The following is a 72089-nucleotide window of genomic DNA, read 5'->3' as shown; positions in this document are numbered from 1 at the left end:
TAGAATAAAAATAAAGATAATTTAAACATATAAGAAATATAAAGATTTTTTACTGACATACTATTATTATGCTGACACATTATGAAACAAAATCTCACATGATGTTAAATCACTTCAATCTTGTCCTCGTGTGTATGACATGTATTTTGTGTTATTTAACTATTTCGATCATACCCAAATAGTATATCCTCTTAGTGAGAGTGTGCAAAGGGTGCGACTTCACACATAATCTTAGGCTACTTTACATGTATTGTTAGTGACAATGCACAAGTGTGATATGTAATGTTTCTACTGACACCACAAACTTGATAATATGTAGTCCTTGCCCATTGGATAATACATTATCATGTATCTATTATTGCTTATTATGCTATGAATGAATAAGTATGATGATGATTGTCGTAACCAGAGTCATAATGGTAATGACGCAAAAATATATTTTTATGAAGCAACCACCAATTTTTTATTTTAAGGGAAAAGCATTGGAAAATTCATTTAAAAATAATTTTTAAAATCGAAATTGGGTTTGGAAGTCAATTACGTGTAGGAAAGGTATTAGCATCCTACGACACCTATAAAAAATAGTACCTTTAATTAATTGCACAAAATTATATAAATTTATAAATATTTATTTTACTCCTAAGAAATGTATATTTTTTTATAAAAAAAATGTGAAATATGTTTCTTTTTTATTTTTATTTTTAAAAAAAGTTCGGATAAGAATTTAAGCTAACAAAGGGTTAGTCGTTAAACTCCAAATTTGATCAAATTAAAGATAGAATTTTCTATTCAACTGTTATCAATAATTATTGTTGTTGATTTTCGTAAAAAGATAGCTTCTATTTTACTTTATGGGTAAAAGCTTATAATAGCATATGACTATTCTATAAACTTTCATGGCCTACGATATTAAAGGTCAAAATGCTACTCAATTAATTTCGTGAACCGTTGCACAAGTTAAATCATTTTATACATGGAATATACTCTTTTAATATATTTTTATTGAAGAAACAAAAAAAATTATAAAGATTTGAGTTAGCAAATGGCTAATCAATAAATCATTGCAATAACATTAAGGATAGAATTCCTATTCAATTAATGTTATTGATATTTATTCTTTGATATTATATTAAAATAAAAACTTTCATATTTGTACATTTTTATTTTATTTAAAAAAACTTGCACAAGAATTTAAGTTAGAAAATGGTTAATCAATAAACCTTTGCAATAACATTAATGATAGAATTGTTATTCAATTAGTGTTATTAATAACTGTTTTTATTTTCAAAAAAAGATAATTTTTATTATACCATAAAAGCTTAGGATAGTAAATAACAATTCTATAAGCTTTTATGATTTACATGATATTAAAGGCGTAAGAGTTCTACTCAATTAATATCATTAACCACTAAAAATAACTCATGTGTGAGAAAAACCCCTTTTTTTAAAATAAATTTTTTTTAACGAAATAAATTTTGCATAAGGATTTAAATTAGTAGATGATTATTTATTTCTCTCACAATTAAATAACGTCATAGATAAAACTGTTATTCAATTGACGTTATTAACTATTACAAATTAAAGTAAATTTTAAAGAATATTTTTTCCCAAGAAATAATTTACTCTAAACATAAAAATTCATCATAACAAATGACTATTCTATAAATTCTTATGTTCACGTGATAATAAAGGTAGAAACGCTACTCAATTAACATCACAAACCATTGCATATGAGAAGATAATTTATATATAAAATAAACCTCTTTTATTTTTTTAAAAAGAGAAAACTTGTGTAAGAATTTAAGTTAGCAAAGGACTAATCATTAAACTCTTAAAACAACATTAATGGATATTCATTAATTGTAAGGTATGTCAAATAATTTCCATATAAAATTGATAGTTTCTTTTGAAAGAAATTGTAGAATACTCTTTCATAACAAAAAATAAAATAAAATTATTCTTTGAGTTCTCTTTTCTTTTCTTCTGCTTATGCTTTCTTCTCTTCTTCCACTTCAAGAAGTAACCTGAAACAGGAAAAAAAAAAGAGTAAAAACCACCCTCCAACTTCCAAGAAACAAAATAAAATGCAAAAACATAACAAAAAACTGAATATATTGCTTTTATTTTTCTTCTTTCTTCTAACATTTGTTGGAACAAGGCTGCGTTCACTTTCAGCACCGTCTTCGCTGGTGTCATTTTCTTACTCATTTCTTGCTTTCTTTCTTTTAACCTAAGAAAAGATATGAGCAAAAAATGATACCACCAAAGACAGAGCTAAAAGAAGTCACAATGTTGTTCAGATGAAACTTCAACTTTATTTATTTTTATGATATGAACACTCTTATATATTGTATACAAGTTCTACTCCGTGAGCCAGATTTTTCAAAAAGTTGTTATAATTTAAGGGTGAGTCAAAATTTTCAAAAGGTTGTTATAATTAATTTAACGGCGAGCCAATGTTTTCAAAAAGTTGCTAAAATTTAAAAGCCACTTTATACAACGTTTATTTAATTAGTTGAAAGTTTAGAGTTTAGAAAATATATCTTAGACAATAAGATATAAATTAAAAAATATAAAGTTAAATTAATGTATATAAGTCCTTAAAATTCTTTCAAATATTTAATTAAGTTCTGTTGTTAAAAATAATTCTTGAAGTTTAAAATTGTTGTAATTAAATCATTCATTAACTAACGTTACAATTTTTTTTTACTTTATGCTTACAATATATGACAATTTCTTTTAAATATGTTAATTACCTTTCAATCTGTATAATTAAAATTTTAATTTAATATTATAGTTTTTTTTGTTCGTCTCTGAAGTATCCATCGCCGATAGCAGTGACTAATATCCTCGCTACGTAGGCACCTCAAAGGGTGGGATAGCTGGCCCCAAGATTTAATATTATAGTTTGTGCAATACACTAAATGAATGACTATTTTAAAATATAATTTATATTTTTAAAAATATTTAATTATTATAAACTTTAATTATAGTATATTTAAATATTAAAAAACACTATTTTATTTGTGGTGATTAAGATTTTTGCCAAAAATATAATATGCTTTGACAGTTTATTGAAATTACGAGAAATAAACCACCAATAATTGTCAAATTTTTTTGTAGTGAATTAAAATTACTGTAATTAAATATAAATTTTTTTTAAGTATTATGAAAAATATTAAAAAATGAATTATAATATATAGAAATTTAACTGCAAAATAATACACTTACACATTATTATCATATTCTTAGCCACATCATTGATTTTGATGGTGTCATTTTGTTCTCACAATTCACGTCCCATTTACAAAATTAGTGTGATTACAACCTATGCTCACTCTAATGAGAAAAACCAATAAAATCCTCGACATGCAAGAATATGAGAGAAGTATCAAGAGAAGTAGAGCAAAAGTAAAGATAATATACACATACAAGAAATATAAAGATTTTTTAATTACATGTTATTTGGCTGACACGTTGTAATGAAACCAATCTCACATGATACTAAACCACTATAATTAATTTTTTTTGTCGACTAAGCCTTCGATAATAAATTTATTTATTTTAATTTTTTATTATTGGTTTAGCCGACATTACGTCGATACAAAATTTATTATCTTCTTTTTTCAGCTTATCATTTATGCGTTCGTATTTTAACATTCTCGGGACTCGATCTATGAACCTTGAGGTCTTAAGTGAACTTGATAATTAAGTGCACTACAACACATTATGCGTATATAACATTGAAAAAATTATTTTTATCTCTCTTAAAGCACATATACTGCCGGAAAAGCTGATGTTATTTTAAGATGTAGAGTCGGCTTTTTAAACAATAAATTTAAATTAAGTTTAGTGTAAAAAAAGCCGACACTATTCTTTAAATATAGCGTCGACTTTTTCGACGCTAAACTTAAAATAAATATTTTATTTTAAGTTTAGCGTCAGAAAAGCCGACGCTATTTCTTTAGATATAGTGTTGACTTTTTCGACACTAATTTAATTTAAATTTAAATTTAATTAGTGTCGGAAAAGCCGACACTATATTTAAAGAATAGCATCGGCTTTTCTGACACTAAACTTAATTTAAATTTAGTGTCGAAAAAGTTGATACTACATCTTAAAATAGCATTGGCTTTTTCGACAGTATTTGCGTCAGCTATTAGCCGATGCTTATTTTTCGCAGCTATTTCAGCATTTTCTTATAGTGATGCAAGATTTTGTAAAATAAATTCTTTAATCCCATTATTCTATTCATTCTTTAGAAAATATGTCTTAAATCCTAATTTACTTCATACACATATTGTAACACCCCAATTTTTCATACTTTATATTAATAACATTTTAGAAATTATTTTAATATTAATGTATTTATTTTAGAATTTTTTTATATTAATTAATTAATTATATGAATTCTATTTTATTTATGAGACATGATTTGTAATTATTAATTATTTTAATTAGTGATGTGGGATGTATTTTATAAAATATATTTTATTAATAAATATGCTTGTGTTATTTGATTAAAGGGAAAAGGTGTATTTTAATTGTATTGTATTAATTATTTTATGATAAGGGGAAGGAAGGACATGGTAGTCATTTGTTTATTATTATTATTATTATTATTATTATTATTATTTTAAGAAGGAAGTTATCAGGAGTTAAGAGAAGTTACCTTACACTTCATTTTTTCTAACTTCTTTGTTACTCATTTCTTTCTATGCTCTGAAGATCAAGGAGAACTCAAAGAAGAGGAACAATCGGATTCTGTGTGACACCCTCTACCCCAACATACATATATAGTAATGGTATAAAATAAATAAAATAAAATACAATTCTTCAACATAAGACGATCAAATCTCCAACAACATAAGGGTAAAGAGTTCACATTCATAAACTTAATCCAAATAACATGTAGAGAAATTACAAGGAAATGAAACTGAGTTTTTTTCAAAATGATTTAATAAAAATAACATTCCAATCTAATCTTATTTAAGTCCCGATGTCACATGTCCTATCAGAGCAAATCCCAACATAGAAGCCTAAGCTTCATCACCAACATCCTCAGCCTCATGCTGATAATAACCTGTATGACAGTTAGAGAAAACAACACAAGAGAAAAGAGAGTGAGAAACATCTCACTCTGACTCACAGTGTAGAAATATATGCCAAATAGCCAAACACAAACAAAAACAAGTATAACATAGATAAATTAATAATAACATCACACTCATCCAAGACATAAACCATCACTTTATCATATAACATTAAGAATGCATATGCATGGACACGGACTACATATTATCATGCATGTGGCGCCAATAAAACATCACATGGCATATTGCCGCTAGCAATACATGAAGAGTAATCTAGGAGTACGTGCCGGGTCACACCCTCTGCGCACTCTCACTAGAAGGATATACTACCAGAGTCTCGTCGGGATAGCTAAGCCGCGCAAGATACATCCCATGCACACAATGGGCGAGACTGGGACTTCCAAACCGAGCTATCCCCAAGGACTAATCCCCAAAGCTTTTACACTAGGGGGCCTTCTCTGGCGGTGTATTCCATATAGTACCCTTAAAACACATGCAAATGATGCATGTCAATCACGACTCTATGCATTCTCATATTACATTATCATTTCCCATGGTCATTTCACATCATCACATTTCGTCATCACATTTCATTATCACATTTCATATTAACTCATCATATTCACAAAGCCTCCACAGAGCACTTTAATTTATATCAAAACTCGTTTATTTATAAAATTAAATACATATTTACATTATACATCACACAAGGAACGTAACAGAACATTCAAAAATAAAAACAGAAAACATTTATATTTTGCCTGTTTTCTCATAGGGTTTCCCGTAGAAACCCACAGAGCACTCTAAATCATATCAAAACATATTTATTCTCAAAATTAATCACATACTTACACATTACATTCAACAAGGAATACAATAGAGCAGTCAGATAGCAAAATAGAAAATATTCATATTTTGCCTGTTTCTCATAGGGTTTCCCATAAGAACCCATAGAGATCTCAAATCTTACAATTAATTGCATATAAGAAAAATAATAAGCAAAATAGATACAATTGGGAGAAATCCCTCATACATGAGCATACAAAAATACAACAAACACAGGATTGGGGGCCAATCCCACTATCCAGCATACAATCCCACACCCAGAGCGAGGTTTCTCACTCTCCCCTTACCTGGATGAGCAGAAGACGGATGGTCTTGGTGTGATCTAAGATCGTTCCTGAGTACTCTTCCTTAGAGCTCTTTGTTTCTCTCTTTTTTTTTTCCTAACCCCTCAAAATGCAAATGAGGCAGATAGGGTTAACACTACCTGATTCCTTTCTTAAAATTAATCTATTGGGCTAGGTCAACCCAACCCATTTTCCTTCTCTTCTAACCCACTTCTCTTTCTCCTCAAAATAATTAAATAAAATAAATACATGTATATTATAAAATATTTTTCCTCTATAATAATAATATATCTCTGACCCAAAATATAATAATAAATTTCAATAACAAAATATCATATAAAATCAACCTTCTCTTAAAACATATAAATATTTATTTAAAAATACTAATAAAAATACTTATTTAATACGTACAAAATAATTGTCCAAAATAATAATTATTTAAAACGTACAAAATAATATTTATATATAATTATTAAAATAATTATGATCAAATACCATATAATAATAATAATAACAATAACCTTTTTGAAAACTGGGGTGTTACATTCTGACCGTACTTCGACTTCTGCTCGTGAAGGTAAGGGGGAGTGAGAAACCTCGCTCGAGAGTGTGGAAATATTTGTTGGGTAGTAGGATTGACCCCTGATCCCTTGCTTGATGCATGCTCATAGGAACAAGCAAATTCTGAATATTTTTTGTTTTGGTGTTTGATGTTTTTGATGTGTTCCTTGTTGGATGTTTTGCATGAATATGTAATGAATTTCGAAGATTGGTATGTTTTGATGTGAATTAGAGTGTTTTGTGGGTTCTTATGAGAAACCCTATGAGAAATAATTAGGGATATGATCATTCGACAAGAATTGAAGTATTTAATGTAAAATTGAGTATGAATTAGTGTTCTAGAAGTTATTTGAAGTAATTGTACTGATTGGTTTGCATGGATATGTGTTTTAATGTGAAAATCGCGTGATTGCGAAGCGTAGGTTAGCATTGAGGGCGTCGGGTGCGGTCCTTCGTGCTTGGCGCAAATCAATAGGTTCCTAGGAAAATTGAGCCAAGCTTCGAAAAATTGAGCCGGGCTCAGGAAAATTGTGTCGAGCATAGGTAAGTTTCACTAGGTGTAGGAAAGTTACACCAAGCGCATGTCAAGTTGCGCTGGGCGGATTTCTCCGCTTTAGGAACGACATTAAATTTGTTAGGCACGCTTAAGGTGCGTTGCTCCATTTTTCATGCAACATTTAATTTGCTGGGTGCGAGTTGGGGTGTGTCAGGCGTGACCCCTGCTGATGTCTATACGTTTTCTTGTGTGTTTGGGGGTACAAAATGGATGTGAATTGTCTTGTACTTATTTGATGTGAATTATGTGTTCTTATGAATGTTACGATGAATAGAATCCCTATGTGTGTGACCTTTTGAATATGATAATGTAAAAAGTGAACAAGTGACATGAGACATGATATGATATGACAATTAAAGTGAAGAGTCCTTGATATTGTGAATGTGTGACATGCATCATATGCATTTATGTGACAGGGTACGATATGGAGTACACTGTTAGGAAATTCCCTCCAGGTGTGAAACATCTTGGAGGAGTCCTAGGGGATAGCGTGGTTTGGAAGGCCTAATTTTTCTCGTTTGTGTGCATGGGACGTATCTTGCGTGGCTTTGCTATTCCAACGAGACTCTAACAGTACATCCTTCTAGTTGAGAGTGCACAGTTGGGCCTACATGTACTCCTAGACTACTCCAGGTGTGTTGCTTTGACCACATACCACATGATATGTGATGAGATATGTGACTGGCGCCACATGCATGCATTTATGAGTCAAGTTCATGGCATCATTGGATGATAAGTGATTGTGCATGTGTTATTGTATTATTTATGGCCTAGGTGTGTGCCTTGATTGTGATTGCTTTGTGTGTGTGCGTTATTTGATAGTTATTTTTACACCTGAACTCGAGTGAGATGTTTCTCACTCTGCTGTTGTTTGTGTGTATGCAATTGTGTTACAGGTGATCTTCAACAGGAGGATGTCGGTGATGAAGCTTAGGCTTCAGTATTGGGCGTGCTCTGATTGGACATGTGACACTGAGACATAAATAGGACTAGTTTAGGGCTTCATTTTATTATTTCGTTTTAGAAAACCTTAGTTTTATTTCCTTTAAAAATTCTGCAATTGAACTATGAATTATGCTTATGAATGTGAATCCTTTACTCTTATGTTATTTGAGACATTGTTTAACTATGAAAGTTTTAATGCACGCACGCACGCACACACACACACACACACACACACACACACACACACACACACACACACACACACACACACACACACACACACACACACACACACACACACACACACACACACACACACACACACACACACACACACACACACACACACACACACACACACACACACACACACACACACACACACACACACACACACACACACACACACACACACACACACACACACACACACACACACACACACACACACACACACACACACACACACACACACACACACACACACACACACACACACACACACACACACACACACACACACACACACACACACACACACACACACACACACACACACACACACACACACACACACACACACACACACACACACACACACACACACACACACACACACACACACACACACACACACACACACACACACACACACACACACACACACACACACACACACACACACACACACACACACACACACACACACACACACACACACACACACACACACACACACACACACACACACACACACACACACACACACACACACACACACACACACACACACACACACACACACACACACACACACACACACACACACACACACACACACACACACACACACACACACACACACACACACACACACACACAAGTTGTTAGTAAAAGTGGTATTGAATTCGATTTCCTTATGCAAGGTCTTAGGTTCAAGTATTGTGAATGCAAAAAACGTGATTGGAAGAGGAAAGCCCCATTAAAAGTGGTCAATCATATTCTTTGACGAAGATTAGCTATTGATAAAATTGATAAATACTTCATATCAATATTATGATTAAAAAAATTACATAACATCTTTAAAAACATAAATATCCGTATATATATATATATATATATATATATATATATATATATATATATATATATAGAGGAGGGTTCAAACGACACCGGTGTAACTTTTACTAAGTGTTACACCGCTCAATAACTTTATATTAAATTTGAATTTTTAAAATTCAACCGTTAGATTGAAAGTTCATATCTCTTAGATCATATATGTCAAATTTTGTATTAATCTAAGATGATTTGATACTTCATTCTCATAAAAAAAATTGACGTAATATATACATTTCAAAATATACTAAAATATGAACACTTTGATTACCTTCAAATTGTTGTTCAATTTTACCAAAATTTGACATATATGATCTAAGAGATATGAACTTTCAATCTAACGGTTGAATTTTAAAAATTTACATTTAATATTAAGTTATTGAGCGGTGTAACACTTAATAAAAGTTACACCGGTGTCGTTTGAACCCTCCTCATATATATATATATATATATATATATATATATATATTATTTATTATATGTATGGACACCACAACAACAATTTATTCATTGTCCTCATAGACGGCATCAATGTTGGTGGTGGCAATGGAAGAGGTGTTGATGTGATGGAAGTGATAGAGATAACGATAACAATGATAATGAAAATTATGTTAGTAACAATACATGATAATTTTATTTGTAACTTTTTAATCTAAATCATTTATTTGTTTTAAATTTGTTATTAGTTGTTCCCATATTCTCATGTCGTATCCCTCTATTAATGATATTATTAGCGGTTAAAATTTTTTTACCATCATAATTAAATATTTTAATATTCCTTATTTTACTTGTCAATTTAATTAAATGTTGTTTATGTCAACAATGTTCCTTTTATATATATGAAGTTGTAAATTTTCTTATTTCAATATGTTATTTTTGTGCTAAGTCATACACCCTTATTTTTCATATTTTGTTAACATACATCAATAAAGAATGAGAAATTGTTATTTTAACTCCTTGAAGTTATAGAAATAGTAGTAGAGATAAAATACCTAACCTACTGCATCAAGCCCGCAGGGGTCTCTGAAGGACGTTTTTCAGTTGGTCTTTTCATTTTATCATTTTTGTGTATCAATAAATGAAAGTGACCTTTACAATCATCTAATTCAGGTGGGAACCTCTTCGGAATTTTCTCTTCATGCCATGCCATAATTCCGGTTGTAAATCCACGAATGGCATGCATATTTTCCCTGGCTTTTAGTGGCAGTGCATGTGACAGTCAAGGACTGTTTGGTTAAATGTTTTCTATTTTCATATTTTTATAAAACCAGAAAATAAATAATAAAAAAAAAAATTCTCTCCAATCTGTCTGTAAGAAGTATAGCAATAAGTAGGAAGTAGAGGAGCATGATGTTCCGATGCTGTTGAGCAAGTAGGACAGAAAGAAGAGGTTGATGCAGAGGCATTCCAAAGATGATAATATTATTACATAAGAAAATGATAATAAAAGTTTTGTGAGATGCCACGTAAGGTGGTAAGGGTGTAATGTGTATCAGCCAATTAAGGGAGTTTTCTGCAGGTATAAAAGTGTCTGGGGTATTGAGTGTAAATGAACCTAAATTCAGGGGGATCCAAGTGTAATTATTTATTGCGAAAGCTAAGTGTCATAAAATATGTGAATGATTGCTCTAAAATTTAATAAATCCCACAAGTTTTGTAAATTTTAAAGCCATATTATTTTGATTGGGAGTTTTCTAAAACTGAATGTTTGTCACTTGATGCATCATTCTACAACTAATTTGCATATAGAAATATATATCTGTCTTCTAGCTTTTGCCTTTTGGTAAGAGATACTAACATCCTTGTCCATTTTGGATTGATGTTACATTCATCAGATACATCATCAAATTATCTTGTAATCACTAATCAGGAGATTATTAATACATCATCCTTGTCCATTTTGGCTAATCGATTCCATATTCTATATATTATCAGAGTAACAAGAAAAATTTCTAAGTAAAACTGAAAACCTTGATCTAAGTTTGTTTCTTCCATGGATCTCCAATCCCTCTACTTCACATCCGTATCCATTTTAATTTTTGTGTTTATGGCACACAAAATAATGACAAAGAAATCTGCCTCAGATCCAAATTTACCACCTGGGCCATGGAAGCTACCTATCATAGGGAACATACACAACCTTGTTTGCTCTCTTCCCCATCGTAGGCTGAGAGATTTATCAGCAAAATATGGACCCTTGATGCATCTGAAGCTTGGAGAGGTTTCTACTATTGTGGTTTCATCCCCAGAGTATGCTAAAGAGGTGCTGAAAACCCATGATCTTATCTTTGCATCAAGGCCTCCAATACTAGCTTCAAAGATAATGTCTTATGATTCCATGGGCATCTCTTTTGCACCTTATGGAGATTATTGGAGACAGATGAGGAAGATTTGTACATTGGAGCTATTAAGCTCAAAACGTGTCCAATCTTTCCAACCGATCAGAGAGGAAGAACATACTAACTTGATCAAAAGGATTGCTTCAAAAGAAGGGTCAGCCACAAATCTCACCAAAGAAGTGGTTACAACACTATCTATGATCATTTAAAGGACAGCCTTTGGCAACAAGTGTAGGGACGATCAGAAATTCATATCAGCAGTAAAGGAAGCCACAGAGGTTGCTGGAGGCTTTGACTTGGGAGATTTGTACCCTTCTGCTGAATGGCTTCAGAACATCTCAGGATTGAAGCCTAAGCTTGAGAAAAGTCATCAACAAACCGATCGAATTATACAAAGCATCATCAATGAACATAGAGAAGCCAAGTCAAGTGCAACAGAAGGCCAGGGTGAAGAAGTGGAGGATGATCTTGTAGATGTGCTCTTGAAGGAGGAGTTTGGCTTCAGTGATGATAGTATCAAGGCTGTGATTTTGGTAAGTGTATTTACATCTGCCATCAATGTTATTTGCATGGTAGAAAGTGATGAACTATTCGCATAACAATAACATCTTACCTATGGTTAACCAATCTTAAAAGTCTAACTTTTAAGATCGGTTACTGGAATGACCGATCTTAAAAGTCCAGCTTTCAAGATCGGCTATTATCGTGACTGATCTTAAAAGTCCAACTTTTAAGATCAGCTGTTGGAGTGACCGATCTTAAAAGTTGACTTTTATTAAGATCGGCTATTGATGACCGATCTTAAAACGTCCAACTTTTAAGATCATCTCTTTTAAGATCGGTCAAACAACCGATCTTAAAACTCAAAAATGACCGATCTTAAAAGTGTTTTTTCCACTAGTGATAGCTGGTGTGTTCCTTACTTTTTATTAACTTGCTGTTGTGTACTGATAACTTCTGAAGTGTGTTAAATTAGAAAATTTACCAACACATGCATGAAAGTCATTGAGAAGCAAAACTAAGTTGCTACTTGACACTGTTCTTACAATTCCAAATAAGAATAGGTTATTTAGTCACAAACACTATGCATCAATTATTAAATGTCACTAAAAATCTATTTTTTTCGAACATTTTTCTTTTAACAAGCATAAGACTTTATATAGTTTTATGTTCCACTTTGCATATATTTTGACAATTAGAAGATATTAAATGGCTCGTCAGAACAAACTAAATTGGACCAACTTTTTTGGGCCACTTTTTTTCAAAGCCCAGTCTGCTGAGCTGCTAGACTAATGTCAATCCATTGAGTTTGGACCATTTTCAACACTTCTAATTTTTATTTTTATTTTATAAAAAAAGTTCAATTTTTATAATGTAATTTAATTTTTTCATAAAAATATTTAATTTCATGTTATTTTATGTAAAGAGTTCAGTTTTTATAATTCATTTAAGCAAAATTCAATTTGATTTATTTTGCCTAGCTTAGTCAACAAACAAGCTATAGCTTTCAATGGCAGCCTTAATTGGAAAACTAGATATAAACCTACGCAGCACAGACATTTAATCTAGAATAATAATTAAAAATAAATTGAACGATAGAAAATTCATTTAAACTCTCCAATTTTAATTAATTTGGTGTATAAATGCACCAAAGTAATGTTGAAACTCTTTGTCGATCAATTTTTACCAAATAATATAACAATAATATTTATAAATTAATATAAAATCCAATTGAATCACCAATTCAATAGAATCTTAACTCAAATAGTAAAATCCCCAATTTTTTTCAAAACCTAACTCATAATCATAGACTCTTTTTTACGATTTCGTTCTTTCTCCCAGATCATCATTTTTATAAATTATTTACATATTCATAATCCTCAATACATGCAAAATCTAATAGGATCATCAGTTTCTCAAACAAAAATAATTATAAAATTATCCATAATCCTACGAGATTCCTCCTCTACTCGATTTCCTCAAGTAACCTTGCATACTGTAACAGCCCAATTTTCACTGGGCTGTGGGCCCAATTCGTTGCCTGGAACGGGCCGTTTCAAAAGTGAAACGGGCCGTTCCGGAATAAAGAATTTGCCTAAAAAACGTAGTTGAGAACGGGCCGTTCCGGTTGGAGAACGGGTCGTTCTGGTTTGGAGAACGGGCTGTTCTGGTTTGGAGAACGGGCCGTTCCGGAAGTGGTACGGGCCGTTCTGCTGGGATTGAGAACGGGCCGTTCCGATTTTGGAACGGGCCGTTCCAGTTGAGATTTTTGCATAGTTCTAGAGGGTCCAGAACGGCCGTTCCACTTTTGGAACGGGCCGTTCCGGGTTAGTGAGGCAAATTCCTATAAATAGGAGGCCTCGCCTCTCATTTTCACACATCTCTCATTCTCTCTTTCTATTCTCTCCTGTTCTCTCTTCTTTCCCTCTTCTTCTTTCTGATGACCAAGGGGCACTTAGAGGAGGAGACCAAGAGATCCCTGTTTTAGTTCAACTGCTGTTTATCCAGGTACGGGGGAAAAAAGGATTATTTATATGTAGAGTTACATGAGGGAATTGGGTAGAGGAAGAGCCCTTAGGGTTTGAATAATTTTATCATTATTTCTATTTGGAGAATTAATTGTCTAATGTGATTCTATATATATTTAGGACTACGAATATATGATTTGTTTGTAAAAATGATGCTCTGAGAGAGAGAACAAAATTATAGAAAAGTGCCTGTTAGTTAGGTTATGAAAAATGGGATGATTTCTGTTTGAGGAATTGATGATCCTATTAGATTCTGTATGTGTTGAGGAGTATAAATATGCTAATAATTTGTAAGAAAAGTGTCTGTGAGCTAGGTTTTAGGACAATTGGGAATTTTACTATTTATGTTAAAATTATATTAAATTGATAATTCTATTGTTTATTATATTAATTTATGAATGTTATTGTTATATTATTTAATAAGAATTGATGATCTAGATGTGAATTGCTTGAGGGATGTGTAAACCCTTATTTTGTTAGACTTATCCGTTGAGTATGTGATATGGAATTGTGTATGTGATATGGAATCGTGATATGAGATGAGATGTTGTATGGACATGATTAAGAATGTGATTGCGATGTGTTTCCTCACACTAATGACTAGGGATGGCACGACCCCTGGGTAAGTGGTGCTACAGGGAGGGCGTGACCCTAGCATGGTGTGAGATGAGTAAGACAGTTAACACACACCACTTATGTCGATTATGGCAGCCCTGGCATAGCGTTAATTGCAAGAGATTGTATGGATTGTAATGTGATTGTGGTTCCTCACACTCATGCTTCAGGGACGAACGTACTCCTGAATGATCAGGGATGATACGAACCCTAGTATGGTGTGGGTTGAGTGAGGCAATTAACCCGTATCACTTGTGTCAGATGTGGCGAGGTCTTGGCATAGTGTTAATTGAAAGATTGGCTTGAATTATGGATGTGGAAATGATATTGTTAATCGTAAAATTGTGTGGATTGTGATGGATTGATAAATTATGATACATGCTTGTATATATATGAATTATGATGAGATTTCATTATGATGTGGTTGTATGTACTTTGTATATAGATTTTTCTTTTCTCACCGTATAAACTGTGGATGTTTTAGGTGAGAAAGATCCGGCTACGAGTGACATCTAGAATGCCAACAGTTGAATTGTGGGTATGTTCTGATATTGTGACATCGGGGCAGAGGATTTTTAGGACATAGATTTTATATGGATTTGGAATTGTAATTATGATTTTGAAAACAATTTGTAAACTTTCAAGTTTTATTTTCAATTATTATGTTGGTTATTGATAAATGAATATGAAGGTTTTATGTGAACCCTTTTACCAACGTTAAAAATTTTATTCTTTAATTTATTTATATGATTAATATTTATATATGTGTTGGGGTAGTAAGGGTGTCACACATACAAATAATTTCCTTTTCCCACGTACCTCGATAAGTAGTAGCTAAAACTAAGGTAGGATCTGATTGGTCTCCTCCTCTAGGTTCCCCTCGGTCTTTAGAGAGTGTAGAAGAAAAATGAGTCAGAAGTGAGAAATGTGCTTTTGAGAGTGCTTGAGTATATTATTTATAGGCATCAAGTGTGGCCAAAACGACCCGTTTCGAATCTGGAATGGCCCATTCTAGACTCATTCATCATGTGTAAATTTCACATCCAGAACGGCCCGTTCTTAAACTAGAACGGCCCATTCTGGGGTTGCAGTTTAACCCATAACAACCATGTTTGGAATGACCCGTTCCTAGTTAGGGTTATAGGCCATTTTAGTAGTCTAGAACGACTCGTTCCAGTTTGGAAACGACCCGTTCCAATTTGGAAATGACCCATTCTGTGCTATTAAATCACCCTTGTTTTAGTAGTTTGGAACGACCTGTTCTAATTTGGGAACGGCCCGTTCTGGACTACTAAATCACCTTGAAAATTACTAAATTACCTTCAATAAAAGTATGAAAACTAGGGTGTTTCAAAAGATATAAAATTCAAAAAATATATTTATCCTTATTTTATTTTCTAATTATCAACCATTAATAAAATACTAACTTAAAATCTTATCTAATTATATCATAATATTTTCACATCAAATTTAAAACTAGATATTAGTTATACAAAAATATTAAGATCATATAGTAAATTTTCAATAAGATTTTAGTTAAATAATTTAAAATAATTAATGCTTCAATTATATTGTTAATTAGAAAATAATTTATTCCAAAGCTAATTAATTTTTTCTATATTATTTATCAGTAAAATTTAATAACTTTTAATTTAACAATTGGATCGATAAAATTCAACACATACCATGAATTATTGAGCGAAATAACTTTAACAAGAGTTATTTTATAAATTATTTGATTCTTCCACTCTCTCTCTCTAAGAGAGTTACTAAGTATTACACACCGCTCAATAACTTTATATTAGATGTGAATTTTGTAAATTCAACCATTAGATTACTATAAAAATATAATAATAGATAATAATTATATTACAAATAATAATAATAATATATTTAATTAATCTTTATTTATATATACTTCCTTTTATAATTAACAATCTATTTATTTCTATTTAAAATTATAATTTAAATTATTTATTTTTATAATTTATAATGATAATATAATTTATAAATTACAAATATTTATTTATTACATACTTATAAATTAAATTTTAACATTTTAAATAAACTATTAAATAATTTAATATATTTATTTATCTTAAATCAAAGATATAAAATTCAAAAAATGTATTTATCCTTATTTTGTATATTATTATATATTTATAACGGTTCGGATACACCAAAATGATAATAATCCAAAGATAGTACAAGTATAAGATTGGATAGTTGAGGATGACTTAAATGAATTATTTTGTACCACTTATACTAACAACATGCATCTATTTTTTGGTAGCTTATCTCATTAGAATTTCATAGTTAAGCGTGCTTGACTTGGGGTAATATAGGGATGGGTGACCTTCTGGGAAGTTTCTAGAAATTGTGTAATTAAAGACAAAACATGCTAAAAAGTTAAGTATTGTGAAATAAAATTCTTAAGAGGCCAAATATGAGTGGTTCATAGCGACCAAATTCGCGACGTCTATAAAATTTAATAAAATAAAAAATAAATATTTAGCGACCGATTTAGCAACCGATTTATTTGGTCATTAATTTGGTCTCATACACTTCAGCGACCAAAATCATTGCAACCATTTTTGTAACACCCCAGTTTTTATTTCATTTTTATTTTATTTTATTGAGGGTATTTTGGTAATTTTTATAAATGTATAAGGGTGATTTAGTAGCTTGGAACGGGCTGTTCCAGAATTGGAACAGGTCGTTCCAAACTACCAGAATGAATGTGAGTTAGTAGCCTAGAACGGGCCGTTCTCAAGTTGGAACGGGCCGTTCCGAACTATTAAAACTACCTTTAAGCCTAAATGGGAACGGGCTTGGAACGGGCCATTTCCAAAATATGACCGTTGTGAGTAATAAATGCACACCAGAACGGGCCGTTCTGGTTTGAGAACGGGCCGTTCTGGATGTGATTTTTACCCATGATTTAAGGGTCCAGAACGGGCGTTCGGATTTGGAACGGGTTGTTCTAGCGAAGCCTGATGCCTATAAATTGAGCTCTCTATCACTCCCATAAAGCACACCTCTCATTTTTTGATTTCTTTTCTTCTGCTCTCTCTTCTTTCCCTCTACTTTCTGCTTCAGACCGATGGGAACCCAGCGAGGGGGACCAACCAGATCTTGTGTAGGTTCAGCTTCTACATATCAAGGTACGGGGGAAAAGGGAATTATTTATATGTAGAGTTACATGAGGGAATTGGGTAGAGGAAGAGTCCTTAGGATTATGAGTAATTTTATAATTATTTCTGTTTGGAGAATTATTGGTCTTATGTGATTCTGTATGTATTTAGGACTATGAATATATGATTAATTTGTAAAAATGATGCTTTGGGAGAGAGAACGAAATTATAGAAAAGTGTCTGTAAGTTAGGTTTTTGGAAAAATTGGACTATTTCTGTTTGAGGAATTAATGATACCATTAGATTTTGTATGTGTTGAGGATTAGAAATATATATTTAATTTGTAAGAATGATGATCTGGGAGAGAGAACAAAATTGTAGAAAAGTGCCTGTGAGTTAGGTTTTAGAACAATTGGGGGTTTTACTATTTATGTTAAAATTATATTAAATTGATAATTCCATTAATTATTATATTAATTTATGAATGTTATTGCTATATTACTTGATAAAAATTGATGATTTAGATGTGAATTGCTTGAGGTGTATGAAACCCATTATTTTGGACTTATCTGATGTGTGTATGGAATTGAACTATGAGATGTTGTGTGGAATGTGAATGAGATGTGATTGTGGTTCTTCACACCTATGACCAGGGGTGAGCACGGCCTGAGATTGTTACATGGGTATCGTGACCTTGGTTAATATGCCAAGGGTGAGCACGGCCCTAGGTTAGGGGTAACGTGACCTTGGCACAGTGTTATATCAGGGCTGAGCACGGCCTTGGATTGTTACGTGGGTATCGTGACCTTGAATAACATGTCGGGGGTGAGCACGATCCGGCTAGATATGCTACAGGGGAATCGTGACCTTGGCATAGTGTTATATCAGTGGTGAGCACGGCCTTGGATTGTTAAATGGGTAGTGTGACCTTGGCATAGTGTGAAGTGCAAGATTTGTAATGATTGGTGTGATTGAGAATTATGACGTGATGACGATGCATGATTGATTGAAATATGATATGTTGAAATATTTATGAATATTAAGTTATAATGAGATAATATGTTGTGTTTTCTTATGTTCTGTATATATAGATGTTTTCTTTTCTCATCGTACGATTTGTAGATGTTTTAGGTAGGAAGATCCGACTTTGAGTGGCACCTAGAATGCCAACCGTTGAGTTGTGGGTGTGCTCTGATATTGTGACATCGGGGCAGAGAAGTCTAGGATAAATTTTTTATATGTATTTAAAGTTATACCTTTTCTTTTAAAACCAATTTGTAAACTCTCAAGTTTTATTTTCAATTATTATGTTGGTTATTGATAAATAAATATGAAGGTTTTATGTGAACCCTTTTACCAACGTTAAAAATTTTATTCTTTAGTTTATTTACATGATTAATATTTATATATGTGTTGGGGTAGTAAGGGTGTCACAATTTTTGCGATCGAAAATTTTTCCGTTGCTAAACAGCTTAGCGACCAGGATTTTAGTGACTGATTAAATTCGGTCGCTAAGGTAAATAGCGACTGATTTTAGCAATTTAGCGACCGATTTTGGTGGTCGCTAAATTGCATATTTTTTGTAGTGCTTCAATTGGGTTTGCTTTGATAGGATATGTGACATTGGGGCATAGCTAGGCTTAGTTTAGAATTTCATTATTGTTATTTTTTTTTGGAAAAACTCTTGTTTCATTTTCTTGTAAATTGCGCATTTGACCATGATTTAAGTTTACAAATGTGAATTCTACACTCTTGTGTTAGTGAAACCATTGTTTTAATTCAAATGATTTTATTTACTCAGAAAATTATAATTTACATTTATTGTGTATTAATGTTGGGGTAGAGGGTGTCACATTTAGTGGTATCAGAGTCTGGTTGATTTAAATCGGACACGTGTGTTATGTGCTTATCATGATTCTATTGTGTACTCTGACAGTGCTTTGCTTGCTGTGTACTTTGATGGTGTTTTGCTTGGTGATGACGATGATGTGATGTTTCCTTGTATTGTTAGTGTTGTTTTTGATTGTGTGTTGAGTTCTCAAAATATGGGTAGTAGATATGATATAGCTTAGTTGATGTTTTTTATATTACTTTTCTTCATTCTAATGATTTCTTATTTGTTTTGATACTTCTTACTTATGTAAGAAGTAGTGGTTGGGTGGTATCACTCGTGTTGCGAGCATATATGCAAGTAGTAGTGGACGAAATATTGTGCTAATCAACTAGAAACTATTGGGACCTTAGACTTGGTTGAGACATTAATTTGTCAAAGGTATTAAGAGTCTATGGTTGATGGAGTTTCCAAAATCTATAGCTGTAGCAGTTGAATCCAAGGGGGTTGTATGTTGAGAATTTGAGTTTTTTGTGTTCTTGATGAAAGGCCAAAGTGTTGGTAATTTCTTGAGTTTTGATGCTTACATGTTGACTTTTTATGGTTTAGGTTACATGTGGATTTTATTTCAGATCTAAGTATTTTGTGAGGAATATGTGAATTGTTTTGGTTTAGTATTATAGTGGGAAGCTTGGATGTGAGTTTGGGGTGGAAAGGAGTAGGTTTAGAAGTGTTTTAAGGTATTTTTGTGGTCTTGGACTTTGGTGCACTCTTTTGCTGTCCGGTGCAGGGGATGTTTTCGCTGCAGTTTTGTCGCGTCATTACGAGTGCTATTTTGACAGAATTAGTTTTTGTGGTCTTCATGAAAGTTGTATCCTTGAGTGTTATCTTTCTAATGGCACCGAAATCATGTAAAACAGGGGTCTAGAACTCCAGTTATGGTTTTTTTTAGTGAACAAAGGTCTAGTTGTAAGTGTTGAATATATCTGCTGCGGTTTTTGAAATTTTTGGCTAAGATGATCTTTATAGAATTTTATGTCTGCATAATATTTGTAGCTTATTCTCTTAGATTTCTTTTGAGATAGGTTTGAGATTATTTGGATGACTACAACTCTTGGTGTGTTATTTTCTTTGATAGTTATTGAAGGGAGATGTATGTTGTCATGATGTTTTTGAGTTATTAGGTAATGCAAGGATAAAAACTGATTTTGTTATGATGTTCTGAGGTGTTATCACGTGGATTGAAAGGTTGTACATTGCGATGTGGTAAAGTTGGTTCATATGTACATGCTATATGGTGTAAATGGTGATTGATTCATATATGCTTAGGGATGATATATATATGAATGTTTAAATAGGTATTATAATATGATTTGATATGCATGTATGTTGATATGAGAATAGATGACCTTATGGATCAAATAATGGGTGTTTAACAAGATTGACCTTAGGGTGTGATCATTTTTGGAATTGAGGGTGAGGATATATCTATGACAACTTTATGCTAAGTTATTTAAGTATAATTTTTTATTATATGCGGTGAGTTTTCTAGGTCCTATAATTTCTAGTGGAGGTATAACGTAGATCTATCTAAGGTAGAAGCTATGCTTAAGTGGGAGATACCTGAGTCAGTTAGTGAGGTTAGGAGTTTTATTGGGTTAGCTTATTATTATAGGAGATTTATTGAGGAAACCTCTAAGATAACATTCCCTTTGACTATATTGACCAGGAAAAGAGTTGCCCTTGTGTGGGATAGTAAGTGTAAGAGTAGTTTTCAAATTCTTAAGGAAAGATTGACTAGTGTACTAGTGTTAATGTTGTGTAATCTTAGTAAGTCTTTTGTGGTATATTGTGATGCGTCTAAGATGGGTTTGGGTGGAGTGTTGATGAAAGAAGGAAAGGTAGAAGCTTATGTTTCTAGGCAATGGAAAATTCATGAGAGGAATTACCTTACCCATGGCCTTGAGTTAGCGATTGTAATATTTACACTTAAGGATTGGAGACACTACCTGTATGGTTCTAAGCTTGAGGTATTTAGTGATCATAAGAGTCTTAAATACTCTTTTGACTGAAAGGAGTTGAATATGAGACAAAGGAGATAGTTAGAATTTATTAAGGACTATGATTTTGGTCTTAGTTATTATCTGGGCAAAGCCAATATGGTGGCTGATGCTTTAAGTAGGAAATCTTTACATGTTTTTTTTATGATTAGAGATATGGATCTTTTGGTTTGGTCTAAGGATTTAAGTTTGACTTATGAGGTTACCCTTAGTAATGTGAGACTAGCTATTACTCAAGTAACTAGTGGATTATCAAAGGAAAATTGGAGAAGCACAATTAGATGATTCATTTCGGTGGCAAAATGTGAAGTTATAGGACAAGATAGTGGAGGGAAATTTACTTTGGGTATAAATGAAGTGGTAAGACTTAGAGACCGAGTATGTGTACCTATGAACTTACACTTAGGTACTTGATCCTTGGAAAAGGTCATAGAAGTAAAACTATTGTAGTAGATACCTTGAGTAGGATGACCATTTACCTATCATCTTTGATGATTTAAGGGTTTGATTTGATTGAGGAGTTTAGAAACTTATGCTTGGTGTGTGAGCTTACCGTTAGGAGCATTAGATTGTGTATGTTAGAGGTGACTAGTAAAATGATAGATAAGGTTAGAGAAGCTCAATAGTTAGACATATTTTCTTAATGAACCAAGTGGAGAAGATTGGAGGGGTATGGATAACCCTTTCCGAGTGAGAGTTGATGGTGTTTTGAGGTTCAAGGATAAAATCTATGTGCTTAGTAATCCTAAGTATAAGAAGATGATCTTAGAAGAAAGACAAAGGTGTGCTCTTAGTATTCACTTGGGAGCTACTAAGATGTATCAAGACCTTGGAAAGATGCCTGGTGGCCTAAAATGAATAGAGAAGTAGAGGAATTTGTGTACTCGTATTTAGTATGGCAGAGGTTTAAGGTAGAGCACCAGAAGTCTTTAGGAATTTTGCAATCTTTAGATGTTCTAGTTTAGAAGTGAGATGGCGTGTCAATAAACTTGGTTGTAGGTTTGCCTAAGATGCTTAAGAAATTTGATTCTTTTTGGGTTATAGTGGATAGACTCACCAAGTTTGTTTGCCTTATCCTTATTGATATTAGATATTTTGGGGAGATTGATAGAGTTCTACATTTGTGAGGTAGTGAGGTTATATGGGTTTTCCACTTTTCCTACTAGTATAGTTTCCGATATGGAACTAATAAGAGTACGACTTACGAATTTGAGAGCCAAATGTGAGAGTACCTGATGTTGTTTTTAGTAGGTAAATTTCAAGGAAGAAATTTCAAAAGGGGGGAGAGTTGTAACACCCTGATTTTTCATACTTTATATAAATAATATCTTTTAAATTATTTTGATATTTAATATAGTTATTTTAGAGTTTTAATATTATTTAATTAATTATATGAGCTCTATTTTAATTATGAGACATGATTTGTAATTATATTTTCTTTAATTAGTGGAGTAAGAGTTACTTTTATAAAATGTATTTTATTATTAATAATTATGTTTAGCTTATCTTATAAGAGGGAGAAGGTGTGTTTAATAATAATAATAATAATAATAATAATAATATTATTATTATTATTATTATTATTATTTATGAGAAGGGAAGGAATGGCGTCTCAGTCTTTTGATTATTATTATTATTACTATTATTATTATTATAATTATTATTTATTTTATCAAAAGAAGTTATCAAAAGTTATTAGTTTTTTATTTACTCATTTCACGCTCTCACTTCTTATTCCTTATTACGATCTCTTTGCTCTGTGCTTTGAAGAACAAGAATAACTAGAAGAGGAACAACCAAAGTCTACTTGTACTTCGTCTTCCAATTATCAAGGTAAGGGGGGAGTGACAAACCTCACTCAGGGGTGTGAGAATAACTGTTAGGTAGCAGGATTGACCCCCAATCCCTTGCCTAATAGGAATAGGCACTTTATAAAAGTTTTCTATTTTACTTTTTAATTGTTTTGTTGCATCCCTTGTGTGATTCTGAGTGTGAATGTGTTCAATTTCAAGAATAAATAAGTTTTGATATGGATTAGAGTGTTCTATAGGTTCCTATGGGAAACCCTATGAGAAACAAGCAAATTTTGAATATTTACTATTTTGGCTTCTAAGTTTTTGGTTGTATTTCTTGATGATTACTAAGCATGAATGTATGTTTAATTTTGAGTTTGGATATGTTTTAATATGGATTAGAGTGCTCTATGGGTTCCTACGGGAAACCCTATGAGAAACAGGTAAATTTTGAATGTTTTCTGTTTTGGCTTTTGAGTTTTCTGTTGTGTTCCTTGGTGTTTGTTGAGTTTAAATGTGTTTAATTTTGAAAATAGAAAAGTATTGCTATGAATTAGAGTGCTCTTATTACATGTGACTTTTTCTGCAAATTTTTCATAAAAATTCGCAAGAAACGTTGTTTCTACAATTTTTTTGTGGAATTTTATCTATAGGTAATACCTTCGTGGATAATATGTTTTTGAGAATTTTAAAATTCGCAAGAATTTTTCCTGGGAAAAAAATTCGTTGGAAAATTTCCTGCAAAAAGAAATTCGTAGGAAAGTTTCCTACGAATTTTTTCACAAGAAATTTTGTAGGAATATTTTATACAAAAAAAATTAAAGAAATTACTCAACTTTTAAATGCTCACAATAAATTCATGCAAAACATTTGTTTCCACGCCTCCAACATGTGATACATAATCTCTTATATACTAAGATTGTAGATTATAAGTTTAACACTCAACCATACAAATTAACTTATAAGGTAAGTGTTGCCCCAACTTATATACTCTTTGATTGTTTTATTTTGAATCGATGTGGGACGTGAAGTTTTTTTAAAATATTAAACTTATAAAATGAAATATTTTTTTAAATTTTCCTGCGGATTAAAATTGGCAAGAAAATCCGTAGAAAAAGTTACATGCAAAATTTTTCTATCATTTAGTAAACATTACTTCCGAATTTATTTTTGCAAGAAAATCTGCAAGAAACAAATTAAAATTCTTATAATATTTTCTACAAATTTTTACCATGGAAATTTTTTTTATGATCATTAAAATTGTAGCAAAATTTGTAAAAATTTCTTGTAGATTATTTTCATAAAAAATTTGTAACAAATATTTGTAAATTATTTTTCGCAAATAAATTCATAAATTTTTTTGTGAAATTATTATTGTAAGAAAATTCACAAAAGAATTTTACGAATATTTTTTTGCAGGAAAATTCGCAAGGAAATGACACTTGTATAAAGTGAAATTAGGGATATGATCTTTGGATAAATTTTGAGGCATTATATATAAAATTGATGATGGATTCGTCTTTTGGGTAACATTTGGAGTGTTTTAACCTACTGAAATATTATATTACCTGGCAAGTTGTAAAAAATGCGTGAAATCATGAAGTTGGGTTTATGACCTTTATGTTTTGTATGTTATGAATTGTGAATTGAATGTGTATGATGTTGAATAAATTTTTGTTATGGTGTATGTGTTATTCTGATGTATATGCCTATGAGAAGTTCTTATATAAGACTATGTGAATATGATGAGACAATGTGAAAAGTGAATATGAGACATGAGGCATGATGATATGTGACAATGAGACATGAGGCATGATGATATGTGACAATGAGACATGATATATGAGAAACTATGACAAGTGAAATGATGAGTCAATGAAGTGTAAGTGTGTGACATGCATCATGTGCATCTATGTGATGGGTATGATGTGGAGTACACCGTTAGGGAAGGCCCTCCTTGTGTAACATCTTGGGGGGGTCCTAGGGGATAGTGTGGTTTCGATATCTCGATTCCGCCCGTTTGTGAGCACGAGATGTAACTTGCGCAGCTTTGCTATCCTAACTAGACCCTAGCGGTACATCCTTCTAGTTGAGAGTGTATGGGTAGCTCCCTACAGGTACTCCTAGACTACCTTAGGTGTGTTGTTTAGGCAGCATAGCAGTGATATGTGATATGTGACTGATGCCACATGCATGTATTTATGAGTCGAGTCCATGACATCATTGCATGATAAATGATTGTGTATGTGTTACTGTACGTTATATGTATAACTTGAATTTGCACCTAATTAATGTGTAGCTATGGTTGTGCTTGTTATAATTTGTGTGTGTGTTGCCTGACTATTATTTTTATACCTAAACCTGAGTAAGATGTTTCTCACTTCTCTATTGCTCTTTGTATGTGTCTAAATTGTGTTGCAAGTGATCATCAACATGATGAGGTTAATGATAAGGCTTAAGCTTCAATTGGGTTTGCTTTGATAGGATATGTGATATTGGGGCATAGCTAAGCTTAGTTTAGAATTTCATTATTGTTATTTTGTTTTGGAAAAACTCATGTTTCATTTTCTTGTAAATTTCGCATTTAACCATGATTTAAGTTTACGAATGTGAATTCTCTACTCTTATGTTAGTGAAATGTCACCCTCCAACAACCGGGGCATGGGTGAATCGATTGGGACTCTAGACACACATCTAAAGATATAAAAACTCCTTAAAAATAATCCACAGTCACTACTTTGCACTTCGTTGATGCTCCACTCACTAGAAGGCAAGAAAATACCATTAATTTTGCTTCTTTTCCTTTGAATAATGGCTTGTATATGAAAAAAATGAGTGTTCTTATTACCTAACCTAATCTAGTCCTCCCAGGATTTTTGAAACCACAACATCTCTTCTTAAAATAAGGTTAGTTCATATTCACGAAGAAGTTGATGATATAGATGAACAAGTCACAACGAGTGCACCCTCTCTAAAGAACGCTTGATACCATGTATCCACCCATCAAGTTTTCTTTTACGTTTATGAATATAACCAAAGACTTCTAATTAAAGTTTAGAAGTCCTTACAAACAAAGTTCAAAGCCTTCACAAATTCACCTCAACCTTCCCATGCAAGTTGAACAATATATTCATAATCCTCATGAACGCACAATGCCGCTTCAAGTCAGAAAGGGCACTCAACCTTCAGACGAGGAACCCATCATAATGGAACAACAAAGGGTTATTATTGAGTGTCTTCTAGGAAGAATTTCCACAACGGCTTTAGAAAAATCTCATTCTCTAGCTAATATCTCCCAGAGCTTTGTCAAGTTGCTTATGAATAGGACAACAATTGCTAGTCATCCTCTGCTAGGTATAACAACCCCCAACCTAATCCAAAGTGACAAGGCCACAATTATCCACCAGCTACCCAAATAGAAATGCATAGTTGTGATGAAAATCATCACCCCATTGCTCAAAGGGTAGAAAAGCATTATAAAAATCCCCAAGAAAAACACACGGCTATTGAAAAGTGCTACAAAGGGATTGTAAGTGAGCCTAAAGCTTGTAATGTTTACATAGGATGGGATTGGCATACACTCCTAAACAAATCCATGTTTGGTTACCCTTGGAAACATCAAGAGAAATGACCTGATTCATGGAATCAAGAAATTGAAACTAAAAGGAAAGATACTATTTTTCAAGGCCCATATACCTCCAGCATGGCCACAAGCTTCCTAAATTTCAACTACCAAAAAACCTATACTCTCCCAAAATTTTCTCGTCCTTGAGAATTGCGTGTAAACTTCAAAGATGAATACAAGATCCAGAGTGTATCACTGAATGGTATCTTGAAAATGAGAGATATTTCTCTTACCAATTGCACCTTGAAGATTCCAAGTTAGAACTTTATAGTCAAAAGAGTTGCATCATGATAAAAGAGGTAAAAAGAAAAAGAAGAAGAAACCAATAATTGATTAACCTAGATGCCCTATCAAAAGCTCATTAGGTCTCCTTTCCACCATAATATCCTCCTTCTCATCATTTGTACATTCCATATATCTATTCCACGACTCATGCGACATAATAAATGGAATAGGAAGATCCTTCTCTTCAATATTCAAGGGATTTGGTTCATCAAAATACCAGAGTCGAGGACCCCTTAATGCTTATATCATAAATATTGTTCAAACACCTCATTGAGAACAATCATAATGGTTAATAAGTGGTGCTACTTGAAATGAGACCTTGGCTAAGAATGATGGTCGAATAAAGAGGAAGAGACTATGCGACCCCATGAAAAATGGGTCCCACCAACAAAATGTTCTTATTTTTATCCTTTTGAGATTCTCGCATAACTACAACAACATCATGTGGTGCACTAGCAGATGCATGAAGTGACCTTTTCAAACTTCAATCCTTTACCCTTCCCAAGAGACCCTTCTTCCCAAAAGATATGGAAGGTTTGACTTTCGTTTCTTCCTCATAACTGTTTCCACATTAGCAAGGTTGTTTCCACCCTCTATATCTCCTAAGATTGCACACTCCAACACATTAAATTCGTTTGTGATGCTGTATATCCCTTTCAACTGCTTTCGTATCACATTTAAAATGGGACAATTTCAAATTTCAAATCTTCGCACCTCGTTTAGGTTTTTGAACAACTAACCAATCCCTATGCACAATATCCACCCCTTGATTCACGCTAGACAATAGTGGGGATAGGTTTGGATTTTGAAAACCCTTATCCCTATCCATTGTCCCCGAACTACTACAAAATTACTGTTTTACATCATTACATCTACATCGGTTCCTCTACAAACAATGTAAATAAGAAACGCGGCAGCAGTTTTGTAAATAAATTGAAGATGTAAACCATTCTACATCGGGTCTATTTCTGACTGATGTAAAAATTGAATGACAATATTATTCTACATCGGGTTTTGCATTTAACCGATGTAAAACTGAAGCCAAATTTTCGCGGCCCCTTCACCCTTTCAACACAACACTCTACTGTTGCCAATCTATTTCACTCAGCAGCAACAACACTCAAAACCCTAGAGAAGAGCGTGCAAGTTCCGGCTACCCACCCACCATGGTTGGAAAAGATCTCTTGTTGTTCTCCAATTCCTTTATTTCCTAACCTTTTTCTTCCTCTTCTCACCGTTCCATCTTCTTCTTTGCAGACATTCAAGCGCAGGAATGGAGGCCGCAACAAACACGATCACGGCCACATCAAATTCATTCGATGCTCCAACTCACAAGATTGAACCCTCTCGACACACATCGCCCTCTCCAACCTCTCCCTCCCCTCCGACTACGCCGTCGCCGTGGTCCTCTCGCGCCTTGCCCACGACCTCTCTGCCAAAACCCGGAGTTCATTAAGATCCCGGTGGGGCGGTGCCGCCTCCTGGAAGCCACACCCAGGCCTTCGAGGAACTCACCTCCCTCCCCAACATGTGCGGTGCCATCGACACCACCCCCACTCCAGCCCTAACCCCAACACCTACTGCCACCGACGACGCCACCCACTTTCGCATAATAGGCAAATGGGTACCATTATGTGTTTAATGCTTCCAGCAGCATTCTTTCTAGTCTTGGGTCTAAGTTTATATTTCTTGATGGTACATGATTATAGCTATCAAGCAAGAATTACAGTTAATGGCAAAATTGGTACTTCATGAAAAAAAAAGGGATCTTGGTTTCTTCTGAGTTTAATATTATTAGTTAACACAATCCAATTTTTCTTGATACCATTGTTTTGCTCTTATTATGATATTACATAATTTTCATTAGATTAATACGGTTAAATTTATCCTTATCATTCCAGGAATCTGTTAGATTAACTTCTTATAAATCATTGCAGCAAAGTATGATGTTGCAATATCAACAGCATGTCGTGGACTTGATTATATTGTGGTGGAAACAACAAATGCAACTCAAGCATGTGTTGAGTTACTTCGTAGAGAGAATCTTGGGTTGCTACTTTCATGATATTGGTATTTTTTTATATTATTCAATTTATTTTTGTCTCTTAATGGCTATTTAATATAATTAATGGCACAAATTAAATTTGTTTACTTTTACTTATGTACCCTTGGATTTATATAATCATGACTGAGTTTATGATCTAGCATATATCTGCTAATTTAAGGGCATGTTTGGTACTGGGAATTTTTCTGTTACTATTTTTTTGACTAAATAATTTCATCATTTCTTGTTTTTAAAGATTTATACAGGAAATGGCAAAATCATTCCTTAACTTCCTACTAACAGCTTGAGTTTTTGCCACAGCTGGTCAACGGTTTTGAACTACTTGAAGTTAAGAACGTGGTGTTAATAGCAATTTTATGTTGGTTTGGAGGTGGTCTACTCTTGGGTAGCATCCTTTTAAATCAAAGTTGGGGAGTGAAAGCAAGCTAGATTCTGTCAAGTTTCAGTTTATAAAATAATGCCCTTGATTGAATACAATTTGTTTGTCAATGATTGATGATATGTTCAGTTATGTAATGTTTTTTATGTGCTGATAGTACGCAACCCAGGTGTTTATTTGATAAATATAATTTGGACATCATTTCTTTATTCAGGAGAAGCAAGTTGACCTTCTTCCAATGTTGAGAAAGAAAGTAAACATCTACATCGGTTGTTGGTATAACCGATGTAGAATAGTGGTAAAATCTACATCGGTTTTACTTACAACTGATGTAGATTTGTACGCAAATCTACATCAATTTTTCTGACAACCGATGTAGAAGTGTTTGTTTTTCTAAGTCGCTCTATTCTACATCGGTTTTATAACCGATGTAGATTACCTTCCAGAATCGATGTAGATAATACATCCTGTAGTAGTGCCGTCACCACATATTGGTTGGTCACTATCTCCATTATGAGATTACTCGACTCTACGTGTTGACTCGCTAGCCCCCTAAGAGGAGGTTTGGAACTCAGACAAGGTCTAGCCATATGTCCATATGTTCCACAAGTCATACACAACCATTGTAGACCTTCATATTCAATCTTAAACCAATGGTCTCAAAACCAAATCCTACCAACAATTGGTTCATTCAGAGATATATACATCTTAACATAGACTCTAGCAAGTCGACCATGTGAAATGGAGAGGGTCATTAGATCCACCTTCATCGGTGTCGTAAAAACAAATCACGACGGTAATGACGCAAAAAATATATTTGATGAAGTCGCCACCAATATTTTATTTTAAGGGAAAAATATTGGAAAATATTCTTAAAAATAATCTTTAAAATCAAAATTGAGTTCAGAAGTCGATTATGTGTAAGGAAGGTAATAGCACCATACGACGCTTGTAAAAAAAGCAATACCTTTAATTAATTGTGCAAAGTTACATAAATTTATAAATATTTAATTGACCCCTAAAAATATATTTTGTCATTGTTTTATATATAACCTTTATTCATGAAGAAGAACTTTTTTTTTGCATTTTTATTTAAAACTTGCATAATAATTTAAGTTAACAAATAAATAAACATTGAACGATTATAATAACGTTAAAGATAGAATTAATGTTACTAATTTTTTTGAAATAATTTATTTTATCAAAAGATAAGGACTTTATACTTTTTTTATCTTATTTTATCCTTTTAAAAACATAATACAAGAATTTAAGCTAATAATCGATTAGCATTAAATCCTGTCATTGAAATAACATTAAAGATAGAATTGTTATTCAATTAATGTTATTAATGAATATTTTTATTTTTATAAAATAATAATTTTTATTTTATCCTCTACATAAAAGCTTATGATAGCAAATGACTATTCTATAAACTTTTATAATTTACATAATACTAAAGGTAGAAGTACTACTCAATTAATATCATTAACCAATAAAAGTAACTTATATGTGCAAGAGGATTGTTTTATCTAAAAAAATATTTTGTATAAGGATTCAAGTTAGCAAATGATTAATCAATAAATCCTTATGAAAAATTATTTTTCCCTTAATGTTGTGAATAATTGTTTTTTTATCTTTTTAAAATGATAACCGTTATTTTATAAGCTTCTATGATTTACGTGATATTAAAGGTAAAAGTGTTACTCAATTAACAACACAAATCATTGCATATGCAAAGATAACTTATATATGAAATAAGCCTCTTTATTTATTTTTTTTAAAAGGGAATTTTGTATAAGAATTTAAGTTAGTAAATGGCTAAACATTAAACTCTCAAAATAGCGTAGTTAAAATAGAATTGTTATTCAAATAACGCTATTAATTATAGTAAAAAAAATTGAATTATTACTTGAGTAAGAGATGATGACTTTCCTATTTTTGAAATAATCTTTACACAAGAATTCAAGCTAACAAGTGACTAGTCATTAAACTCCCGTAATCAAATAATGTTAAAGATAAAAATGTTATTCAATTAATGTTATTATTATTTATTGTATATTGAATACTTTCTAAACAATAATCTTTAATACAACAAATCATATTCACCCTGTACAAACAATTATTTTCAACAAATCAAAAAACAAAAAAAAGTTAAGAAAAGAATATGATACCAAATGTGAGGCGAATAAATTTTTAAACTTGTTATTGTGTTGAATCTTCAAATATGAGGATCTATTAGGTACTTTTTGGCTACCTTTCACACTACACAGATGTCTCATAGATCTCAAGAAATACAAAGAGAGAGAAAAAGAGAGGATTTTCGAGCTATAAGGAGTCTTAGACGAATTTTTTTCTAGCCCTTGGAGTAGTGCCTAAGTATACTATTTATAGACGTCAAACTTGACCAGAACGACCTGTTCCAGATCGGAACAGCCTGTTCTGGATCTGTTCATTATGTGTTAAATTTTCATCTAGAACGGCTCGTTCTCATAACTACCATGTTGTTTCAAACTAGGGTTTTTAAGGCCATTTTTAGTATTTTGAAACGACCCATTCCAAATTGAAAAGACTCATTTCAGTTTGGGAACAGACCGTTCTAGTTTGGGAATAACCTGTTCTAGAATACCAAATTAGTCCTTATTGGGTTTTTAAGTCTCCCGATGTTGTATCCTGTGCTTGGGAACTCCTTTTCTTCATAACTCAGTTTATAAGTTTGAATAAAATTAAGTGTCTACAACTAGATAAAATTAGTTATTCACAATCGGCCTACCAACCATTATTGCTATAGCTAACAAAACACTTCCGTCATAATATCTCATTCCCAAAGAAGGAAAACACACCCACACCAATGTTTTATCTATATGGACCTTTGAAGCAACAAAATCCAAAATCCATTCCCTTACAACTAGATAGTGATAAAAATATAAGCCAAGGACCCTCAAAGGCTCAAACATGACTCTCTCTCTTTGTTCACCGCTAAATCAAATTTAACTATGAAAAAATCATTGCCAATATCTAAAAAGATGAAAATCACCAACTAGTTTCCATATAGCCTTCAACTTGCTATGCATTATAAAAATATCCAAAAGACTTTCCAAGCAATGTGACAAGAACAACGTCCTCCCAAGGGACATGTAAAGAGTGCACTACTTTAAAAAGTAATTATATTATAAAACTCAACAATTGTTAGTTATATAAAAATTCATAATTAAATAATTATATAAAAAACTATTAAAATACTAATATATTCCAATTAAATTCTTATTTTATCAATTTAATTTTTGATATTGTTAACATAAATATTTTCACAGTTTCAAACAATAAGAAATCATTATATATATATATATAGAAAAGTCAACGAGTTTTAATTCTATAACAATTTATGATTAAATAACAACATTAAAAAAAAAACTGTCATATATATGTATTCCAATTAAATTCTTAATTTATTTGATACATAGTGGATGTACATATTTTAATACTCTATTCACCAACTAAAATTACTCTAATTAAATATAACTTTTTTTTTATAGTAATTATGACAAAAATTAACAAATCAATTCATAACATATAAATTTTATTGCAAAATAATACGCTTACACATTATTATCATATTCTTCGCCACATCATATATTTTGATGGTGTGTCGTTTTTTTCTTATCATTCTCGTCTCTTTTCATTAACCTTTACCATTTGTAACTTCCATTTTATACAATTAGTGTGATTACAACACATGCTTACTCTAATGAGAAAAAAAAATCATAACAATAATAACAACACAATAAAAATAACTCAATAAATTAGCAATAAGCAACAACAATAAAATTATCAACATGCAAGAATAAGAGAGAAATGCCAAGAGAAGTAGAGCAAATATAAAGATAAATTCAAACATATAAGAAATATAAAAGATTTTTGAATTACATATTATTATTATGCTTACACATTATGAAGCGAATCTCACATGATGTCAAATCACTTCAATCCTATTCTTATGTGTATGAGATGTATTTTATGTGACTTAACTATTCCAATCAAACCTTGAAAGTATGTCCTTCTAGTAAGAGTGCGCAAAGGATGCGACTTGACATGTAATCTTAAGCTACTCTAAGTGTATTGTTAGTGACAATGCACAAGTGTGATATGTAATTTTTCTACCGCACTAGTGGAAAAAAGATTTTTAAGATCGGTTATTTTTTACTTTTAAGATCGGTTAAAAGCTAAACTTTTAAGATTGGTTATTTAACCGATATTAAAAGTCCAGCTTTTAAGATCGGTACGAAATAACCAATCTTAAAAGTATCAGGTATAATTTTAATAACTTTATTAATGTAACCCTCATATTTGGCCTCTCAAGGATGCTATTTCACGACACTTGACTTTTCAACGTGTTTTTTCCTTACTGCACATTTTCTAAGAAACTTCCCAGAAGGTCACCCATCCCTATATTACTCCAAGTCAAGCACGCTTAACTGTGGAGTTTTGATGAGATAAGCTACCAAAAAGAAAATGCATGATGTCAATATAAGTAGCACAAATTAATTCATTTAAGTCATCATCAACTATACAATCTCATACTAATACTATTTTTTGATCCCTCTTATTTTGGTGTGTCCAGACTGCTATAAAAATATAATAATTATATAATAATTATATTACCAATAATAATAATTATATTATATTTAATTAATCTTTATATATATATATATATATATATACTTACTTGTATAATTAACAATCTACTTATTTCTATTTAAAATTAATATTATGATACAATTTAAATTATTTATTATAAATTTAAAAGTTTAAATAATAATTTATATATTTTAAAATGATAAAGGTTATAATAACACTGGTGTAAAATAAATTTTAACATTTTAAATAAATTATTAATTAACTTAATATATTTATTTATCTTAAAATATGACTAAGGGAGGCGCATGTAAGAAAGAATGACTAAGAGACCGTTGCATTTTTTAAATAGTTACAGTATTTTTAAGATCGGTTAAATTTTAACCGATCTTAAAAGTACTTTTAAGATCGGTTAAACTTTAACCGATTTTAAAAGTATTCACATTATTTATAAAATTGCCATCATGTCACTTTTAAGATCGGTCACCTTTTAACCGATCTTAAAACCCCGATTTTAAAACTAATTTTTGCACTAGTACCGACACCAAAAACATGATAATATTTAGTTCCTATCCATTGCATAATACATTATAATGTATATATTATTGCTTATTATGCTATGACTAAATAAGTATGATGATGATATTTATCTATGTATGCTATGCCTTGTTGTACACCTTGTTTGTGGTTTATTACCCAGTTTGCACTCTTATAACATGAGTTAGGGTGAAATGTTTCTTATTTCCTTTGTTGCGTGTTGTATCAATTGTCCCGTGGCGGAGGCTAGGTGCGCCAAGTCACTGTCGAATCATGGCGCTTGGGCTGCTGCGCTCTTAAGTAAAAAGAGTTTCGCCCTGACTATCAGCTATAGCTTTTAGCCTAGTGGTAAGCGTTCGATCCAACAATTGGTATCAGAGCCAAGGTCATGAGTTCGATACCCAGCGGGGCAATTGCTGAGGGGGAGATTGTTACGGGTTGCATCAATTGTCCCGTGGGCTAGGTGGGCCAAGTCACTGTCACTATAGCTTTTGGCCTAGTGGTAAGCACTCGATCCAACATCCTTTACTTTGTGTTTTGTTATGCAAGCAATTATCAACATAAGATTGAAGATGTTGGTGATGAGACCTAGTCCTCAATGATGGGTTGTGCTTTGATAGGATGTGACATCTAGGTGTAATTTTGCTTGATTAAGATGTTGGTTTTGTTGAATTATTTTGAAATATATTAGTTTTATTCCTTGCAATTTAATTGGTAATGTTATTTGGTTAAGTTAAAAATGTGATATTTTCTACTTAAACACATTTAGTTTCTTTATGAATATTACATTATTCATTTGATTTTATTACTTATGTATTATGACATGCGGGATAGAGAGTGTCACAACTTATATGAATATGATTTCTTCTAAGATATGTCAACCGTTAGACCGTTTAAGTGTAACGAGTGTTCCCTAAACCAAAAAATACTACTCCAAAATATATTTTAGTAGTAGAAATAATTTTTAAGAGAGAAACATAAGTAAACTTAGTATATCTTATATTATCTCACACATGAGATTTATAGAGAAAAATCACAAAATAAAACTCCAATCCGCAAGATACGCGCGAACGTGCAACAAAGAAAATGGCAACGTTCAAAGAATATAAGATTCAGCAACCAAATTGCATTGCATAGGATAAGGCAAACTTAAACCCAAAAGTACGAACGTATTGAACTTCCATTTAATAAATTAAATGAATGAAAGAAGAAAGAAGGAAGAGATTTCTATCTAGTTTCTTTCTATATATTTTAGAAAATTTGAGTTCTGAGTCTAATTTTTTTTGAAAAAAAAATTATTTTGTATGTTTTCTGAATGGGCTCTACTTACTTTTAATTCAACCCTTTAAAGATAAAGATATCCCTAAGATCTTTTAACAAGAACAATCAAATCAAATAATAAGGTTATGAGATGATTGTTACCGTTACAATTTTTTTAGTTTATGCTTACTAGATATTGTGATATGACAATTTCGTTTAAAATTTGCTAATTACCTTTATTTCCGTATAATTCAAATTTTAATTTAATATTCTATTTTTAGTATTTTAATTTATGCAATACACTAATTGAAATAGTTACTTTTTAATATTTATATTTTCTCTACATGTAAATTAAAATAGTTATCATATAATGAGATTATTTTTGAATAATTATTTACATATACTTCATATATTTTAATGAGATTATTGAGTATATAATGAGATTATTTTTTTAATCATGATTTTATTGAGTATATATCAAATTTGATTTTTAATTTTTTAAATTTATAACATTTTTTTTTATTTATGATTATACATATAATTGATCTATCAAGTATCAACCCAAAAGTATAAGCTTTAGCAACCAAATTGAATTGCGTCGAATAAGGAAAACTTAAACCCAAAAGTAGGTGCATGCGTGCGAATTGAAATTGCATTTAATAATTTAAATGAATAAAATGAATTAAACAAAACCAAAAATTGAAGGTTTACACGTAACAGAAAATTAAACAAAATTTTAATTAAAAAATTAAATAGATATATGATTTAAATTTTAAATTATTAATTTCCAGCAAAGGTCATCAAGAATATCAACTAAATCATGAATTTGATTCCTAATAAGGAATTAATTATTCTCTTAATAAAATCTTTGAACTACTGAAATTATATATATACATAGTTTTGAAAATATATTAAATCATGTTACATATAATTTTTCTAATACTGAAAAAATTTTCAAATTAAATCCTTAATATTGATAAAATACATAAATAAGGACAAAATCATGAATATTCATTAATTGTAAAGTATGTTAAATAATTTTCATATAAAATTGATAGTTTCTTTTGAAAGAAATTGTAGAATACTCTTTCATAACAAAAAAAAAAATTCTTTGGAGCCCTCTTTTCTTTTCTTTCTGCTTCTGCTTTCTTGTCTTCTTCCACTACAAGCTGCAACCTGAAACAGAAACAAAATAAGTAAAAACCACCTTCCAACATCCAAGAAACAAAAGAAAATGCAAAAACATAACAAGAAATTGAATATATTGCTCTTTTTTTTCTTTCTTTTTTCTAAGATCCGATGGAACAAGGTTACGTTCTCTTTCAGCATCGTCTTCACTAGTGTTTTCTCACTCATTTTTCTTTCTTTTCACCTAAGAAAAAAAATGAACAAAAAATGACACCACCGAAGACGAAGTGAAAAACGTCGCAACCTTGTTCAGAAGAAACTTCAACTTTGTTTATTCTCATGATATAAATACTCTTATATATAGTATACAAGTTCTAATCCGTAAGCGAAATTTTTAAAAACGTTGTTATAATTTAAGGGTGAGTCAAAAGTTTCAAAAAGTTGTTATAATTAATTTAACGGTGAGCCAATTTTTTCAAAAAGTTGTTAAAATTTAAAAATCACTTTATACAATGTTTATTTAATTATCATTTTTTATGAGTTATTAAGGGTTACGAGAGTTGTTACCGCATCCAACCAGGCAGCTTTGATATCACTATTGGAATTATTTTATGATATTTGTCTGAAGAATTATTTTATAAGGTTAACGTAATCTAATTTTATTCATGAGTCTTTATTTATAAAAAAAATTTATTATACAAAATCAAATATTGATATTATCATATTCTAAAAATAAGGAAATAAATCATAAAATAATCAAAACAGAATAAATCTAAATATTTGAAATATAAATAAAATATTCTTATCAAAAATTAATTTATTTATTATATTTTTTTTAACAAAGAATAATACTCATTAACTTTAAAGTCTGTGTAAACTGGATCAAAAATACATATGAAGCGCCGCAGAAAAAAGAATATGATTATGTTGTATCAAATAGAATAAAGAATGATTTCAACGCTCCTAGCAGTCGCAGCAGCCTCTTTGACACCGGCGGCGGAGCGGCGGGCATTGGCGTCGGCGACAGAGGGAGGGTGGTAGTACTTGCGGCCTATTTGGGGACAATTAGAGTGAAACCTAGCAGCGATCCTGACTTTACAAACAAACACCGACTATTTCATGTCCCTTGTCTTCTCGTCGAGATTCTTGACCAAGGAGTCAGGATCGTTGCTAGGTTTCACTCTAATTGTCCCCAAACAGGACGCAAGTACTACCACCCTCCCTCTGTCGCCGACGCCAATGCCCGCCGCTCCGCCACCGGTGTCAAAGAGGCTGGTGCGACTGCTAGGAGCGTTGAAATCATTCTTTATTCTATTTGATACAACATAATCATATTCTTTTTTCTACGGCGCTTCATATGTATTTTTGATCCAGTTTTAAAGTTAATGAGTATTATTCTTTGTTAAAAAAAAATATAATAAATAAATTAGTTTTTGATAAGAATATTTTATTTATATTTCAAATATTTAGATTTAATTTGTTTTTGATTATTTTAAGATTTGTTTCTTTATTTTTAGAATATGATAATATCAATATTTGATTTTGTATAACAAATTTTCTCTATAAATAGAGATTCATAAATAAAATTAGATTATGCTAACCTTATAAAATATCCCCTCAAATAAATATCATAAAATAACTCCAACAGTGGTATCAAAGCTGCCTGGTTGGATGCGGTAACAACCCTCACAACTCATAAAAAATGATAATGTGATATATAAAGACACGGATTGCGCTGCATAAAAGGTTAGATCCTTTGTTTGAGGAGAGGATTGTTGGGATACAAACTAGTCCCATATCGATAAAATAAGACAAGAAATAACAACTTATATAGCACAAACATACTTCAATGATTGAGAGGCCTTTTGTGTGATGACCAAAAGCAAAATTGCGAGGGTTTAAGCCCAAAGCGAACAATATCTCATCATTGTAGAGTATGTTTGTGTAATAACCTTATAAAAATAATCTTATAAAATATTCCCTTAGACAAATACCATAAAATAACCCCATCATTGGTATCTAGAGCTAAGGTTACGATCTTGGAGATGGAAGGAGAAACAAATTTTTCACAAATTTCTCCACCTATTTTTGATGGAGAAAGTTACGATCTTTGAGCAGTGAGAATGGAGGCATACCTAGAAGTTTGGGATCTCTAGGAAGCCGTAGAAGAAGATTATGATGTTTTCGCGTTGCCTGACAATCCTACCGTAGCCCAAATGAAAATTCACAAGGAAAAGAAAATCAAGAAGGCAAAGGCAAAAAGTTATCTCTTTGTCTGTGTTTCACAAAATGTTTTCACCATGATTATGACTCTCAAATTGGCAAAAGAAATTTGGGATTATTTAAAAGAAGAATATGCTGGAGATGAAAGGATTCGAAGCATGCAAGTATTAAATTTAATGAGAGAATTTGAAATACAAAGAATGAAGGAGACTGAGACAATCAAACAATACTCTGACAAACTACTTGGCATTGCTAATAAGGTACAATTACTAGGAACGCAATTTCTTGATTCTAGAATTGTTGAAAAAATTCTAGTAACTATACCTGAAAGATATGAAGCTTCAATAGCGGCCTTGGAGAACACAAACGATTTGAGTAAGATCACTTTGACAGAGGTCTTACATGCATTACAAGCATTAGAACAAAGGAGGCTTATGAGAGAAGAATGATCTATGGAGGGTGTATATTTAGCCAAATGGAAGAACAACAATAGTGGAAAAAACAAAAAGAAGGAATTGTTTCAATAAAATAGTCAAAATAATAGCACTGAAATTTTTCCATCATGTCTTTATTGCAAAAAGACTAATCATCCACAGCAGAGATATTGGTGGAGATTTGATTCAAAATGTGACAAGTGTGGACAATTAGGACACCTAAAACATGTATGCAAATCTCATGAGCTATAAGAAGAAGCCAACATTGTTGAAGATCAACAAGAAGAGGATGAAGAACAACTAATTTCAATGTCATGCTTTATGACCAAAAACCCTCAAAAGCTTGGATTATTGATAGTGGTTGTACAAACTATATGACTTATGATCGAGAACTGTTCAAAGAACTCAACAAAACTAATATCTCTAAAGTTCAAACAGGGAATGGAGCACACCTTACAGTATAGTAAAAGGCAAAGGAACAATGGTTATTAAAAGTCATTCAGGTTTGAAATTAATACCTGATGTTTTATACGTTCCTGATATTAATCAAAAAAATTTGAGTGTTGCTTAGTTATTGGAAAAAGGCTATAAAGTGTTATTTGAAGATAAAAATTGTGTGATTAAAGATATACAGAAGAAACTCTTTAAATTAATACTCGGTAAATTAATAAACTCTCTAAAATAATAAATTTGTCCAGTCCCGACTTGGGCCAAAGTAAAAAATTGAAAACTCGATAAAATAATAAGATAATAATTTTTCGGAAGATCCCTTTATAATTTTCGATCCCAAGAAAATCATAAATTAATAATTCATAGAAACTGAAAAAAAAATATGTTACACTCTATTGAAATATGATTCAATAGTTGTCTGTTTTCCTTTAAATTTCAAGTCTATTAAAATTGATTTCCAATGCATATGTACTTCAAAAGTCATTACGTATTGATTTTCAATGCATATGTACTTCAAAAAGTTACTAATTTATGTTAAGTCTCAAGGTTCTCTGCAACGTAATTCTAAGAGACATAGACTAATTTGCCTTTTTATTTGGTATGTACAGTATAATTACTTAAAAACTCTTTAAATTAATAATTATTAATTTATCGATAAATTAATAACTCTTTAAATTAATAAATTTCTCCGGTCCTGACATTATTAATTTAAAGAGTTTCTACCGTACATAACAAAGAAGTTTTCAATGTTCATATGAAAGGCAAGAGTTTTGCTTTAAATTTGGAGAAGGAGGAGCCAATTATAAATGAAGATACAACTGAAGAGCACAAAGATGCATGTTTTCAAAAGAAGTTTGATGATCAAGAGGAGAATGAAGATGATGAAAAACCACGTTCAAAAGAGAAGTTCAAGAAAAATGCTAAAGTGGTCCCACTCAAGAAGGATTGTAACAAAAATCACAAAAAGAAGAAACTGATCAAAAAGAGAAAAGACAGATTTTGAAATTCAAATTTAAATTAGGTAATAAAGATATTCAGTCAAAGAGGAGTATTGGAAATATGCCTAAATATCGTTAGGAGAATAAATTAGTTTTTGATAAGAATATTTTATTTATATTTCAAATATTTAGATTTAATCTGTTTTGATTATTTTAGGATTTGTTTCCTTATTTTTAGAATATGATAATATCAATATTTGATTTTGTATAACAAATTTTCTCTATAAATAGAGATTCATAAATAAAATTAGATTATGCTAACCTTATAAAATATCCCCTCAAATAAATATCATAAAATAACTCCAACAGTGGTATCAAAGCCGCCTGGTTGGATGCGGTAACAACCCTCACAACTCATAAAAAATGATAATGTGATATATAAAGACACGGATTGCGCTGCATAAAAGGTTAGATCCTTTGTTTGAGGAGAGGATTGTTGGGATACAAACTAGTCCCATATCGGTAAAATAAGACAAGAAATAACAACTTATATAGCACAAACATACTTCAATGATTGAGAGGCCTTTTATGTGATGACCAAAAGCAAAATTGTGAGGGCTTAAGCCCAAAGCGAACAATATCTCATCATTGTAGAGTATGTTTGTGTAATAACCTTATAAAAATAATCTTATAAAATATCCCCTTAGACAAATACCATAAAATAACCCCATCATTGGTATCTAGAGCTAAGGTTACGATCTTGGAGATGGAAGGAGAAACAAATTTTTCACAAATTTCTCCACCTATTTTTTGATGGAGAAAGTTACGATCTTTGAGCAGTGAGAATGGAGGCATACCTAGAAGTTTGGGATCTCTAGGAAGCCGTAGAAGAAGATTATGATGTTTTCGCGTTGCCTGACAATCCTACCGTAGCCCAAATGAAAATTCACAAGGAAAAGAAAATCAAGAAGGCAAAGGCAAAAAGTTATCTCTTTGTCTATGTTTCACAAAATGTTTTCACCATGATTATGACTCTCAAATTGGCAAAAGAAATTTGGGATTATTTAAAAGAAGAATATGCTGGAGATGAAAGGATTCGAAGCATGCAAGTATTAAATTTAATGAGAGAATTTGAAATACAAAGAATGAAGGAGACTGAGACAATCAAACAATACTCTGACAAACTACTTGGCATTGCTAATAAGGTACAATTACTAGGAACGCAATTTCTTGATTCTAGAATTGTTGAAAAAATTCTAGTAACTATACCTGAAAGATATGAAGCTTCAATAGCGGCCTTGGAGAACACAAAGGATTTGAGTAAGATCACTTTGACAGAGGTCTTACATGCATTACAAGCATTAGAACAACGGAGGCTTATGAGAGAAGAATGATCTATGGAGGGTGTATATTTAGCCAAATGGAAGAACAACAATAGTGGAAAAAACAAAAAGAAAGAATTGTTTCAATAAAATAGTCAAAATAATAGCACTGAAATTTTTCCATCATGTCTTTATTGCAAAAAGACTAATCATCCACAGCAGAGATATTGGTGGAGATTTGATTCAAAATGTGACAAGTGTGGACAATTAGGACACCTAAAACATGTATGCAAATCTCATGAGCTATAAGAAGAAGCCAACATTGTTGAAGATCAACAAGAAGAGGATGAAGAACAACTAACTTCAATGTCATGCTTTATGACCAAAAACCCTCAAAAGCTTGGATTATTGATAGTGGTTGTACAAACTATATGACTTATGATCGAGAACTGTTCAAAGAACTCAACAAAACTAATATCTCTAAAGTTCAAACAGGGAATGGAGCACACCTTACAGTATAGTAAAAGGCAAAGGAACAATGGTTATTAAAAGTCATTCAGGTTTGAAATTAATACCTGATGTTTTATACGTTCCTGATATTAATCAAAAAATTTTGAGTGTTGCTTAGTTATTGGAAAAAGGCTATAAAGTGTTATTTGAAGATAAAAATTGTGTGATTAAAGATATACAGAAGAAACTCTTTAAATTAATACTCGGTAAATTAATAAACTCTCTAAAATAATAAATTTGTCCAGTCCCGACTTGGGCCAAAGTAAAAAATTGAAAACTCGATAAAATAATAAGATAATAATTTTTCGCAAGATCCCTTTATAATTTTCGGTCCCAAGAAAATCATAAATTAATAATTCATAGAAACTGAAAAAAAAATATGTTACACTCTATTGAAATATGATTCAATAGTTGTCTGTTTTCCTTTAAATTTCAAGTCTATTAAAATTGATTTCCAATGCATATGTACTTCAAAAGTCATTACGTATTGATTTTCAATGCATATGTACTTCAAAAAGTTACTAATTTATGTTAAGTCTCAAGGTTCTCTGCAACGTAATTCTAAGAGACATAGACTAATTTGCCTTTTTATTTGGTATGTACAGTATAATTACTTAAAAACTCTTTAAATTAATAATTATTAATTTATCGATAAATTAATAACTCTTTAAATTAATAAATTTCTCCGGTCCTGACATTATTAATTTAAAGAGTTTCTACCGTACATAACAAAGAAGTTTTCAATGTTCATATGAAAGGCAAGAGTTTTGCTTTAAATTTGGAGAAGGAGGAGCCAATTATAAATGAAGATACAACTGAAGAGCACAAAGATGCATGTTTTCAAAAGAAGTTTGATGATCAAGAGGAGAATGAAGATGATGAAAAACCACGTTCAAAAGAGAAGTTCAAGAAAAATGCTAAAGTGGTCCCACTCAAGAAGGATTGTAACAAAAATCACAAAAAGAAGAAACTGATCAAAAAGAGAAAAGACAGATTTTGAAATTCAAATTTAAATTAGGTAATAAAGATATTCAGTCAAAGAGGAGTATTGGAAATATGCCTAAATATCTTTAGGAGAATAAATTAGTTTTTGATAAGAATATTTTATTTATATTTCAAATATTTAGATTTAATCTGTTTTGATTATTTTAGGATTTGTTTCCTTATTTTTAGAATATGATAATATCAATATTTGATTTTGTATAACAAATTTTCTCTATAAATAGAGACTCATGAATAAAATTAGATTATGCTCCTCTAATAAAATAACTCTTATAAAATATCCTCTCAGACAAATATCATAAAATAACCCTATCACTTGATGTGGAGTAATTTATGGATGGGTGACCTTCTAGGAAGTTTTTCAGGAAAATGTGCGAAGTGTGTAACACCCCAGCAACCCGCATGTGGATATTGTCCGCTTTGGCCGCAGCCCTCACGGTTTTGCTTCTGGCAATGGCACGCATGCCACCCAAAACGCGTCCACACAAGGAAGGTATCCACACCCATATATATGGCATGTTTCGTTCTCCTTCCTAACCGATGTGTAGGGGTGTGCAAAAAATCCAAATTGATCCGAACCGATCCATAACCGATCCGATCCATATTGAAAAATCCGATCCATTTTGAAAAAAAATCCAAACCGAACCACTTTATAAAACCGGTTCAGTTATCCGATCCATTTTTACAAAGTGGATCGGTTCGGTTCGGTTTGGTTTTTTAAAAAAACCGATCCATATATGAGTAAAAAGTGGATAACTGCACCGCACCGAACCGATCCAATTTTAATAAAAACCGATCCATATTTTAAGAAAACCAAACCGATCCACTTTATAAAAAATGGATCGGTTAACCGATCCACTTTTATAAAACGGTTCGGTTCGGTTTGGATCGGTTTTTTGAAAAAACCGATCCACGAACACCCCTACCGATGTGGGACTTCACAATCCACCCCCCTCAAGGGAGTCCAGCGCCCTCGCTGGCACACCGGCTCGGGTCCCGGCTCTGATACCAAATGTAACACCCTAGCAACCCGCATGTGGATATTGTCCGCTTTGGCCACAGCCCTCACGGTTTTGCTTCTGGCAATGGCACGCATGCCATCCCAAAACGCGTCCACACAAGGAAGGTATCCACACCCATATATATGGTATGCTTCGTTCTCCTTCCCTTAATGTGACACCCTCTACCCCAACATACATATACCGTAATTATAAAAAAAATAGAATTTTTCATCAATAAAAATCAAATTTCAAACCACGTAAGGGTAAAGAGTTCACATTCATAAACTTAATCCAAATAACATGCCAGTAAAATTACAAAGAAATAAAACTGAATTTTCCAAAATAATTTAATAAGAACATTTTAAACTAATCCTATCTATGTCCCGATGTCACATGTCATATCAGAGCAAAATCCAACATAGAAGCCTAAGCTTCATCACCAACATCCTCAGCCTCACGCTGATGATCACCTATATATCAAACAAGAGAAACAACACAAAAGAAGGGAGTGAGAAACATCTCACTCTGGCTCACGGTGTAGGAACGCACATCGGATAGCCAAACACAAACAATACAGTTACCTCATAGATCAATCAACAACAATAGTTTATTCAATCATTCAAGTCATACAAATAGTAATTTATCATCATTTAATAATAAGGATGCACATGTATGGACACGGATTTCACATTATCATGCATGTGGCGCCAGTAAAACATCACATGGCATATTGCCGCTAGCAATACACGAAGAGTAGTCTAGGAATACATGCCGGGTCACACCCTCTGCGCACTCTCACTAGAAGGATATACTGCCAGAGTCTCGTCGGGATAGCTAAGCCGCGCAAGATGCATCCCATGCACACAATGGGCGAGACTGGGACTTCCAAACCGAGCTATCCCCAAGGACTAATCCCCAAAGCTTTTACACTAGGGGGCCTTCTCTGGCGGTGTATTCCATATCGTACCCTTAAAACACTTATGCAAATGATACATGTCAATCACGACTCTATGCACTCTCATATCACATTATTATTTCCCATGGTCATTTCACATCATCACATTTCGTCATAACATTTCATTATCACATTTCATATTATCTCATCATATTCACAAAGCCTCCACAGAGCACTTTAATTTATATCAAAACTTGTTTATTTAATAAATTAGACACATATTTACGCTCAGCAAATATCAAGAAACACAACAGAAAACTCAAAAAGCAAAACAGAAAACATTTATATTTTTCCTGTTTCTCATAGGGTTTCCCGTAGAAACCCACAGAGCACTCTAAATCATATCAAAACATATTTATTCTCAAAATTAATCACATACTTGCACATTACATTCAACAAGGAATACAATAGAACAATCAGATAGCAAAACAGAAAATATTCATATTTTGCCTGTTTCTCATAGGGTTTCATAAGAACCCATAGAAATCTCAAATCATACAATTAATTGCATATAAGAAAAATAATAAGCAAAACAGATACAATTGGGAGAAATCCCTCATACATGAGCATACAAAAATACAACAAACACAGGATTGGGAGCCAATCCCACTACCCAGCGTACAATCCCACACCCAGAGCGAGGTTTCTCACTCCCCCCTTACCTGGATAAGCAGAAGACAAAGGTGTGATCTAAGGTCGTTCCTGAGTACTCTTCCTTAGAGCTCTTTGTTTCTCCTTTTTTTTCCTAACCCTTCAGAACACAAATGAGGTAGATAGAGTTAACGCTACCTGACTCCTTAAAATTAATCCATTGGGCTGGGTCAACCCAACCCATTTTCCTTCTCTTCTAACCCACTTCTCTTTTCCCTCAAAATAATTAAATAAAATAAATACATGTATATTATAAAATATTTTTCCTCTATAATAATAATATATTTCTGACCCAAAATTAAATAATATAATTTCAATAACAAAATATCAAATAAAATCAACCTTCTCTTAAAACATATAAAATCAACCTTCTCTTAAAACGATATAAATATTTATTTAAATATTTTAATAAAAAATACTTATTTAATACGTACAGAATAATTGTCCAAAATAATAATTATTTAAAACGTACAAAATAATATTCTTCTATAATTATTAAAATAATTATGACCAAATACCATATAATAATAATAATTATTATTATAATAATAATAATAACTTTATTGAAAACTGGGGTGTTACAATTCTCCCCTCCTTTTAAAAATTTCGTCCTCGAAATTACCTGAAGTAAATAAAAATGAATATGTCTCCTGCATTAGACTTTCTAATTTTCCACCTTAGGCTTTTGGAATACTACACACGAGTCGACAACTTCCTCTACTCCTCTCTTCACCTTAGACCACCACGCTTCCGCTACGTCACTCTCATACATCCTCCAAAGGTCCTAATCCATCTAATAGCTCCTAAGTGAATACTAAGAGTACTCTTATTGCCTTTTTCTAAGATCATCTTCCTTTATTCGGGATTATTAGACACATAGATTCTATCCTGAAACCACAAAACACCATCAACTTCCACTCGAAAAGGGCTATCTATACCCTTACCAATCCTCTCCACTTGGTTCACTAACAAAGGATCTAACTCTTAGGCTCCTCTAATCTCATCCATTAATTCACTAGTCACCTTCGACATACTCAATTCAATGCTTCTAAGGGTAAGCTCACAAATCAAGCTTAAATCCCTAAACTCTTCAATCAAATTTAACCTTTAAATCATCAAAATGATAGATGAAAGATCATCATACTCAAGACATATGTCACCACATTGCCTTTACCTAGATAGCAACTGAGATTAAAATCCTAGTCCTTAAGAAATTCCAACTATCTCTTTTGGTCAAAAGATATTTAAGACTCTAACAATCACTAAATACCTCAAGCTTAGAATCATATAGGTAGTGTCTCCAAATCTTAATGTAATATCATAACCACTAACTCATAGATAAGGTAGTTCCTCTCATGAATTTTCAATTGCCTAGAAACATAAGCTACTACCTTTCCTTCTTGCATCAACAATGCATCCAAATTCATCTTATAAGTACTACTATATACCACAAAAGGCTTACTAAAATCCAATAATATTAACACTAGTCAATCTTGCCTTAAGAGTTGGAACTACTCTCATACTTACTATCCCACATAAAGAGAATACTCCTCCTAGTAAATGTAGTTAAGGGCAATGCTATCTTAGAAATTCCTTCAATAAATCTCCAATAATAATAAGCTAACCTCATAAAACTCTTATCTTCACTAACTGGCTTAGATATCTCCCCACTTAAACACAACTTCTACCTGAGACAGATCCATGTTTACCTCAACTGGAATTTACTGGAACTAGAAAACTTATCTCATACAATAAAATAAAATAAAATAGTAATACTTAGATAACTTAATATACAACTGTCTTGAATATATCTCCACCCTCAACTACAATATGATCATATCACACCCTAAGATCAATCTCACTAACCACACGACATTCACCAATTGATCCCTAAGATCATCTATCCACATATCAACATACATGCATATTAAATCATATTAGAATACCTACTTTAAACCTTCAAATATACCCTCCATAAGCATGTACATGAACAACCCTTACCACATAGCATCATACAATCTTAAACAACCTCTCAATCCACATGAAAACACCTCAAAACATCTTAACAAAATCAATTCTTATCCTTGCATTGCCTACTAACCCAAAAATATTATTACAGCCTACTTCTCCTTTCAACAACTATCAAAGAAAATAACACACAAAGAGTTATACTCATCCAAATGATCTCAAACCTATCTCAAACGAAAGCTAAGAGAATAAGCTACAACTCCTATGAAGACATAAGATTCTAAAAAGATCATCTTCTTAGCTAAAAATCTCAAAAACCGCAGCAGATATACTCAGCGCTTACAGCTAGACCTTTGATCACCAAAGTAGCTATAACTAGAGTTCTAGACCTCCATTTTACATGATTCCAGTTCCATTGGAAAGATAACGTCCAAGGCTACAACTTTTGTGAAGACCATAAAATCTAAATCTGTCAATATGGTACTCATACTGGAACAACAAGACTGCAGCGAAAATATCCTCTACACCAAACAGCAATAGTATATCAATATATCTAAGCCCACAAAAATACCTCAACCCTTCCAAACTCAAACCTCAACTTCATATTCAAGCTTTCCACTACAACCCTAAACCAAAACAACTCACATATTCAGTATAAAAGGCTTAGAAAATAAAATTCACATACTACCTAAATCATAAAAGGTCAACATGCAACCATCAAACTCTAGAAATCATCAACACTTCAATCACTCCTTAAGAATATCAAAACTCCAATTCTCAACATACATCATCCTTAGATTCAATCTCTACAACTATAGCTTTAAAAAATTCCACCAATCGTAAACTCTTAATACACTAAAAACAATCAATGTCTTACCCAAGTCTAAGGCCTCAATAGTTCCTATAATATTAGCACAATATCTCGTCTACCACTACTCGCACATATTCTTGCAACACAAGCGATATCACTCAACCACTACTTCTTCCGTAAGCAAGAAGTATCAAACAAATAAGCAATCATAAGAATGAAGAAGAGCGGTCATAATGGTATTAGCTAACACTATCATGACTATCATTCCTCTAATTACAAAATAACTTAACAAGAAGAACATCATCATCATCAAAGCAAAACATCATCAAAGTACACAACAAATAAGACACAATCAGAGTACACAACAGAATCACGATAAGTACATAACTCACGGCCGATTGGATCGACCTGCTCTGATACCACTTAATGTGACACCCTCTACCCCAACATACATATACAGTAATTATAAAAAAAATAGAATTTTTCATCAATAAAAATCAAATTTCCAACCACGTAAGGGTAAAGAGTTCACATTCATAAACTTAATCCAAATAACATGCCAGTAAAATTACAAAGAAATAAAACTGAATTTTCCAAAATAATTTAATAAGAACATTTTAAACTAATCCTATCTATGTCCCGATGTCACATGTCATATCAGAGCAAAATCCAACATAGAAGCCTAAGCTTCATCACCAACATCCTCAGCCTCACGCTGATGATCACCTATATATCAAACAAGAGAAACAACACAAAAGAAGGGAGTGAGAAACATCTCACTCTGGCTCACGGTGTAGGAACGCACACCGGATAGCCAAACACAAACAATACAGTTACCTCATAGATCAATCAACAACAATAGTTTATTCAATCATCCAAGTCATACCAATAGTAATTTATCATCATTTAATAATAAGGATGCACATGTATGGACACGGATTTCACATTATCATGCATGTGGCGCCAGTAAAACATCACATGGCATATTGCCGCTAGCAATACACGAAGAGTAGTCTAGGAATACATGCCGGGTCACACCCTCTGCGCACTCTCACTAGAAGGATATACTACCAGAGTCTCGTCGGGATAGCTAAGCCGCGCAAGATACATCCCATGCACACAATGGGCGAGACTGGGACTTCCAAACCGAGCTATCCCCAAGGACTAATCCCCAAAGCTTTTACACTAGGGGGCCTTCTCTGGCGGTGTATTCCATATCGTACCCTTAAAACACTTATGCAAATGATACATGTCAATCACGACTCTATGCATTCTCATATCACATTATCAATTCCCATGGTCATTTCACATCATCACATTTCGTCATAACATTTCATTATCACATTTCATATTATCTCATCATATTCACAAAGCCTCCACAGAGCACTTTAATTTATATCAAAACTCGTTTATTTATAAAATTAAATACATATTTACATTATACATCACACAAGGAACGTAACAGAACATTCAAAAAGCAAAACAGAAAATATTTATATTTTGCCTATTTTCTCATAGGGTTTCTCGTAGAAACCCACATAGCACTCTAAATCATATCAAAACTTGTTTATTTAATAAATTAGACACATATTTACGCTCAGCAAATATCAAGAAACACAACAGAAAACTCAAAAAGCAAAACAGAAAACATTTATATTTTTCCTGTTTCTCATAGGGTTTCCCGTAGAAACCCACAGAGCACTCTAAATCATATCAAAACATATTTATTCTCAAAATTAATCACATACTTGCACATTACATTCAACAAGGAATACAATAGAGCAATCAGATAGCAAAACAGAAAATATTCATATTTTGTCTGTTTCTCATAGGGTTTCCCATAAGAACCCATAGAAATCTCAAATCATACAATTAATTGCATATAAGAAAAATAAGAAGCAAAACAGATACAATTGGGAGAAATCCCTCATACATGAGCATACAAAAATACAACAAACACAGGATTGAGAGCCAATCCCACTACCCAGCATACAATCCCACACCCAGAGCGAGGTTTCTCACTCCCCCCTTACCTGGATAAGCAGAAGACAAAGGTGTGATCTAAGGTCGTTCCTGAGTACTCTTCCTTAGAGCTCTTTGTTTCTCCTTTTTTTTCCTAACCCTTCAGAACACAAATGAGGTAGATAGAGTTAACGCTACCTGACTCCTTAAAATTAATCCATTGGGCTAGGTCAACCCAACCCATTTTCCTTCTCTTCTAACCCACTTCTCTTTTTCCTCAAAATAATTAAATAAAATAAATACATGTATATTATAAAATATTTTTCCTCTATAATAATAATATATTTCTGACCCAAAATATAATAATATAATTTCAATAACAAAATATCATATAAAATCAACCTTCTCTTAAAACATATAAAATCAACCTTCTCTTAAAACGATATAAATATTTATTTAAATATGCTAATAAAAAATACTTATTTAATACGTACAAAATAATTGTCCAAAACAATAATTATTTAAAACGTACAAAATAATATTCTTCTATAATTATTAAAATAATTATGACCAAATACCATATAATAATAATAATTATTATTATAATAATAATAATAACTTTATTGAAAACTGGGGTGTTACAAAGTGACGACAAGACACGCTTAAAAGTCTTGTGTTAATTTGTGAGGTTTGCAGGGTCAATCTTTGATCCTAAAAGCGGACGAATATCTCAAAAAGGGTTATCCATGGAGGGTTCTGATAAGTGAAGGGTTCTAACCAACGAGGAGTTGTGTGAAATGTCGTGGAGTAGAGCTGCTGAAAGGTCAGATATGAGGGATGTTGCACTAAATAAGGGTGTTATATTTAATATAATATTTTGAAATAATTTTTAAAAAATATTATCAACAATACCCATGGATAAAATCTGTGAGTAATTATCAACGGATAAAATTCATGGGTAATCCCGTCAAAAAGTTACCCACGGATTATAATCTGTCAGTAAATGTTTCAGACGACCAATTTACTAACGGATTATTATTCATCTGTAATCTGTCTTAGGTTCAAGTATTGTGTATGAAAAATTTCTTGTATAAAAATTTATTACCCACAGATTTTGGTTGTTGGTAATTTCAAAATTTCTTGTAGTGACCCTACTTTTATTTCCTTTACTCCTATGTTATTTGAGACATTGTTTAACTATGAAAGTTTTTATTCACTCATATATTGTTTAATCATTTATTACATGTTTATGTTTGGGGTAGAGGGTGTCACACATACACGCACACGCGCGCGTGCACACACGTGTGAGTGTATATATATATATATATATATATAGAGAGAGAGAGAGAGAGAGAGAGAGAGGAGTGATTCCTTTACTCTAGGAGTAAGTCTACCTAAACTTACTCCGTTCAATAACTTATGTTCTACAACAAATTTTAAGGATCCAACCATTCAATTTAAAGTTCTTAATGCATAGATCAAATATGAAAATTTTTAGAAAATTTGAAAATCATTTTATACTTCGTTTCATTAATTCAAATCAATGTATAAAATGATTTTATTATTATCTATCAATTTAAATTAATGAAATGAAGTATCAAATAATTTTGAAATTTTCTAAAAATTTGCAGATTTGATATATGCATTAAGAACTTTAAATTGAACGTTAGATCATTGAAATTTGATGTAGAACACAAGTTATTGAATGGAGTAAGTCTAGGTAGACTTACTTCTAGAGTAAAAGAATCTCTCCTTATATATATATATATATATATATATATATATATATATATAAGTTGTTAGTAAAAGTGGTATTGAATTCAATTTCTTACATAAGGTCTTATAGGTTCAAGTATTGTGTATGCAAAAAGCGTGATTGGAAGAGGAAAGCCCTATTAAAAGTGGTCAATCATATTCTTTGACGAAGATTAGCTATTGATAAAATTGATAAATACTTCATATCAATATTATGATTAAAAAAATTACATATCTTTAAAAAAACGTAAATACATACACCCATATATATATATATACTATGTATGGACATCACAACAACAATCTATTCATTGTCCTCATCGACGACATCGACGTTGGTGGTGGCAATGGAAGGAGTGTTGATGTGTTGGAAGTGATGGAGATAACAATAACAACGATAATGAAAATTATGTTAGTAACAATACATGATAAAATGTAAAGAACAACTAAAAAAAGTCCTTCAAAGATAATAAGAATTAGGTAGTATAGGTTAAATATTTTATCCCTACTCCTATTTCTATAAAGGAGTTAAAATAACAATTTCTCATTCTTATTTTTCATATTTTGTTTTCAACATACATCAAATGAAGAATGCATTGTCATTTTAACTCCTTTAAGTTATAGAAATAGGAGTAGAGATAAGATACCTAACCTACTACCTAATTCTTATTTTCTTTGAAGGACTTTTTTTAGTTGCTCTTTACATTTTATCATTTTTATGTATCAATAAATGAAAGTGACCCTTTCAATCTTCTAATTTAGGTGGGAACCTTTTTGGAATTTTCTCTTCATGCCATGCCAAAATTCTGGTTGTAAATCCACGAATGGCATGCATATTTTCCTTGGCTTTTAGTGGCAGTGCATGTGACAATCAAGGACTGTTTGGTTTAATGTTTTCTATTTTCATTTTTTTATAAAACCAGAAAATAAAAAAAATATATATTTTCTCTCCAGTCTATCTGTAAGAAGTATAGCAATAAGTAGGAAGTAGAGACTATGATGTTCCGATGCTGTTGAGCCAGTAGGACAGAAAGAAGAGGTTGATGCAGAGGCATTCCTAAGATGATAAGAGCAATTCCAATGAGAGTTTCTTGTTCCATGAAGCAACTCAAGCCTCGGTTTCTTAACATTGGAGGACTCTGACGTGACAACATGACTTGCTTGAAGAAGAGGAGAGTTGCTTCCTGTTGGTTTTCTGAGCAAGCGCACCCAAGTCTAAAAGGTTGTCGATCCTCAGGGACTTGTGAAGTAGATTTTTATTTCTATTACACTAATTGTTACTTGTGATTTCAAAGTTTGATTATTCACACGTGTTAAATATTAGATATGAGCAGTGAAATAAACTTAACTAACCCAAGTCAAATCAAATTTAAGAAAACAGATGTGATAAACAGTTGGGATTAAATTCATCAATCTCCCTCCTATGTATTCCTAATGATTCTAGCAAATGATTTCATTACTCATTGCCATTGAGTTCTCTATTTTGATTCAAACCCAATCCCTTGGCATAAGAAATTCTAAGATATTTAACTCAATGAATGATTCCTCACTTCATTCAGTTAAATATCCCGCATTAAGAATCAGAACTTGTTGCAACTATTAATTTCAAGACCATCCCTGGCTCTCAAAACTAATAGGTGATTTGTTTCAAGTCTAGATTCAGAAAACGTTTTCCAACCAAATTCTAAATCCAAAATCAAAGATAAATGATCAGTTCATCAAAGCATTAAGAACAAAAACAAATCACTGACATTGAGTAATAGATGAGATATATATATATGAATCAAAGAGGAATACAAAGGAGTTCGACGATTACATCAATCCCAACCCTTGAGCTTTAGCTCTCCATAAAATAAGAAATCACAAAAGAGTAAGAAGAAAGGTAGAAGAAAGAGATCTTCCTAGGAACCGCGTTCCCACAAGCTCCAAGGTGCTCTGTTTTCTTTTCCCGTCTCTGTTCTTCTCTTCGTGCAACTTCCAATCATGTTTTTCTCTCTCCTCTGCCCTTTTATAAGTGCTGGAATTAAAATAGAGTAGGCAGGTAAGAGAAGAATCCGCTCAGCGCCTTGAAACGGCTGAGCGGTTTGAAGAATTCTTCACCATGAAGTAATCTGAAGGGCTGAGCCCGTTCAAATCCGTTGAGCGCCTGAAAGATTCTTCACTGTTAAGCAAGCACAAGGGGCTGGGCGCTTTATATCCGCTGAGCGCCTAGGAGGCAGAGAGCACTCCTTCTTCCAGGGCTAAAACCGCTCAGTGCCTTAGAGTGGTTGAGCGCCTCTCCTTTGTTGCATTTGTTGAGCTCTCTGGCTTGAAAGCGCTCAGCCGTTTTGAAGGACTAGCCATTTTTCTCCAGACTTCAACACCTACAAAACAAACACAAAATTTGATGAAAAGACTCATCACTCCCTATAATAATGTAAATTAAGAGTCCCTCTTTGATTCTAAGTATATATAGACCAAAATTATATCAATATGTACAAAAATTGTGCTAGATAAGTGTCTCAAATTTAGATTTCATCAGACTAGTTAGACACTTATCACTTCCTCAAGCAACCGTTCCTTACCAGATTTCAAGCAGATCTTATTGAACATATTAGGGAACGTTTCAGAAATAATAATGATGAAAATTAATTTCATATAATATTTATGTATTTACTATTATTTTATTTTATTTTTAATATTTACTTATTGTGTATTTTTTTCTCGTAATTTATTTTCTTTCATTGTAGTGCAATTATCCTTTTTAATAAAAATTTAAATTTAGTTCATAAATGATTAGAAAAAAAATTCTAAAAGTTGAATTTTTTAAAGTTTCTTACCATTGGAGTAAATTTGTATTTAAGTTATTTAATGCTGACATGGCACACTAAAAACTACTTTTTTCATTTTTCAGTGCATGAAGCAACTCACTTGAATTGTTTCCATTGGAGATGCCCTAATATTATTTCATAAGAAAATGATAATAAAAGTTTTGTGAGATGCCACGTAAGGCGATAAGGGTGTAATATGTATCAGCCAATTAAGGGAGTTTTCTGCAGGTATAAAAGTGTCTGGGGTATTGAGTGTAATTGAACCTAAATTCAGGGGGATCCAAGTGTAATTATTTATTGCGAAAGCTAAGTATCATAAAATATGTGAATGATTGCTCTAAAATTTAATAAATCCCACTAGTTTTGTAAATTTTAAAGCCATATGATTTTGATTGGGAGTTTTCTAAAACTGAATGTTTGTCACTTGATGCATCATTCTACAACTAATTTGCATATAGAAATATATATCTGTCTTCTAGCTTTTGCCTTTTGGTAAGAGATACTAACATCCTTGTCCATTTTGGATTGATGTTACATTCATCAGATGCATCATCAAATTATCTTGTAATCACTAATCAGGAGATTATTAATACATCATCCTTGTCCATTTTGGCTAATCGATTCCATATTCTATATATTCAGAGTAACAAGAAAAATTTCTAAGTAAAACTGAAAACCTTGATCTAAGTTTGTTTCTTCCATGGATCTCCAATCCCTCTACTTCACATCCGTATCCATTTTATCCATTTTAATTTTTGTGTTTATGGCACACAAAATAATAACAAAGAAATCTGCCTCAGATCCAAATTTACCACCTGGGCCATGGAAGCTACCTATCATAGGGAACATACACAACCTTGTTGGCTCTCTTCCCCATCGTAGGCTGAGAGATTTATCAGCAAAATATGGACCCTTGATGCATCTGAAGCTTGGAGAGGTTTCTACTATTGTGGTTTCATCCCCAGAGTATGCTAAAGAGGTGCTGAAAACCCATGATCTTATCTTTGCATCAAGGCCTCCAATACTAGCTTCAAAGATAATGTCTTATGATTCCATGGGCATCTCTTTTGCACCTTATGGAGATTATTGGAGACAGATGAGGAAGATTTGTACATTGGAGCTATTAAGCTCAAAACGTGTCCAATCTTTCCAACCAATCAGAGACGAAGAACATACTAACTTGATCAAAAGGATTGCTTCAAAAGAAGGGTCAGCTACAAATCTCACCAAAGTAGTGGTTACAACACTATCTATGATCATTTCAAGGACAGCCTTTGGCAACAAGTGTAGGGACCATCAGAAATTCATATCAGCAGTAAAGGAAGCCACAGAGGTTGCTGGAGGCTTTGACTTGGGAGATTTGTACCCTTCTGCTGAATGGCTTCAGAACATCTCAGGATTGAAGCCTAAGCTTGAGAAAACTCATCAACAAACCGATCGAATTATGCAAAACATCATCAATGAACATAGAGAAGCCAAGTCAAGTGCAACAGAAGGCCAGGGTGAAGAAGTGGAGGATGATCTTGTAGATGTGCTCTTGAAGGAGGAGTTTGGCTTAAGTGATGATAGTATCAAGGCTGTGATTTTGGTAAGTGTATTTACATCTTCCATCAATGTTATTTGCATGGTAGAAAGTGATGAACTATTCGCATAACAATAACATCTTACCTATGGTTAACCAATAGCTGGTGATTTCCTTACTTTTTATTAACTTGCTGTTGTGTACTGATAACTTCTGAAGTGTGTTAAATTAGAAAATTTAACAACACATGCATGAAGTCATTGAGAAGCAAGACTAAGTTGCTACTCGACACTGTTTTTACAATTCCAAATAAGAATAGGTTATTTAGTCACAAACACTATGCATCAATTTAAAATTGGCACCGAACTAGAAAAGCTGAAATATATTGTCAACCCCAAAAGCACATAGTTTTGTACAATGATGTTGCATAATACAATCTTTACACCTCTATTTTACAATAAAGTTCTGTTTAGATTTTTTTTTTTCTAAAAACACTTATACAAGAAAAAATGAAAAGGAAAAATGATATAGGATTTTTTATAAATAAAAATTGGCTTATACATGAATTAAAAACAAGTTTTTAAAGAAGCTAATATGAGAACTATTTTACAAATTAACTTATACATAACCTAGTTTTATCTTTGAAAAAGTATATTTCATTTTTTCTTACTATTTTCTTACACATAAATGTTTTTTTTTAGAAGTTTGTCTAAACAAGTTCTAGCAGCTACGTTTTCTAGTTGTAATGGACTAATTCATTGTACTTATTGGTGAATTCTGCTATTATTTGGGTTTGATTTAATTTTCTTGCATATTCTTCCATTAAAAACTTGCAATGAATATTGATATTCCTTCGGATGTTTCCTAACAAATTGAGATGAACATCTTGATGTCATAATTTTGAAGGATGTCTATGGAGGTGGAACCGAGACTTCATCTACAACCATAATATGGGCAATGGCAGAGATTATAAAAAATCCAAGAGTGATGAAGAAGGTACAAGCTGAGGTAAGAGAGGTATTTGGTAAAGAAGGACATGCCCATGAAGGTGACATGGAGAATCTAAAATACTTGAAATGTGTTGTGAAAGAGACATTGAGATTACACCCTCCTGGTCCCCTTCTACTTCCAAGACATAGTGGACAAGCTTGTGAGATCAAAGGGTATCACATTCCTGTGAAGAGCAAGGTCATAGTGAATGCCTGGGCAATTGGAAGAGACCCAAATCATTGGAGTGAGGCAGAGAGGTTCTATCCTGAGAGGTTCACCGAAAGCTCTATTGACTTCAAAGGCAATAGCTTTGAGTACATTCCATTTGGTGCCGGAAGAAGAATATGCCCTGGCATCACATTTGGCTTGACCAATGTTGAGTTTCCACTTGCATTGTTAATGTATCATTTTGATTGGAAACTACCCAATGGAAAGAAGAATGAAGACTTGGACATGACTGAAACTTTTGGAGTATCAGTTTCTTTAAAAGATGATTTATACCTCATTCCTATCACTTTCCATCCTTAGGAAAGAAAAAAAGTATAGATCCGAGAATAAAGAAACTTGATATTTGTAAGTGAGGTTTGTTCAGCCTTTTTCAAACTAAATAATGCGAAGAAAAGTATGTATTTGTGTGCAGTCCATGATTAAGATAAATTCTTGAAAATAAATTAAAAGAACACTAATAAATAAAATAATTAAATTTATCAAGAAAGTCAATATCAGCATTATAATAAATATTTCAAAATTAAAAACAAAATAATCAATAACATTTAATTAAACACAAAAAATAAATTAAATTTATTTATAATATAAAAATTGAGATATTTTTATTAATACATTATTTTAAAATAAACTTTAGTCATTTTTAGTAAAAATGTTGATATATTTTTCTATGAACTTTTTCTCTTTTTAATATATCTAAATCTAGGGGAACCTAAGGCTGATTGACCAAATTGGGGCACTTCCCCAAATTATTTACGTACACCAGTGACACGTGGAATTTTTTAAGTTCAGGAAAGCCATGAAAGTCATATTTACGGTGTCGCTACAGCCCATGACGACAAAAAACGGCTTTAATGAAGTCGTTATAGCCTACAGCGTTAAAATATTTAGAAAAAATATAAGTAAATAGTTTTAAAAAAAATGAATTTGTAAAAGTGGCGCTATGGCCTATAGCGACACAATGTCACTATAGACCATAGCGCCACTTATTTAAATATTAAAATACATAAATTTAAAAATACATATATATATATATAAAAATAAAGAAATTACAGAGAAGATAAATAAAAAAAATATAATTTTATATTACATTCATAATATAAATTAAAATTTGAACAAAAGAAATAAATTAATAATTTAAAAAAAAAACGTAAAAAATAGTGGCGCTATGGTCTATAGCGACATTGTGTCGCTATAGGCCATAGCGCCACTTTTATAAATATTTAAATAGATAAAAAAGAAAAAAAAAATATGTATAAAATAAAGAAATTACAGAAATAATAAATTTATAAATATAAATTTATATGAAATTCATAATATAAATTAAAATTTAAAAAAAAAAGAAATTAAGTTAATAATTTAAAAAAATAATTTACTGAAAATAAATAAATTTTTGTAAAATAATTTACTGGAATGTTGAGTATATAATAATTTTTAACAGATATATTTTATTTAAAAATTGTGTATAGTATATAATAAAAAATAAAAATAAAAAAAAATTTCTAGGAACAGAATTTATTTATATAAATGGAAATAATAAAAAACACAAAAAAAAATGAATTACAAAATAATTTTTAGAAAAAAAAACTAGTACAATAAATCTGGAGAGAAAAAAGATCCAATAACCCAAAAAAAACAAAAATTTTGAAAAAAAAAGGCTGGTGTCGCTATGGGGTATAGTGACACAATGTCGCTATAGCCCATAGCGACACCAGCCCTTTTTTTTTTCAAAATTTTTGTTTTTTTTTTTCTACCTAAAGTCGTTATGGGCTATAGCGACAAAAAGTCGCTATGGCCCATAACGACAGCAGCCCTTTTTTTTTTTAGTTTTTCGTTTTTTTTTCTACCTAAGTTGTTTTTTTTCAAAATTTTTGTATTTTTTGGTTATTGAGTCATTTTTTTCTCCAGATTTATTCTACTAGTTTTTTTTAAAATTTATTTTGTAATTCATTTTTTTTTGCGTTTTTCTACATTTTTTCCCTTCACTTATTTTTGACTCAGTTTTTTTTAAATTTACATATAAAAATATTATTAATACACTTAAACAATAAATTTTCTCTAAACTACATAATTAATTATTTTTAATTAAATTTATTAACAAATTACTGAATATATATTTTTAATTATATTAAACAAAATACTGAAAATATAAATTTAATTAAATTTGCTTATTTCTGTACTTATTTAATTAAAAATATAAAAATTAAGTTTTTAAAATGAAATGTTAATATTTAAAAAATAAATAATATACAAAAATGGTGTCGCTGCCCATAGCGACACCAGTTTTAATTTTTTATTTTTTTTAGTTACGTATTTTTGGCATAGTATTTTTAAATTAACATATAAAAAAAATTATTAATACACTTAAAAAATAAAAAGAAATAAAATTACCTGAACCATAAATATATAAAATACAATTTATATTAAACAGTTTTAAATTTATATAAAATATTTATAAAAAATAAAAGTAAAACAAGAATGGTGTCGCTGCTCATAGAGACACCAGTTTTAATTTTTTTTTAATTACATATTTTTGGTTTACTGTTTTTTAAATTATTTAATTTTTGTGCTTTTATTTAAAAATATAAAAACAAAAATTTTAAAATAAAACGTGATTATTTATAAAAAAAAAATATACTAAATGGTTGGCACTATGGCCCATAGCGACACCAAGTCGCTATGGCCCATAGCGCCTCTCTTAAAAAATTCATATAATTTAATTTAAAATTATATTTTTAAAAAACTTAATTTTATTTTTCTAAATATATAATAAATATTTCAGTTTATTATTTTTATTTTACATTTTTATTATTTTCATTTTTTTTTGTTTTTTTTCTTAGACAGTGTCGCTATGGGCTACATTATTTTTGTTAGTCAATGAAGTGTGCTGGCTCAGCCTATAGCGACACCGGTGTGGCTCATTCCAGCCAAACCTAAACAAAAAAAAAGGCCACGTGTCATGGGTGTCGCTATGGCCCATAGCGACACCGTTGTAAACAGTCCCAAAGGTGTAATTAGTTACAAAACAACCTCATTTGCATAATATGTTTCTAAAACAACCCCACTATGGTCAAAAAGCCGGAACCTAATTACATAACTACTATTGAAATCCTAGTTACAAATCTACTTCAAAAGAGGCACCTCCCAAGCAAATTGAGAAACCTACCGCCGTTGCTAGCATACATCACATCTTCCTCAATAACTACCTCCTTCCAAATATGACGTTCTTATCTTCCTTTTCTCCACTACTATCACCTTGACAACATGCAATGTTGACATCAACTCCTTTGCGTCAAGTCTGTGCTCGATGTAGATAAGAAGTTATCCGTTTTTATTCTTTTTTTTTTCTTTCTCTTTCAGGCAAATTGACAATCCTAGCTTGTCGTTGTCACATTCCACCTCTTTCTCAATGACTACCTCCTCCACAATATGAGGTCCCTATCCTCCTCTTCTTCACACCTTCACCTCACTCAATTGTGACGTTAACATCAACTTCTTTTTGTCAAAATCGTGTCCGATAAGGATAAGTGGTCATCCATTTATATTCTATTATTTTCTTTCTCTTTCAATTTTATAAATGACTTATTCCTAAATTTTTTCTTAACTGATTATACTAAATAAAAGTCTATTTTAAAATATAATTTATATTTGTAAAAATATATTTATTTTAAACTTTAGTTATAGTATATTTAAATATTTAAAAAAACACTATTTTATTTAAATAAATTTATATGTTTGAAAAATTATTTATTACAAATCTTAGTTATAACATAATTAAAATAAATATTTATTATAATTTTTAGTTATATAAAATAAAATTTTATCATGTAAATTATCCTAAAATATTAGTTAATTTTAATATTTATATTTTCTCTACATAAATTAAAATAGTTATCATATAATGAGATTATTTTTGAATAGTTATTTACATATACTTAATAAATTTTTAAAAAATATTGATTTATTCGTAGGTGTTATAAGCCTACGAGAAATTGACGTTGCATTAGGCACCACCTAAGTAGCAGTGGGCGTGTGAACATCAAAGAACATAGGCTACTCTCTAAGGCTAGTGCGTCAGGCGTGGTGTTGGTCACACTATGTGTGAGCATGGTCATGTCAAGTTTGATACCTTTAGAGAACATGTACATTTTGTGGGTTTTGTATTGGGCACAAAGCCTTATTAGACACCATTTTACACATATTTTGAGGACTTATAATTTGAGGTTTGGAGGTAAATTGGTGGTAATTAGCTTAGGAACATGAATCTTGATATTAGTGTTGATGATATTAGTGTTGATGTGATAGTAGTTAAGTGATGGATCAAGATGCTTAGCTAAGTGTGACCTAGTGATGTTGAAATCAAAGTAATTATAAGGAGATAATGGAGTACATGATCAAAATGCTAATGGGATGAGTATATAATTGTGAATCTGAGACAACTTGTTGATAATTAGCTTAAGAATACAATCTTAGTATTAGTAATGGTGTAAAAATAATTAAGTTAATGATTTATAATTATGGTGGTGTTGAATGATTCTATAATAACTTTATTTGAGGTACTTTGATGGTGTTTGGCTTAGGATTATGATTCATGATATCAACGATGATACAATAATGATTAAGTGATGAATCCCGTGTGTAGTTAAGGTGGATATTTGATGATCTTAATTGGTTAATTGATGTGTACATGATGATAACATGATGTGTTTGTATATGGTATATGTAATGGAGATATTGTTGAGCTTAGAGGAGCTTGAAGCATAAAGGAGTTTTGATGATCACAAGATGTGTGTCAAGGGTAACTACAAAAAACAACAACAACTTAGAAGCACAAAAACAAAGTCAAAGAAAATGTCAAAGAAAATGTTATGTAATAGTGATTAGTGTATAAATTGTTTTGAATGATTTAGTTTGTTGCGTATGCTGTGTGCATGAGCAAAATCTATATCTAAGCTAAGTAGAGAGTGTATGATGATGAGTTAAAAGATTGGAAAGTTATTTTGAGACTTAAAACGAAGTTTTAAAAACTAACTCAAAATAATCGATTATCGTTAAATATAATCGATTATTCCAGCAACGGGCAAAATGGGATGCCTTGCTGCAATAATCGATTATTTGCCAAAATAATCGATTATCCTAGAAATAACTCTCTGGAATAATCGATTATCCAGCAAAATAATTGATTATATTGTTCTTGGTTGGTTTCCAAAAAACCTGAAGAACAAAATAATCGATTATTCTTTAAAATAATCGATTATCTGGGTTTGAGACTTTTATAAATAGTTTAAACTTTTAGAAACTTGAGACATGAGTTAGAACTGATAATCAAATTGAGAAAAGCGTTTTTGTGGGGTCTTTGTGACTATCTTGGAGAGTTTTCTTTGTGAAATCCAAGAAGAAAAACGTTTATGAAAAGCTTTGAAAGAAGATCATCATCATCATCACATTCTTGAAAGGGGAAGATTAAGATTTGCTTCTGAATTCCAGGTGAATTCGTTCCTTGATTCTGTGTGAATACTTGTAAAATCTTGAGAAGGGTTTCTCAAGTGATAAGGTTTCTTTTAGTGGGTTTCTACAAGGGGTGCTTTCTTGGGGTCAAGAAAGTGGTTATCTTTAGTGTTGAAGTATATGCATGTGTGGTGTGCTTGTAAACCTTCTTCATTGAGATAGTGGAACAAATCTTGATCTGGTGCTGATTGAGGACTGGATGTAGGTCACATGTGGAGTGGCTGAACCAGTATAAAAGACTTGTGGAATCTTCTTCTACCTTTATCTTTTACTTTAAGTAATATCTTGGTTGGACATTAAAGAAGATAATTCTTGATTAACATGTGTGTGTGAATATTGATGGTTTAATATGAATTAGAGCATTACATTTGAACCTCATTATTTTGTAATCAAGAAAGCATATAGAATTCATTCTTCCATAACAAGTCTTTAAAGAAGCTTCATTTGAAAATTCAGTCTTAGAAAAGTTTAAGTGAAATAAAGATCCTAAATACTTTGAAATTTTTTAAAGGGTCATAGAATCCAATTCACCCCCCATCTTGGATTGTGTCATTCTTTTCTAACAGATATGATGTTAAGTATAAGTTAAGGGTTTAGCCATGAGTAAATTTGGGCATGTGTGTCTAGCCATGATGATGTAATATGTGAATGCCATAAGTATGTGGTGAATATATGATGTAAAATATTGCATAGAATCTTGTATATGACATGCAATATGTGAATAAAATGTTTTTAAGATGAGATATAATGTGGAATACATGAAAAGGAAGGTCCCATTTATGAGTTGGGGATTCATGACCTTAGGACATCCAAGGTTTAGAAGCCCCAATTTTTGTCCATTTGTGTGCATGAGGTATAAATTGTGCGACACCTACGCTAACTTGTCTTGGTGTATTTTTTCCTAATGTAGAATAGTGAGGTGGATCAGCCACTAGCGTGTCATCCTAGGCTACCCTATTAGCCTTTTGACTATAAGTAATGTGTTTTATTGGTATCACAAGCATATAAAGTTAGTGAGTCTACATCTATTGCATCAAATGTATGATTTAAGATTGTTTATGATTATGTTGCTATGTCCATGCTATTACTTAGAATAGTGTTGTGTTGTTTACGGTCTTGGTATTTTTGATGTATTTTATATGCAATGTTTATGTGTATGGCTAACTATCTGACATTATCTCACACGAGTCAAATTGAGAAGTATTTCACTCCCCTACTTTGTGTTGGGTTTTTTTTTTTTTTTTTTTGTATGTTTTGCAAGTGATGATCATAAAGATGATAATGCTAGTAATGGGGCTTAGAACTCATAGTGCTTATATGGGTTGTGATTTGATAAAAAGTGAAATAAAATATATTTAGAATTTATGATTTATGTTCTATGTTTTTTTGAAATCTTATATTAATTAAAACTTGTATACTTGTTTAGAAACCTTTGTTAGATCTTTGAAGTTTTGCAATGGTTTGAATGCTACTTCAATTTCAGTTATTATTTATTCATGTCTATTTATTTTAAAGTTTATTTAAGAAATTGTTATTTTGAAAACAAATGCAAGTCCTTTATCTAGAGAAATGGTCTTACAAACTTTTTTATAATGCTTATGAATGAAATTTTGTTTTATTAGAAAGTTCTTTAATATTGGTTTATGATAATTTATGAATGATAGTTAGTGGAGTAGAGGATATTGTACTTACACAGCCAAAATTCATATTTCCTTGTATAATAAATTTTTTTAATCATAATTTTATAGAATATATATGTAACTGATTTTTAATTTTTAAATTTGTGACACAATTTTTAATTATGATTATACATATAATTGATCTATCATATTTTATTATTATTATTATTTTTTATAAATTTTAAATTAGGTGAATGATGATTAGTAATATTTTATTATTTTTAATATTATTGTGATATATAATGTCATTTTTAAAAATTATTTAGTTATCTTTTAATATTATTTTTATTTTTAGTTAAAATTTAATTTGTAATTTATTTAATTTTTAGAATTAGACATTTTATAAGTACTATACATTTAAATATTTAAAATAGTATAACTGTACATGTATATACTTATTAAATTTTAAATAATTATAACATAAATTTTTATTACATAATAACTTATTAAATAATATTTTGATTTTAAGTTATTTATTCATACGTTCTAAAATCAAAGAACTTTTTTTTTTGATAAGCCAAGAATTTATTAATCCCAAGAAAATTGTGCACAAGTAGTGCAAGTCATAATTATAAACCAGATGACCCAAAAATAAGAAAAATCAGATTTAAGGGACACTTGTACAGGACAATGGGTTCATCAACCATTCTGGAAAAGAAGAAGACACCATTCTAGCAGCCGTACACCACTCCCACGATCTCAACTGTGCCATGAACACGATCTCTTCCACCTTAAAGAGTTTGTCTTTTAAAATGTTCTCATTTCGAGCCTTCCATAATTGTCATATACCTGCAAACCAAACAAAGGACCAAACTCGCTTAATACCCTTACTGCCACTCACCAATCCCATATATTGATGACAAAAACTCCTAAGTTCGTTGATAAGCACCCCTGACACTCCCCACCAAGCGTATAATCTGACCAAAACAGCATAAGCCTTTGGACACAAGAGGAACAAATGCTTGCTGGACTCCAAGCCTTCTTCGCAAAAAACACAACCATTTTGTCCTTCTAGAGTAACCCCTCTCAAAAGGAGGTTATCCCGGGTAGGTAACCTGTCTGCTTCCAACTGCCACACTAAAACTTGAACCTTAGGAGGGATACCTTTGGCCCAAATCGTATCATAAAAAGTGTCTACTTGAACAAGGTTTGACTTTGCTAAAATCTTATAAGCAGATGCCACCGAATATTTCCCTGACCTTTCGGCTAACCAACGCCATTCATCTAGGTGAGCCACTGTCAAAACTACCGAGGCCAACCTATTAGCCAACTCAACCAACTTTTCCTCTTCCCATGCAAAAAGTGGGCGCCTCCAACTCCACCGCCACTTTGAACCATCCCCATACATTTCTTCTACCGAGTCATTTTTGTTTAACAAGATTCCATAAAGGCGACTAAACTCATCACAAAAACGAGTTTCACCGATCCACCTGTCATTCGAAAATCGAGTCTGCTTACCGTTTCCCAGGACATGGCGAACATGTTGATTCCACCATCCAGAGCATCCGTGAACCGCATCCACATCTGACTGCATATCCACCCACCATTTGGAGCAAGTCCGACCTTCCACTACCCATGAACCGTCTTCCTTTGCATATTTTGAATTGAGCACTCTCACCCATTGACTATCAGGTTCCGTTAAATCCTCCATTTCCACTTGCCTAGCAAGGCCAAATTAAATTTACGTAAATCACACAGACCAAGACCCCCTTCCTCCTTACTTCTACACACCCTTTCCCAAGACAACCAGTGAATTTTCCTATGGTCTTTCTTTCCCCCCCATAGGAAACTTTTAAAGATCGACTCTATTTTGGAAAGAATACCCTTCGGCGCTTTGTAAAAGGATAAGAAATAGGTAGGCAAGGCTGACAAAACCGATTTTAGAAGTATCACTCTGCCAGCTAGTGAAATGTACTATTGGTCCCTACGGTTAGAATCTAGAAGGGGGGGTTGAATAGATTCTATGTTATTTTTCCTTTTCTTCTTTGCTTTCTAAATCTTTACCAAACAAATCTTGATTTAAAACAAACCTTTAAACAAAAAAGGTAATTCAGAGTTATAAATGCACAGCTTATCCAACAAGATTTGAATAACAAGATATGTAAAGATTGAATTTATCAATTACCAAGAATCTTTAAAGTTCAGTTTCTGCAGATAATGTTTTTCTTCATACAACATTAATCAAGAAACTTATACAGAATGTAAAGAGTGTAAGAGTTAAGAAAATCATGCACCAAGATATATACTGGTTCAGCCATCCAAAGGCCTACATCCAGTTTCAGATTTAGATACACCTCTAAATCCAGTCAAATCCACTATTGATATTCTTTACATGCACCCTGCACAAGCAATATCCAATCAATGAATTTAACAAGCAAATCTTGACACCTACAAGATTAACAAACCATTTCTTGACTCCACAAGAAACATATAACCCAAGAATATTGATCCCACAATATCCTACTTGAGAAAAACCTATCTCAAGATTTCTCTTTACACAACTCTTCCAGAGATTCTCTAATCTCAAGAGTTAAAACCATTCAAACAATAACAAAAGATCAGAAACGAGTACACCTGTTCGTGTAGATATGATCTTCAACAACGTAAACCAGTTTAGAATGAATTTTCTATATGAACTTCATCTTCTTGAATTGATCTTGCACACTTCTTTTTCCAAAAGTTGATTTTCAGCAGATATGTTCTTTCTTTCTTTTTCAGAAAATCTTTTTCTCTTTTGCAGTAATGTGTATTCTAAAAAAAGTCTCTCTTGTTCGTGTAAGTATCTCTCTTTTTTCTGTGTGTGAAAATTCTTTTTTTTCTCTTCTTTTCTTGGAAAAAAAACTTCAGTTTTAATCTTATTTAAAGATAATTTTTATGTGCAAGGAAACAGTTATTTCAGTTATATTCATAACAGAGATAATCTATTACCTGTGATGGTAATCTATTACCACGAGTTAGAATAACTGAACTAATTGTTTCAGCTCCTGTTTTAATCTATTACCTAACATGGTAATCGATTAACACGATGCCAAAATAACACAAAACTCACATTTGGAACAGAGGTAATCGATTACTTTAAAGAGGTAATCGATTAACACGATCCTTTTTCCTCTTGAAATCATCAGAATCAGTTTGGTAATCTATTACCACACATGGTAATCGATTATTCCAGTATCAATCAGTTTTTCAACATGAGTCAGGTAATCTATTACCAGTTCAGGTAATCTATTCCTTAACTCAGAAAATTTCTGATGTTTTCAAGTTTTCATTTAAAGTCTCAAACACTCAGTAAATTAATACTTCATGTTCTCAACAATGAATGAAATAAGAAAAATGAGTATTATGATATTTTCACCTTCATGTTAATTACTAATTTTTAACACATAACAAACAAACACATACAAGCCTAATCTTTTAAACAAACAATACATTATCCTTTTGACATAGGCTTAAAATAAAAAGCAACATGAGCAAAACATCAAAACTAAAACTTCTAGGGAACATCTTCCAGATGTAGATTCTTCAATCTTCAACAATCTCCCCCTTTTTGGTTTTGATGAGCCAAACTCTTCATGTTGACTTTCACAATCATCATGTTGTTTTGTTTCACTTGTTTGTTTGAAATTTGAACTTGAATTTGAACCTGCATATGTCTAGAACAAAAACTTCCATACAAAGCATTATGCAGTTCTATTTCCATTTCTTTCTTATACAATACATAAACAACCATATAAACATTTAATCAGTTTCTCATGAATTTCTCCCCCTGTTTGGCTTAACCAAACCAAAAAAAAACAGAGTAAACAGAGAAATAACATGATACTTATGCAACAAAAACAACAAGCACTTAATAAGACTTTCATCATATAAGCATTAAAAATGTTCAGAAGCATACAAATACTACAACTATTACAAACTTTAAGTCTGAAATATAAATCAAAGTATTTATGCAGAACAAATTAAAATGCAGTGCCTAAAATGTAATGCATAACTAAAGTTCTTCATCCTATTATGAGTGCACATACATCAAGTTTAAACCTATAAGTGCTTAGCAATTTCATGCATATTCACACAATCATACTTTAATTATGAGATTTAGGATAGATTGGACTCACTAATGATACCAAGATTGGTTCTTAGCTTGAAAAATCTTTCCTTTGGTAGAGGCTTTGTAAAGATGTCAGCAAGTTGATCTTCTGACATTATGAATTTGATGTCACAGTCTCCTTTCTCTACATGATCTCTGATAAAGTGATGTCTAACTTCAATGTGCTTAGTTCTTGAGTGTAGAATAGGATTCCTTGAAATGTTAATTGCACTTGTGTTGTCACACTTCAGTGGTATGTGATCAATCTTCAAACCAAAGTCTTGAAGTTGATGTTTAAACCAAATTGACTGAGCACAGCAGCTTCCAGCAGCTATATACTCAGCTTCAGCAGTTGAGAGTGCTACACAAGCTTGTTTCTTGCTCTGCCACGATATGAGACATTCTCCAAACGTGTGGCACGTTCCACTTGTACTTTTCCTATCCAATTTACAACCAGCAAAATCGGAGTCAGAGTAACCAGTTAAAGATGGAGAAGTACCTTTAGGATACCACAATCCAACATTGATTGTGCCTTTCAAATACTTCAGTATTTTCTTTACAGCCTTCAGATGTGATTCCTTTGGTTTTGATTGGAATCTAGCACATACACATACACTGTACATGATGTCAGGTCTGCTAGCTGTTAGATACAGAAGAGATCCAATGATCCCTCTATACATTGATTCTTCAACATCTTTTCCTGCAATATCACTATCTAGATAACAATTAGTAGACATAGGAGTATTTGATATCTTACAATTCTCCATATCAAATTTCTTTAACAGTTCTTTGCTATATTTAGTTTGATGTAGAAAAATTCCATTTTCCATTTGTTTGACTTGTAGTCCTAGGAAGAAGCTTAATTCTCCCATCATAGACATATCAAACTCCTTCTGCATATTGGAAACAAATTCTCCACAAAGAGATTGGTTAGTTGATCCAAATATTATATCATCAACATAAATCTGAATCAGCAGAATATCTTTTGATTTTCTCTTTATGAAAAGAGTTTTATCAACATTACCTCTTTGAAAGTCATGAGTTAGTAGAAACTTACTTAGCCTTTCATACCATTTCCTTGGAGCTTGTTTCAGTCCATACAAAGCTTTCTTGAGCTTGTAAACATGCTTAGGTAATTTGCAGTCAACAAAACCAGGTGGTTGAGCTACATAAACTTCTTCATCAATTAGACCATTTAAAAATGCACTTTTCACATCCATTTGATATAGTTTGAAATCAAACACACAAGCAAATGCAAGTAAAAGCCTAACAGCTTCTAATCTAGCAACTGGAGCATATGTTTCACCAAAGTCTATACCTTCCTGTTGATTGTATCCTTTGGCTACTAATCTAGCTTTATTTTTAACTATAACACCTTCTTCATTTAGTTTGTTTCTGAAAACCCATTTTGTACCAATGACATTCATATTCTTATTGAAAGGAACTAAAATCCAAACATCATTTCTTTTGAATTGATTCAGTTCATCATGCATGGCCATTATCCAGAATTCATCTTTTAATGCATGTTCCACACATAATGGTTCAATTTGAGAAACAAATGCCATATCATCACTTAGAAGATTAAAAGAGTGTCTAGTAGAAACTCCCTTATTTATATCTCCAAGAATGTTATCCAGAGATAGATCTTTGGGTTTCCTCCATTCTTTGGGTAGT

The 72089-nt window shown here is 31.8% G+C and overlaps 2 protein-coding genes, 1 long non-coding RNA gene and 1 pseudogene across 3 annotated transcripts in view; 3 read left to right on the top strand and 1 right to left on the bottom strand.

Moving 5' to 3' along the window:
- Nucleotides 1-10105: 10105 nt before the first annotated feature.
- Nucleotides 10106-13589, top strand: LOC145955317 (cytochrome P450 71D9 pseudogene; annotated as a pseudogene).
- Nucleotides 13590-25240: 11651 nt separating this feature from the next.
- On the top strand, nucleotides 25241-31047 carry LOC114915555 (uncharacterized). Its single transcript, XR_003803630.2, has 4 exons — nucleotides 25241-28780; nucleotides 28869-29235; nucleotides 29549-29681; nucleotides 29977-31047. It is a non-coding gene; the product is annotated as an uncharacterized LOC114915555 (long non-coding RNA).
- A 25880-nt stretch (nucleotides 31048-56927) lies between these two features.
- On the top strand, nucleotides 56928-59596 carry LOC109818578 (cytochrome P450 71D9). Its single transcript, XM_020384095.3, has 2 exons — nucleotides 56928-57992; nucleotides 58833-59596. Exons 1-2 carry the CDS (start codon nucleotides 57105-57107, stop codon nucleotides 59442-59444), a joined length of 1500 nt encoding a protein of 499 aa, XP_020239684.2. The 5' UTR covers nucleotides 56928-57104; the 3' UTR covers nucleotides 59445-59596.
- Nucleotides 59597-67109: 7513 nt separating this feature from the next.
- The window catches only part of LOC109818581 (uncharacterized), an 11854-nt gene continuing 6874 nt past the window's right edge, over nucleotides 67110-72089 (bottom strand). Inside the window, exon 4 of the mRNA XM_020384097.2 lies at nucleotides 67110-67989. Coding sequence (XP_020239686.2) covers nucleotides 67110-67989 — 880 coding nt within the window. The remainder of the gene's footprint in view (nucleotides 67990-72089) is intronic.

The sequence above is a fragment of the Cajanus cajan genome, chromosome 2 (genome assembly GCF_000230855.2).
Source record: "Cajanus cajan strain Asha chromosome 2, NIPB_CcT2T_4, whole genome shotgun sequence".
NCBI lineage: Eukaryota > Viridiplantae > Streptophyta > Magnoliopsida > Fabales > Fabaceae > Cajanus > Cajanus cajan.
The sequence above is the reverse complement of the archived record's forward strand: the minus strand, read 5'-3'. Positions and strand labels throughout refer to the sequence as shown.

Excerpts from the sequence above, each read along its gene's own strand:
- LOC109818578 (XM_020384095.3), top strand. The coding sequence starts at position 57,105 with ATGGATCTCCAATCCCTCTACTTCACATCCGTATCCATTTTATCCATT. Across the intron at positions 57,993-58,832 it reads GTATCAAGGCTGTGATTTTG|GATGTCTATGGAGGTGGAAC; the intron begins GTAAGTGTATTT and ends ATAATTTTGAAG.